The 72089-nt window shown below is 48.1% G+C and overlaps 1 long non-coding RNA gene across 1 annotated transcript; it reads right to left on the reverse strand.

The window, feature by feature from the left end:
- Nucleotides 1-19109: 19109 nt before the first annotated feature.
- Nucleotides 19110-48484, reverse strand: LOC127491320 (uncharacterized). Its single transcript, XR_016225208.1, has 3 exons — nucleotides 48223-48484; nucleotides 24128-24528; nucleotides 19110-20207 (listed from the first exon to the last, which is right to left on the reverse strand). It is a non-coding gene; the product is annotated as an uncharacterized LOC127491320 (long non-coding RNA).
- Nucleotides 48485-72089: the final 23605 nt, after the last annotated feature.

Consider the following 72089-nt stretch of genomic DNA (forward strand, 5'->3'; position numbering starts at 1 on the left):
GGAATGTGCAAGCCCCATGGTTTCTAATCTCTGTTTCTTCCTCCAATCTGCACGGTGCTCCTTATGGGATGCAATGTCTTGGCCAGGGCTGCTGCTGACACACGAGTCCGTGAAGACGCCGTTGTGAGGCCAGAGTCGGAGAGGCTGGGAGGAGGGGCATCTTGGCTGCTGCTAACATAAAGAGAGGCCAGACCGGGGGTGAAGATATAAGGAAGGCACATGCAGAGACAGGAACTTGTAAAGCTGAGAAGATCATTGCAAAGCATCCAAGCCCCTCCATTACAAGTGTGGAAAATGGGTTCCCAGAGGTGAATGCCTGCTCCAAGGAAACACAGCATTTTGTGGCTAACCCACTGGAAGGAAAAACATGACCTAGGTTGGCCACATATGTGCCCCAAACCCAGTGGCCTGTGCTTGTCGTTAGGATGGAATGGAAGTTTCTGGCCTAGCAGGCAGAGGGCAAGGCTGGGACCACACGCCACCTTTCCCACTGTGCTGCAACGTGGGTCCTGTCTTTCTTCCACAGACTCACGGGCCCCTTTCTCCGTTCTGAGCTCAGGGCCTACTCTGACTCCTCTCTGGACAAGGTTTTCCCCCTCTGTTCTTCTTGCAGCTGGGAGGTGAGAGATCACTTCCCTAATGAACCTGCCCAGAGCGGCCTCCCCTGCCGTCCACCCTCTCATCACACTGCTCGTGCTCCACGTAGCACCCAACCTCAGGGCATCATCCCCCTCTGCTGCCCACTCACCACTGCCACTCCCATCAGAGAGGAAGTACCCGGGTTTCCAGCCCCAGGTACTGTCTGCCTTGCTAAGTGCTCCATCCTGGTGCCTAACACAAAGTAGCTGTTCATTATTTATTTTAAAAACAGGGGGATTCCACTGGGGCATAGCCTGTTAAGCTGCCGCTGGTTCGAGTCCTGGATACTCCCCTTCCAATCCAGCTCCCTGCTAATATGCCCAAGAAGTCAGCAGAAGATGTCCCAAGTACTTGGGCCCCTTGCCCCCTACGTGGGAGACCCAGATGGAGTTTCTGTCTTCTGGTTTTGGCCTGACTGTTACTTGGCTGTTGCAGCCATTTGAAGAGTAAACCAGTAGATGAAACCTCTCTCTCTCTCTCATCTCTATCTCTATCTACCTATCTCTATCTCTCCCTCTCTCTCTGTTACTCTGATTTTCAAATAAATAAATGAGTTTCAAATAGAAAAACTGATTTCATCAGTGACAGTGAGTGAGACAGCTGATGACTTTGAACACCGTTTTTACTGCTTCTTTAATGGTTGGGCTGTGGGTAGATTCAAGATGGTCACAGGGGTGCTTTAAGTTCTTCCTTTGAATCTGGGCAGAATCTCTGCTCACTTCATCAACAGAAAAGTGCTCAGAAATAGCCTTGGTGACCAGAGGCCCCCAGCTATCAGTCAATTCGTTGGAAGACAAGACTCTCGCCATCCGGGAGATTTCCCGGATTTTGGAACTGCACGGAAACAAAGAACGGATGTGCGTTTCACAACATCACAGTCCCACTGCAGGGACTGCTGTGGCTAAACAGAGCACCCGCGACTGAGCAGCTGATTCAGCACTTTCCTAGGTAGCAGCATTCTTGTGGGTCAGGAACTCGGGCAGCGCTCCGCCTGGCCTCTCATTTTCTCCTTGCGGCATTGGCTGAGGTCACTCAGTGACACTCAGCTGGTGGTCAGGCTTGTTTGGGAGTTGGGGGGGATCCCAGACTCGGTGTCCTGTTAGGGATGGCTGAGGGGTGGGTGGGATAAGCTGGGATGCAGACCAGAGCACAGTGGTGACTGCTGAGTGAGGAATCAGGACATGCGCTTTGATTTTTCTTGTTTCTTCATGAGGATCTATAGCCAGATGGCTTGGGGTCCAGTCTTCATTCCATCATTCATAAGCTTTGGGGGTGACCTTCTGCATGTGGATTTATCTCCTTAAACATCAACAGTGGACTCATCGACAGACAGGAATAGGAGGAGTCCTGCCAAGATTGGTGAGGACATCAGAGGAAACCCGTGCCAGGCGCCCAGCACACTGCCTGTCAAGTACGAAACTGTAGAAGACTTGTGCCAAGACGGGACCACTTTGGTCAGAGATGGAGAATTCGACAGAGACAGATCGTCCAGCTAGCTGTACTCTCGCGCTGCCTCAGAGCTGCCTGGAACTGTCATGGGAAGTTGCCCAACCGTCCAGGCCCTGGGCCCAGAGACTCCTATTGATCCATCAATTGTGGACTCATGGACATGGACACTCGCCTGCACGGATTGTAATTCTAAAACCACGCATCGCTTTTAAACTCCCTTCAGAACCTTCCTGTGGTGTTACCAAAGATTGTGTCTTCCCAATTACAATTCTTAAGACCCCCAAAGAGAAAGTTCTTTTGTACATTACAGCCTGGATATTGGATATTGATTATTGGTTGATGCTAAGTGATCCATCGGCCTTGGGTTATGGTTGTTTGCATGCTCTTTGTCGCATCCTCCCACGAAGAGCTCCTCCTTCATATGTGAGTCAAGAGAAAAAGTGTTCCAAGCACTCAGACTGCACCCTCACCTGCCGTCAATCCATCCACGTACCCCATGGCCACAGGGAAAAACTCAAAATGCAGCACGATCCAGAAGGCTGTTCCCTGTTTCCGGTGGGGGCGCTTCTCCCAGCCCTTGCCCTCCTCCCAATCCTGGGCTTTGCCACACAGCACACCTGCGATCAGACTCCCAGAGGGGAGAGGAAAGAAAGGCTAACTGTCCCACAGGGAGCGTCTCAGGGGAGGGAGATTAGAGACATATTTCCTTCCTGCCTTGGGATTCGTTTTTGTATCTTCTAAATCTTCTACAGCAAACATTTCATTTTCACAAAACGCCGTGAAGATTACAAAACACAAAAAGTAAGACGCTCTCCTTGAAAACAGAGACTACTTTATTTCTTTCACTTCTTCGCAGGGTCTGACCGTCTCTTGTGTTGTTGAATGGATGAATGAGCGAAATGTGAAATTCATGACCTTGGACCCTCATATCTCAATAAAAAGGTAAAATGGAAAAGTTCTGGGGCCAGTGCTGTGGCTTAGCAGGTAAAGCTGCTGCCTGCAGTGCCAGCATCCCAAATGGGTATTGGTTCCAGTCCCAGCTGCTTCACTTCTGATCCAGCTCCTTGCTATGGCCTGGAAAAGCAGTGGAAGATGGCCCAAGTCCTTGGGCCCCTGCACCCATGTGGGAGACCCAGAAGAAGCTCCTGGCTCCTGGCTCCTGGCTTCAGATCAGCGCAGCTCCAGCCATTGCGGCCATCTGGGGAGTGAACCAGCGGATGGAAGACCTCTCTCTCTGTCTCTCTGCCTCTGCCTCTCTCTAACTCTGCCTTTCAAATAAATTAATGAATCTTAAAAACAAAACAAACAAAAAATTGAAAAGTTCTGCTTTTTTGTCTTTTTTAAAAATATATTTATTTTTAAAGATATTCTGATGCCTTTTTTAAAAAAATAAAAAAGGAATTCTTTTTTTGAAGGGAATAATCCTTCTGTAATTTATTTATTTAAGGCCAAAATGTCATAGTTTCTTAAAATGAGTTTCTGCTTCTGCATCAATGTTTATAAACCAATGGCAAGCTCTTAAACATTCAGTTTAGCCATGAGCAAATTCCAGGGCTGTGTGTCACATTCTGGCTGGAAGAATTCCATGTAACTAAATATATATATATATATATATATATATATATATATATATAAATTGTTCACGCCAAAGGGAGGTGAGGTCCCGTGAGCTCTAAACTACCAAGGGCCGATTTGCAGCGGCGGACATTTCTTCCTGGGCCGGCGAGCCAGCCGACTTCCGGTCGCAGCCTGCAGGGGCTCTGCCCAGGCGCCCTGGGTTAGCGCCCGTTTGCCCAGAGGTCCCCGGTGCCTCCGCGCTCCTTCCAGCTGCCTGGCTTGTCAGACGCACTGCCCTGACGTCTCTGATGCCTTCACACGTCTCGTAAACAGGTCACTGGTTCACGCGCAGCTGGAGTTTGGGCTCTGGTCGAGTCACTAGCTCACTGTAACCCAAATCAGCCCAGCCTGCGAGAGATCGAGTCAATGACCGCGGAAGCTGCCTCCGAGCCTCGCAAGCCTGCCATGCAGTACTCAGGCGTCCCCAGAGCTCCTGTTTTGGATTCCTTCAGCATCAGCAGCTAAAACAAACCTTTCCCAACACGCCAGCACCACCCCCGGCCCCCTTCTCTTGCCTGTATTGTCTCAGGAGATTGTCGACTCGAAGTCATCCCAACAGGCTTTTTTTGGTCATTTCTCATCGCTTAGATCTATAAATATTAATTACAAGCCTCATATTTTAAAACCCCTTTGAGCATATTAACTATTTAGCCACATAAATCAATCCTAAACTAATCTTAGTGGTTCATCAGACTTTCACAAGTTCCCGAACTTTCCATTTTAGCTACCACTCTGCACTGTTTCTGCCAGCAGAGCTATTCAATGACTTTTCCATCTGCTGGGATCTCCTTTAGATGAAGGGGACAGAAAGAGAGGGGAGGGGAGAATGGGGCAACGGGGCAGGAGGTGAAGGTGAGGAAGAGGAGGCCGGAGGAGGGGCGAGGGAGGGGATGGGGACACGAAGGAAATGCTGAGAGACCGAGAACCCACTTCCAGTTCTCCACCTGGTCCCAGGGCTCCTGAGCAAGTCATCTCACCTCTCTGGGGCTGGCTTGGATTGGAGGGACCTCCGGCGTGCTGCTGGCAAACCTGGTCCTCCCACAGGGACAGCCGTGTTTTCTCTTTGCTTCCAGAACAGGCTTCTAACAGGATCCCCAGTTAGCCCAGGAACGCCTAAGGGTTTCTCTGACCTCTCTTCTAAGAACTCGCCAAAGCAGGTCGAAGCACCTCCGGATCACTGAGCAAGGCGGGTACCCCAATTCTTGTGTCAGAACACTGTCGGACAAGGGCTCTTCTGTGTCCTCGCTGTGCATCTATGCAGCCTGTACACAAGCCGGCTCCACGCATTGTCGGAGCAGATCTGCTAGGTGCATGGAAACCAGAGAGTTGCCCTAGGCCTACCTGGAGAATCCTGATCGCACCCCGTGCTTTGCACCAGCTTGCCCTGGAGGGGAGTGGTGCAGAGGGGCGCAGGGCAGCAGAGGGGTGAGCAGAGCAGCGTGGGACAGATTGGGCTCCGCACCCGCACGGCGGCTCCTCCAGGTGTTTGACGCTAAGCCGGGTGCCTCACCTGCTCACCTCCCTGAGATGGCTTTCCCTCCACTCTCAAGGAGAAAAGCTTCTGTGTGCTTCTCGTGGTCATTATCCAGAATAAAACAGACAGCTACAACCCGAGCAGCTCAGAGCCTGCCTCATACTTAGTGTCCAATAAATGTGAGCTTTTATTATTACCGTATTTCCTCCATTCGGAGACACCATCGATCGGAAGTCAAAGCATCAATTTAATAACTTCTCGGGGGGAAAAACAATATATTAAACACACGTTCCCATTTGAAGACATCACAATTTCAACAACATTAAAAGGTGCAAAGAAATGTGTCTTAAAAATCAATGAAATATGGTCTTATTATCGTCACATTTTGGAGCCATCTTAAGTCATTTGCTTGTTTACTTGCCTTTCTCTTGTTTAGTCTGGCTTCCCCAGGACATACGGGAGTTCTATGAGAGTAAAGAAGTAGATATTTGTTCAACATCGGGTTCCCAGTGCCTAGCATAGGTGCCAAATAAATATTTATTTGATACAATGGTTGAGTCATTTTAATATCAGAGTCTATGGATGAGAACCCCACTGATGTTTCCCTCGGTTAACATATTAAGCTTTCCCTCACGTCCTTGTGAATTCATGCTACTTAGCTCCCAGCGTGCCCTGGGAGAACGGTTGGTTGGTTTGTTTGAGTATATATTTGTTGAGACTTGGAGTTTTCCTTGAACTGTACACAAAAGGGAGAGAATGGAGCAAGACAAGAAATGCAGAGCCTCTGCCCTAACCCCTGACACAGAGGAACTACTCATAAATCACACTTGAAGCTAAACGCGAGGCAACCGTAGGGTGCTGGCCCCAGTCAGCTCAAAATACACTGTCAGTCTGAATGTCCTTAAGACTCTGGATATGCGCTAGACATTAATAAATAGTTACCCACAGAACTGACGAAAATATCTCCCTCCAATTCACAAACCGTAAAAATAAACACTGATGCCACTGCCCAGTGCAAAAGATTTTTAACGGCCTCTTCGGAAATAAAGACTGGCATGCACTCTGTCCATGAGCATTGTTGAGGGCCTACTGTGTGCCAGGTGCAGTACAGGTCCCGCTGCTAAGAAACCAGTAGGAAAACCTGGAGAGCAGGGCGGGTGCATAGGACTGCTCCACGCCAGACGGGAGGTGACAGTGGCCCAAGGCTCTGGGGCCACAAGGTGAGAGGCAGGGATGATTTCACAGAGGACAGACTATGAGGCCATAAGACTGATTGGGAGGGCCGATCTCGGGTTTCAGGTTGCTCCAGACCTTCCAGAAAATTCTCTGCAGGCCAGGGGCCCCATCAAACACCAAGGGTTGCTCTAGGGATATGTTGAAATTGGAATATTTTCTCATGGAGAGGAAAGCAAGCTGCACTCCTTCGGTTCCCAGGGAGAATTACAGAAATGCAAGTTGTTTTTAACCTTCATGAAGCAGCAATTCTCAATACTTACTATAAATACGATACTGGGGTCACTCACCCCAAACCTGAGAAGCCTGTTGGATAGGAGGCTGCTCCGAAGTGCACACTTCTTTGATAAGGATGAGGACAATTTATCCGAGGGCCGTGGAGAGGGCCGTTCTGTGACAAGAACGTGACACAGGAAGGACCAAGCGATAGAGAAAGCTGTGTGCTCAGTTCTCAGACCCAGCCCTCAGGGAGCCAGGCCCGGCCTGAAGGGGAGGAGCAGCATGGTGAGTGTGAGGTTGTGGACTAGGCTTCGGAGAGACTGGGGAATGAAATGCTGTCGGAACTTAGGGGTCCTGGGCTGGTCTTCAACCATGAGCAGAAACTCAGTACCACCAGTAAGGCAGCAAGGTCATGCTGGGCTGAGAGAGCACTGGGGAAGCCAAGGGACTCACCCAGTAAGGCACAAGTGCGCCGAGAGGAAGACGGAGGGGTGAGGCGATGCCAGGCGCCTGTTCAGGGATCTGACTGTACTAGGAACTCAGGATTGTGCTGTTTTGCGTTTTTTTTTTTTTTCCCATTGGCACTGAGGAACCTGAAAGCTTTGATCAGGGAAACGATATACTCAAATGTGTGTTTCAGGAAGACAGCCCTGGAGGTGCCAAGAGTCAGCTGAGGGAGGCGGGAAACCAGGGAAGGGGGAACAGGCAATGCCCTAGTTCCAAGGACCGCAGGGCCCGACAACACATACGGAGGAGGAGCGTGGCTTCTCCTTGGGGATCAATGGGACGAGGAGGAAAACAGCAAGGAAAAGCACTACTGCCTGCTAAAACGTTAGGGTTTTGTCCCGTTAAGTTCACTTCAGGAATGTTCTGGAACACTCAGAGCAGTGTGCATCATGGCCAGCTGCTAATCAGCCAGTGTCCACGGCACAGCAGAACACAGGCAGCCTTCATGCAGGAGTACTCCCCAGCAGAAGGAATGGGCATGGACGCACCATGCAAACGCTGCTGAGTGAAGAAACAAGAACCTCTCATTTGCCCTGATGGATGGGGGTGGGGCGCATACTGTACCATTCCCTTTCTCTCAATCCAGGGAACACAGCGCACCTGTAGGTTGAGTGCCGATGTCCCAGCTCCAAATTTCAGTCACCGCTGTGTTTGCCTTGTATTAAAACCCATGCAATTGTATGTGCATTACCTGTGTGTGTTCTTATATAACTATATGATATTTAAAACGTTTAAGAAAATCATCCTTCTGTATAGTGTCTATTATACATCAAAATAATTTCAACAACTGTGACCATCACACCTTCCGTTTCAGAAGGTAAATTCTACATGCTGAGAACTGGCAGGTGCTGACTGCAGACTTGTGAGACAGGTTTGAAACCCTCTTTTTGCAGACAGGGAAGTAGAGGCACTGAGACGTTAGGTAGTGCGCCCAGCGCCGCCATCACTCTTCAGAGACAGAGCAGGGATAGCTCCCAGGAGCCCTGCACCAGGGGTGGGGAACGTCCAGCACACAGGCCACGTAGGACCTGAGAAATCATCTGGTCTGGTCCCACCAAGGCATCTGCAGGCAGGACGTCAAATGCAATAGATCTAAAGCAGGCTAATTTTTTTTTTTGACAGGCAGAGTGGACAGTGAGAGAGAGAGACAGAGAGAAAGGTCTTCCTTTTGCCATTGGTTCACCCTCCAATGGCTGCCGCGGCCAGCGCACCGCGCTGATCCGATGGCAGGAGCCAGGTGCTTCTCCTGGTCTCCCATGGGGTGCAGGGCCCAAGGACTTGGGCCATCCTCCACTGCACTCCCTGGCCACAGAGCAGGCTAATTTTTAAGCGGATAATTTTGTACGGCTCATGGATGACATACATACCCAAAAGGCCCTCTGCGGAAACAAAGCTTCTCCACTGCTGCCCTACACGGTACTGCCCCGGACTCCACGCAGCATTTCAGAAGATGTGTCTGGATTATTCTACGTCAGGCATCGAGTCGGCTGTGTCGAAATGGCCCGACTGTTCTGGAATGAGCTCTATCTGTCATCCATGTATTCCAAACATTTGGGTTATCAATGGGCTTATTTCCTAACAATCCCAGACCTCTCGAGCACATATTTTCCTTTATGAAATTTTCAATCAAACAAATGAATTCAGCCCAGAAAAGCAAACACATTTTGGATAGAACAGTCATCTTTTTTAATCAGTTTTTGTGTTTCCTATATAAGCCAGCAGCCCAGAGGTACGATTTCTGAGAGCATATTGTAATGGAAGATTTTTACCTGAGTGCTATTTAGCATTATCATTATTATCCTTATTATTAATAATAAGGATTTATAGAATAGATGGAGGAGGCGCTGCTACTCCGAGACTGGAAACACAAGCCTGATTTGAGACTTCAGTCGGCAAACGCACTAGGAAGAGGAGAAGACGAGGGGAGAAATTGAAACAAACGGCTCTGTCCCGGGGACAGGCGTCTACCTTCAGGGACCAAGGAGCAGGTAATAGGAAGGAAAGATGCTGCAAAAATGGAGCCCAAGGACAAACATTCCCTGCACTCTGTCACTGCAAGGGATGCTGTCTGCCCACTCACTGAGCCCAGACAGGGCTGTGCGCCTGGACGGATCAACTGCCCCCATGCGGATGCCCCAGGAGCTTTCAACGCAGTTTTACAAATATGATCCCATGAGACCTCCACGAGATTGCTGGCAGAGACAGCGTGGCAAAGCTTCGCATCCTCACCCCATCACCTATCATGAAGGTATTCAAACCCAAGCAAGGCCAGCACCAGGCGACAACGTCACAAAAGTCCACCCTGGCCCCTGAACCGGACATGCAAGTGTGGAACAGAAAATGATCCCTGGGGCCACCTGCTGCAGCGCTTCACACACATCACTGACTAAGGAATCCATTCGGAAATCTTATTCAGCACCCAGCTTCCGGGCGCGCGCCAGACCTGCACTCCGAAATTTAAATTCCCCGAAGAAATGATCAGAAATGAAGGAAGGACTCATGTCTTCACACTGATGGGCTCTTGGAGTGTTGCAAAGGGCAAAGAGCTGGAAAATTCTCAGCTACCATTCTGGTGAGAGCCCCAGACAGCAAAGACGAAGAGAAAATCCCGAAAGCTCCAAGAGAAGGGAGGCGTTACCTTCGATGGGGACACTAATGAGAGTCCCATCGGCCCCACCCTTTGAGGCAAGGTGCATTTCAATTATGACATTAACGTCCTTGCAAAAAATAAAAATAAAAAAAGACAATAACATTGAGAAGGTGCTTGAGCCAAATGAAAAAGGAATCCAAGAAAAATAGAAAAGGAGGCCCGGAAATCCAAGGAAAAATGGAAACTAAGCACAAGAGGGGAATCAAATGAAATCTCCACCTGAGGAGCGCGGAGCAAAAAGCAATCAGTGCGAATGCGCCAGGAGGGCGACAGGTGCCGGAAACGGCGTGTTCGAGAGGGAAGCAGCCTCTGTCTTTCAGTTTGTATGTTGAAGAGGCTGCTCCTTCTTAATGGGAGGATGAAGGCATAGATTTTTCTTTGTCAGTAAGAAAAAAATACAGGAACACTCTGGAAAACAGAACCTCCATGCGGAAGGCATGGGCTGGCTGAATTTGCAAGACCAAAACGCAGGCTGTTTTGGGGAATGAATTCTAAGTAAAGAAAGGGCGTTTCTTTTGATTTCTAGTTTTTTTTTTTTTTCCTTTTTTGCTTTTTCATATCGTGCTCACATTCCTGGGAGTGGCCCGCGTTCAGAGCCACAGCTTTGGGCTCCCTTCTGCAGGGGCAGGGGTGCAGGCAGACCACTAGACTCTTCCAGGGATGACACGGAGCTGAGCAGAGCAGCCAGGTCAGGGCCCACACCCAAACCGCCGCTGCCACTTGCCGGCTCTGTGACCCTGGGCACGTTACTCCACCTCCCTCGCCGCAGCTCGCTCATGTGTAAAAGGCCACCTCCCCCGGAGGACTGCCCTGCCACAGAGATGAAATGATTTTGCATTTGTTACGCGGTTTCTGTGACCAGATTACATCAAGCACAGAAGTACCAAGTGTTATCACCACCATTACTGCAACATCAAAATATAAAATAGCACTTGATTTTCCATGAAAAGGCCGTTGTTCCAATGAGCCTCTAACAAGACCTCGTAGACTACACCGGAAGTAAATAACATAAAATAAATATAGAAACCAACCAGGGAAGAAGTACTGACAGAGCTGACGAAGCAGGAGCGACAGGAAGGAGAGGATGCAAGGAGAGAGGCGAGGGTATTTAATTCCTTCTTTCCAGACAGAAGAAACCGGATCCTGGGCGAAGGAAACAGACTGAGCGCCAAAGGATCTTCTTCAGATCTATGTAGTTTTCAATAATACCATATCTAGGCTGGCGCTGTGGCTCACTAGGCTAATCCTCCGCCTGCGGCGCCGGCACACCGGGTTCTAGTCCCGGTTGGGGCGCTGGATTCTGTCCTGGTTGCTCCTCTTCCTGTCTAGCTCTCTGCTGTGGCCCTGGAGTGCAGTGGAGGATGGCCCAAGTGCTTGGGCCCTGCACCTGCATGGGAGACCAGGAGGAGGCACCTGGCTCCTGGCTTCCAATTGGCACAGTGCGCCAGCCATAGTGGCCATTGGAGGGGGTGAACCAAAGGAAAAGGAAGACCTTTCTGTCTCTCTCTCTCTCACTGTCTAACTCTGCCTGTCAAAAAAAAATTAATAATTCCATATCTATATAATTTTATTTCATTTTAACTCATGATTTCCTTTTCATTAATTATATAAATGTATTTATGTATTGTATATACATGCTATAAATATGTATATACTTTATACTCCCCATAGCTGATTATAATAAATCAGCAGTAGATTTCAATGCAGTTTTAAAACTAAGCCAAGCACTAATCATGACGCTTATCGATCACAGAGCATGGAGCGGAGAGACAAGGCGAACCGAGGGGTAACTTGTCACTGTTGGCCTCTGCAGCGCACTTACTGTGTGCCAGGCGCTGCTTCTGGAGCTCCACTGATATTACCTAAATGGTATTCTTGTTACTATGATCATTTTGCAAATGGGGTACAAGGAAACCTCAACAGACTTGCAGAAAAGTCGCATTAAAATGTAAGTTCATTCTTGTGCAGGCGACATTTGGAAATTCATGCCTAGTTTTCTCACGATACACATTTTCCAGGAGCTGTTTGGAGACCCTGAGGCAGACTGGTACCTCCCCAGGATGAGGGCCACTACCAGCACCCACGGCCACCTGCCACAGCAGGGAGTCAGTGGGAGTTAATGTGCCAAATGCCAAAGGTGGGGGTGGGGAGGGACACTGGTACAGAAATAAACACTGGCACACAGAATTGCCATGTCTACCCAGAACCTCAGAATGTGGTCTCACTTAGGAACAGGTGAACTAGTTGTGAGGAGCTCAGACTGAACTGGGGTAGCCCCCAAATCCGAGGGCTGGTGACCAGGAGGGGAGACACAGAGACCAACAGCAAAAGCCCACCCAGGAAATGCAGCAGAGGCTGGAGTGACGCAGCTTCCCTGCCAGCATCGGGGACGGCCAGGGCCCCCGGAAGCTGGAAGAAGCCTCAGAAGGGGCGCGGCCCTGGGCTCACCACGGCTGCACACTCCCAGTCCCCATTTTACAGCTTCCTTTGCCTTTTGCTTTTTAAGACACTCTCATGCTTCGCTCTTTGTGGTGGGTGGACTCTTACATGGCTAGGGTTCGTAATCTCCCGGGGGTGGCAGGACCCATGACTCCTGTCTAACCCCCGGAACACAGCAAAGTTGGCGGGATGTGACTTTGACGATTTTGCCCGTGACCGTGGTGCTCACCCTGTGGGACAATCTCTCTTGTGAGATGGTGTCCCCTGAGGAAGCCAGTGGTCAGGCTGGGGAGGCACACGTGGCAAGGAACTGAGCCAGTCTGTCCAGCAACTGTCTAGGGGCTGAGGGTGACCTCCCACCCACAGCCAGCAAGACTGAGTTCTGCAGGCAGCCACGCCTGTTCCTGCCCTGTGCAGCCTCCGCTGTGCAGGCAGCTCTGTCCCACAGCTTTGCTGTGGCCGCCGGAGACTCTGACGCAAGCAGGGGGCTTGGCTAAGCTGGGCACAACCCCCTGGCCACAGAAGCTGCTTTCATAAAAACATTGCATTCAAATCCACTAAATCTGCGAGAGTATCCTTATAGCTCAATAGTTAACCAATATTCTCCTATAATCAATAATGACAATACAAAGGATACTTGGATTTTTTTTTTTCAGTTAGCTATAGTTTTTTCCAATTAAAAATAGACTTAGGAAGACAAATTATTCGGATGAGCAGTCAGCTTGGGAACAACTTCTTGGATAAGCAAATAGGGAAACCAAGGCATACAGAAATAAGTGACATGGGCAGGTTCCGCAGGTGACGTCACTGACTCACACACATCCTCGCAAACTCTACACTCTCCATCTGACTGCTGCCTGGAGACTGACAACTGGAATTTTTTTAAAAAAAGAAAAAAGGCAAGGTAATTGCTCAGATCAAGGACGGAGATTCACAATTTTGTCTCCGATTATATTCATGGTAAGCACTATTTCCAACATTTTCCCTGGTCCCTAGGAGGGTAGATGGGTTAAACTGGCACTTAATAGGCAATTTTTTGACAGCCGCTGCATTTGCAATTACCATAGCATAATTTTTTTCTTCTGAATAGCTCCAGATTTGTTTTTGTCTGAGCTGAGGTGGAAAATTGAGAAATAGCAGATTCAACAATAATTGACTTTATTAGGAATATGAATGTATTACACACGCCATATATTAAAAACTCATTGCTTTTATATTGGCCTCAAACATTGTACACTCCTTTTATGGTTCCCCAGTCTGCGGTGTTCCCTGTATTTTACTGTTCCCATCAGCTTTATGTTCCTCATTCCCTGTCACATGAAGGGAATCAATGGTTAAAAATCTAACTGCTCATCAGACACAAGCCAGAGTTCATAAGTGAAAGTGGGCAGCCTTGGGTAATTTAAGATATTGCTGTGAGCTGGTGTTGCCAAAAACAGTGCACTTATTGAACCATAAACAAAAGCAATTAAGATGAGATGTTGATGACTGTGAAGAAAGCTCCCCAGTAGTGTGGCGAAGCACATCGCTCAGAGGGAGGCTCATTTGCAGAAGCATCTCGGGCATCCTGGGAAATCCTGGAAGGCCAGCAGGAATCCCTCTTACAAAAGGACCCCAATGGCTCTTGGGAAAAACCGTGGGGAGCCTCCTGGAACATTGTTCACAGAACAGGAGGGGAGGGGGGAGGTAGACTGCCGATTTCCTTATGGTACAGCCAGGAAGTCCCTTTGGGATCAAGGCAAGGCCTTAGGACATAGCACAAGCCACAGTGAGAGGGTGATGCTAGTGAATGCTATGGAGCAAAACGTTGCCTCGGCCCGGGTTGAGGAACCCTTTGGAGAGACGCTAAGCACAGGGAAAGCAGAGGAGGCTTCCTGGAGCCATCCTAAATAGCTGGATCCTCCGAACTGGGCCAAAGGCACTGTGATTTGAAGCACCCAGTGCAGAGCCCTGAATCATCAACTGGCAAAGCACAAGCTGACGCTGGCTACAGACGCACCAAGAACCACTGATGGGGGCAGACACTGGGCTTAGGGGCCAGGACGTGGTTAGGACACCGCCATCACATCAGAGTCCCCAGGTCCAACTCCCAGCTCCAGCTCCTGATTCCAGCTTCCTACTCATCAGACCCTCGTTGGCAGAGGCGATGGCTCAAACACTGAGTTTCTGCCTCTCCCATGGGGACCTGGATTCAGTTCACAGCTCCCCCAGCCTCAGGCCTCCCAGGTGCTGGAAGCATCTGGTGACTGAACCAGTAAATGGTTCACAATCTCTCTCTCTCTCTCTCTCTCTCTCTTTTTCTTTTTAAATAAAATAATAAATGGAAAAAATTAAGAAAAAACAAAAGAACCACAGAGGTGAGAAAGCATTTGATTTATTTATTTATTTATTTTGACAGGCAGAGTTAGACAGTGAGAGAGAGAGACAAAGAGAAAGCTCTTCCTTCCATTGGTTCACCCCCTAAATGGCTGCTATGACCAGCATACTGCGCTGATCCAAAGCCAGGAGCCAGGTGCTTCTCCTGGTCTCCCATGGGGTGCAGGGCCCAAGCACTTGGGCCATCCTCCACTGCACTCCCTGGCCATAGCAGAGAGCTGGCCTGGAAGAGGAGCAACCAGGACAGAATCTGGTGCCTTAACCGGGACTAGAACCTGGTGTGCTGGCGCCGCAGGCGGAGGATTAGCCTAGTGAGCCATGGCGCTGGCCAAGAAAGCATTTGAGTTACTACAGAGGAGGAAGGGAAGCAGGGATGATTAAATACCTGGAAAAAAACTGGGCAATGGACCAGGACAAACACTTTAGTAACAGCCAGCCTCCTACCCCACCCAGCCCTGGGCCTTTCCACTGCCCTGAACAATGATAGTGGAAATTTTTGAACATGCTGGGTGTGTTATCATCTCTTTCTGAAGTGGAAAACTACTCCCATTATGGAGAATGGTGCCTAAAAATCCCCCCAAAGCAAGGCGCCCAGTGGGCGTTCTGGGACAGGAGGAAAGAAGGGCTGGATGGAGGCACAGGTGGCGTGATGAGTGCACACCTCCCTGTGACTGAAGTTAAGGTCAGGACTGACATTAGAGGAGGCAGAAGGAGTGGAAAGATCGCATGAGGGCAAGGTACCCTGAGACACATCTCAAGCAGTGAGCAGGAATCAAACAGGCAGGAGAAGAAAAATGAGCGTCCAGCCAGACAGATGATGTTGGGTCAACTCAGTCCTTCCCCGTCTGTCTGGAGAAACCGTGCGGGCGCATGTTACAGCATGCCGATCTGCCGGAGGCAGCGGTGATTGGCACCTGTGAGCCCAGCACCTGTGAGCAGACTGACATTCAGGGAGACAGGTCCAAATGTCACCGGCCAAAGGCCAGAGCACCTTGCAGCCTGGCGGGGGCCACTTGGACAGGTGGGTGGTCATCTGACTGATGCCACCACCCTGAGCATGGTTTGAATCTCACTGCAAGCAGTCAGCTCACTCCAACAGAAGGCATAGCTGCATGGGAGGGCTGCAGATTCCAAAGGTGTGGAAATCACCATGTAAAGACACCTCCTTTGTGCCAGGTCCCACTTAGAGCTGGTGCCATCATGTTGAACAGTCAGCTAATTTAGCAAAATGCTGAAGGGGGTTTATTAGCCCTATTTTCGCAGATAAAGAACTTCAGGTTCAGATACATGAAATGGTCATTTAAAAATCACACAGTGGATAAGAAATAGAATTAGGATCAACTGGGATGGGGCGACTGCTTCTGGACCACGAACAGAGGAGCCCTGCCAAGTCCTCACCTCCACTCACCATCGGGCAGCATGGGCACACTTTTCCCCCAGGAATGCAGTGAGAGGGCTCAGCACATGAAAAAAAAAAAACAACCATTGCGAGCCGAGCCTGAAGGTGCCACGTTGCAGACGCTCCTGCCCCAGAAAGCTAGGGTTTCAAGGCAAGGAAGGGGGAGTCTAAAGATGAAGAGCGTTGATTTGGTTTCCCGCAGACTTTCCCGGTGATTCATCCGTCCTCTCCTCTCCTCTCCTCTCCTCTCCTCTCCTCTCCTCTCCTCTCCTCTCCTCTCTTCTCCTCGGTGGAAATGCTCCAGAAAGAAATCTTCCCCGGTTATAAATTCTCTCCGTTCCTTCTTAACCAGTCAGGCAAGATTGATGGGCTGAGCTGGTTGACACAGAAGCAATTGGGAATATCATTATTTGCCTTGTATTTATCTGCATTTATGTTAATGGCTTTGTTCTTGATCAGAGCAACCGTGAAACTAGGGGAAATGTTTATTGCACTCAAAGTTTTCCTGTGATGAATTATGTGGGAGTCACAGAATAGCCAATGCACATAATGCGTAGAAAACATTCCATTTATTTATTTTTTTTCCTGCTTCTGATCCCAACAGCACAAGCCTCCTGCATACTTGGGACCAAACCAACTCAATTTTTCATATTCTGCTTTGTCATCTGATTGATTTAATGCTCCTTGTGGTCAGACTCTGCAGAGAAAAAGAACACGCATACAATTTTCTCTCTCTGGCATGCTCTTTCTTGCTTGTTCTTTCTTCAAAGGGCAATTTCATAAAATCACAGGACTTGGGGGGGGAGCTTTGTGTACAGTTTTTTCCTAACTTCTCACTGTTCAGAAACTCATGGGAGAAAAAGGAGGGAGGCAAAGAAGTAACGTTTCGAGATCTTTTAGGGGCCAGGCTATGTGCTTGGATGTCTCAGTTCTGCTATTTAATCTTCCTGACACTCTAAGATCCCCGTGTTGACGCTGAGTAAGCTGAGGCTTGGAGAACACTGGACTAAGTTAACAACCTGTCGCCTGTAGCCCAAAGTGAGCCCCAAGCTCTGTTTTTGTAAATAAAGCTTTCTTGGAACACAACCACACTCATGCATTCCAAACTTCTCTGATGGCTGTTTTCAAGCCACAGTGGAAAACTTCACTGGTTGCTTCCCATGGTCACATGGACCACAAAGCCCCAAATATTATCTGGTCCTTTGAAGAAAAGGTGTGCTGAGCCCTAGCTTGGAAAACCTGTCGTGGTGCCGGGTAGCCTATGAGGGTGCACAGAAAGCACCTGCTCTGTCTCTCACTTCAAACCTTCTCTTCTTCCTACCATGTCACTGCTCTACCGGTTCACAATGTCCACCACACAGAGGGACAATTAGCTCAGGTGGCCTCACCATCAAAAGGGACTCGCCCACGTTCGAACAAACACAGGCAGCAGCCAGGGCCTCTGTGCCTGGGGGGTGTTGGAGAGGCAGCTCCCTCCTAACCCTTGCAGCACAGTGGGTCTCCTGTCTTGCAGAGAGCAAGCCAGGATGGAGATTAGCTGGAGCTGGACTCCCTTTAATGGGGAACACTTCCTGGAAGAGGCAGGATTTGACATAAGTTGTTCATGTCACAGGTCATATAAATTTTTTAAAAAGCTTCCGAAGGGAGTGAGAAATGGTGAAAAATGATTCTGAATACTGTAAGCCACGCAGAATGGTGTTGCCCAGGAAGGGAAGCAGAGATGATGTTACTAGAAACAGCCATTTGTGAACACCTACTACCTGCTGTGGGATTTAAGTCAAGAAGTTTACGTCAACTCTTCCTAATGCACGCAACCCCTGAGAGACTGGTGATTTCAGGAGACGGGGAGAGAGAGACCCAGAAAGGTGAGAAATGTGATGAGATTTCCCCAAGATTCTGCAGTTGGCAAATGACACAGAGAGGACTTGAATTCAGGTCTTTCTGCTAAACCTATTCTCTCCCCAGGTGTCACTTCTTAAATGAGGCCCTGAAGACAGAACCCCAGATACACCAGGGAGCTTTTCTTAGACGTGAAGTTGACTCACGTGAACATCCACCGGCCAAAGGCAGCGTCTTGTGGCCCTGAAGGGAGCTGGGAGTCTGGGAACGAGAGACAAGGAGGAAGTGGCAGACAGAGGATGTGCAGGTGGAGGACTGGGGGGTGGGGACGGCAATAGAGAGAAAAGACTGAGCAGGGGCGCCTTGGACAGGGAGACCTGTGGGTGTCAGGCTGGCAGGAAACACATGATCCATCAAAGGTGGAAAACACGTTAGAAACAAATAAGACACTGGAAGACAGAGCCGTCCATGGAGGCTGTGTCTGTGAGTCACCAGACTGACTCATGGAGCCCTGTGATCAGATTCCACACGAGATCTCTCCAGGCTGTAATGAACCAGGGACCTGCAGGTCACCAGGTGCAGCAGGGGTTCCTGGCTCCCCGGGGCCAGTCGTCCATCTAGTGTAGACGCTTCATGATGCCATCTAGTGTAGACACTTCATAATGCCCATCACGGGGGATGTACTAGGTCACCTCTCGTGAGAGGGAGCTCCCAGGATCGCCAGTTAAAACAGGTGATTTCCCCTACTCTTCCACATAAAACTCCTAAAATGTCCACATAGCTGGATACATCCTCCCCAAGTGAAACACACAAGTCCCTGCTTGTAGATGCTCTCTGTGCAAGATCATCAGCCCGTTCTCCCCTATCCCTAATGGCTTTTCATCACCCCTTTACTTGAGAGGAGAGAAATCCAGGCTGAGACCCTCAGTACCTTTCTCATGGGAATGAAACCGACACAGAGTTCTGTGATTTCTGACACTACAACTCTGAGCTCCCACAGCATTAGGATAACTTTACCCTGGACTGAAAAAAAAAAGTAGAATAGTGGCAAAAAATAAGTAAACTATAAACAGAACTGAATTGGAGCTACCTAAGATAGACAATTGGCCAGTTAAAGAATTTCTTCTTATAAAATACCTTTGGAGGTTATGTCTGATGTTTAAATTTAGTCAAGTTGCACGGCTCTGTAAAGTCAGGGGGAAAATTCACCCAGCTTCTCAGAAATTGTCAATAAAATCCTGTTTTCCTACATCTATCAAACAGTGGGAATATATATTTGGTAATTAGATAAACTTCTCCTCTTTGCCATCTTAAAATCAATAACATTTTAAGAATGTATTTTTATGATAATCTCCTCTAATAAAGTGTCAGAGGAGGCTGTTTCATGGACTGTAACTTTATAGACAATGAGGTTAATCAAGGTGGATACAATTTCCAAAACCATGATGAGTTCCTGAGCTTCCAAGGTCGAACGACAGAAATCGGCTATAAAACTGTGGCTTTAAATGACGCCATAAAGACCAACGCCAGTTAAAATGTTCAGCCCCTCTTCCCTCCGTGGCGATGCCCAGCCCCATTCCGAGTGAGGGACTGGCCTGCTGTGAGCACATTAATGGAGTTGTAACTCCTGTGAATTCCTCAGCCTGGAACAGCTTCCATGTATCACAGATGAAGCCACCCCCAGTCACGTGAGCTCCAAGTCGGACCTCCAAAAGCCCAGGGCAGCCACTGTCTGACACACACTTACTTTTTGAATATTTTAAAGACAAGAGGACTAGACACTTCAAAAATAACAGATTCTGCTTTGCATGAAAATATAATATGTTTCCATCTTAATGATGTAAAAGAATAGCTTGTTATCACGATGCATCAGAAGAAAAACACAAATTACACATGCAAATGTTTTTTAGCTAATTAAATCAATTCTGAAGATAAAATTGGGACAGTACAGAACTACACGCTGGGTCCTAATAAGATCTGGAATCTTGCAGTTTGTAACTAAGTTACTAGAACATTTATTTCCGGGAGGTGAAGCTTCTCGAAGACCCTCCTGTGAGGGTATGAGTCATCCCAAAGAAACTCAATAGACTGATTGGCGATTTTCCCCATCACTCCTGCATCGTCAAAATCTCAGGGCCAAAATTTAGACTGCATAGGTGGAAATTCTACTTACTCCGTACAAATTACAACGCTGCCTGGGAAAGTGGAATTCATCCATAATGGGAGCAGAAAGATGACACTGTAAAACCCACATCAGCTACACAATGAAACTGGTCTCGCAATCCAAGGTCCAACTTCATTTTGATTGAAGATGGGTTTGGAGTCACGCAGCTCTGGATCTGAATGATGAATCTGCCAGGCATTTGCTATGCAAAGGAAGAGAACATAGTTCACATTTCTAAGACGTACTCAATTTTTTTCATCTGTAAAGTGGGACTGAAAATATCTATCTATCTCTCGCATTTTTTCTTATGAGAAATGTATTTGTGTTTAAAGAAGAAAAAAAATAAGATCTTTACAACACAGTTGCCTGTTACTCATATTTGCTCCTAATGAAAGAAGAAACGTTTTGTCTTGTTATGAGATGAAGATCTGAAAGTCACACAAATCCTGAGAAAGTCATTACCCCCTCACCGCACCCCACCCCACCCACCCCACCCCTAGGCATGGATAGAGAAGGGTTGAATTTGTTCCAGAATTTGCTTCAGAATTTAGGAATCAGAGAAACTCTAGATTATACAGCAAAGAAACTATTTCAGAGCTTGTATATGGTAGATGCTAAAAAAAAAAAAAGTTTCTTTCTCTGCTATAGGCCTTGTCTCTGTGCTACCGCACCCCAGTTTTCCAGAAGTGGGGAGAAGTGCTCCTTCTTCATCAGCCACAGCAACAAAGTGCTGGGCTCCAGAGGAGTGGCTGGAGGCCTAGAATGAAGAACAGAGTTTCCCAAGAGGATCTGAAGGACAGACTCACCCTACCCCATGTCCAGGAAGCACATCGCTGACCAAGCCACAGAGCCGCCTGGGACTCCACAACCCGGCATGGCTGAGATGTGGTGTAGCAGTTCGGTCAGCACAGGGGGAGCCCACACGCCAGGTGGGAACACACGCTTGGAGTTCCTGTTCCTCTGCTTCCCATCCAACTCCCAGCTGACGCACACCCAGGGAGGCAGCAGGTAACCCAGCTCCCTGCCACCCACATGGGTGACTCAGATTGAGTTCCAGGCTCCTGGTCTCAGCCTGGCCCAGCTGCGACTGTGACAGGCATTTGGGGAGTGAACCAAGGGATGGAAGATGTTTCTCTGTCTGCCTCTCTGCCTTTCAAATAAAATGAAAATAAGCCAAAAAAAAAATTTAAAGATAAAACAAATTTCCCATTGCTTATATATTCCAGCAAAAGGGAGACCTGGTTACTTGGCCCAAGGCCACTACTCTAATCATCCATGCTGCCAGGGAAGGGAGAAAAATAATACTGAGGGTCCCAGCTTGCCCCAGATAGGGTTGTCCATAAGCCAGAGTTACGGTGTAGATCAGGAAAGATAAGGGCCAGGGGAGCAGATGTCTCCACAAAGAGATGAGAGCAAAGCAAACAGTCCCCAGAAATAAGGAAGAACCAGTGGAGCCTGGACAGGAAGCCCAGACCAGGCAGCCAACCAGCAGGGGCACCAGGCCCAGCTAGGACTTTGAAATTTCCAGTATTTCCAGTGTCTTAAAGGACTTGGGCCAGGGAATGCTATCGAGAGGAAGCAACCAAGGAGAAGCAGGAAGGGGAAGGTGTGAGCTGGGAAACCTGCGGGGGGGCAGAGGCACGACTGGCCGGGACTTGGAGGTCGGCCCAGGTGGAGGCTCCGAAGAGCTCATGGAACAGCTGTGCCCCAGGGGACATCTCAGACTAGGCTGCTCTGATCTCCTGGTTGGAGTGAAGGAATCACACATCCCTGCAAGCCCTGCTGAGTGAAACCAACAGGAGCCCAAGTGCCGTGTGTTCTTCTCCAGAATACACCACCGGCATCTCTTCCCTCCCAAGTTGTTGAGGTCCTGCCAGTGCCTAGTGGCTCCTCTGAGCCTCAGGCTCCCCACCCATCAAGCTGGGAGGATAAGATTGAAATGACAGCAAGGGGGAATTTCAGTAGAAATTTAGGACAGTCATCTTGGGTGCACTGGGTAAGCAGCAGGAATTCTGGAGATAAATGTCTTGCTAATTGTATTCCAGCACATCCTAGCACATGGGTTAAGCTGCTGCCTGCATCACCAACACCCCATAGGTGCCCTGGATTGAGTCCCGGTTGCTCCACTTCCTACCTAGCTCCCTGCTAAGGCGCCTGGGAAAGCAGCACCAGCAGATGGCCCAAATGCAGGAGACCTGGATGGAGTTCAAATCTCCTGGCTTCAGTCTGGCCCAGCCCCGGATGCTGTAACCATTTGGGAAGTGAACCAGTGGATTTCTCTCTCTCTCTCTCTCTCTCTCTCTGTAAATCTGCCTTTCAAATAAATAAAATAAATATTTCCAAAAAATGTATGGCTCCCATTGTCCTTGTTTGGTATCCTCCGAAATGCACCTCTAAAATCGCTCTATGGAGAAAACAAGGCCCCTTACGGATGACCTGAATCTGCCCTGGATTCCAGCTCTCCTTCCACCTTTCACTAGCGGACAAGAGCAGCTCACGCATTCTTGCTAAGCGTCGCGGGGCACATTTGCTAACCTGGGGAGCAATCTCAATGACTCGTACACCATCAGGAGCTGAGAAAGGCTCACGTACATGTGGAAACTGTCCAGGGATCACAGGTGATTATTGCGCGTCCCTAGAGGGAAAAGGTCTAATTCCTCATCCCTCCCACTCTCCACGGTCCGAGCCAGATGGGTCTGTATGGTAATGGCATTCATCGCTAGCAATGACTGAGTGTTTAATACCAGCTATGAGGGGCCGGCGCTGTGGCATAGTAAGTTAAATCTTACTATGCCTGCAGCGCCAGCATCCCATATGGGCGCTGGTTTGAGTCCTGGCTGCTCCTCTTCTGATCTAGCTCCCTGCTGATGTGCCTGGGAAAGCAGTAGAAGATGGCCCAAGTCCTTGGGCCCCTGCACCCATGAGGGAGACCTGGAAGAAGCTCCTGGCTCCTGGGTTCACATCAGCACAGCTCTGGCCATTCCAGACATTTGGGGAGTGAATCAGCAGATGGAAGACCTCTCTCTCTGTCTCTCCCTCTCTCTGATTATAACTCTGCCTCTCCAATAAATAAATGAAATCTAAAAATAACAATAATAATAATACTGGGTATGGTTAAATGTGCTATATAAATTATCTCCCATCCCGCTCCTGCAAGCACTATTATTTATGCACATTTTAACAATAAGGCAACTGAGGCACAGGAGTACATTGACTTGCTTAAGTTCACCGAACCATAAAGTGGCAAAACCAGTGTTTGAACGCGGGCTTCAAGTCTCTATCTCTGCTGTATTTCAAGCTGGGGAAGGTGGATGAGCTCCGACGAGATCTCCAATGGGGAAGGAAGGGTGGATCGCTATAAATGTCGTTGGCAATGTTCTCTCTGGTGCTGGGACTCAGCCACCATCATGCCAGGCACATCGTGAATTCAGAGTTAACTCTCTGTGAGCCAGAGCTGGCCTCGTTGCCTCGGTGCGACTTCAGTCCCCAGTGGGGAAGTTGCAAGGGCGGGGAGAGCACCGGACAAGACCACCGACCCTCCTCCTGGCCCTTCAGGCTCAGCCAGGGCCTGGACTGCTCGCTCAGCTCCTCTCCCCATCGAACCTTCTACTGTTGTGGGTTTCCAAAGTCCCACCCAGGCAGCAATGCGAGGAGAGAAGCACGTCATCTCTGCTTTTGAATTCCTTTTTTCATCTTTTTATCACAAGTTCCTTGGTAATTTTCCGATTTCAAAGGAAATATTTGGAAAGATATCTGAGGCCTGGATGCGTTCATGTTTTACACCAAATGCTTTCAACATGAGAATCCGCCCAGTCGTATCTAATAAAAATATCCTTCCTGAGCCGGTACCAGGAGGTTTCATTAAAATAGCAGTCGATAAGCAGAGCTGATCTGGCACCAAGGGGGGAAAAAAGGGCCCAGGTTTATCAGGTCTTTGGAATTCGAGAGAACGGCTGAATCGAGGCCCTTCCCAGCCTTGTTCGGACACTGTGTTGCCCCATCAGATCAGAGAAATGTGCTGGAGGGAAGAAGAAATAGCTGTTCTTCCCATCTGGAGTTTGGGGCTGAAGCCCCCACAACAAAAGACAGCGTGCCAAGTAAAAAGCATGCAAATTCACTTACCGTAAGTTTATGGGACACAGGAGCCCTGGGACATGAAGCTCCAAGGACACAGGGGAACCTGTGTCTTCTTAGGCTCAGCTTCGTGAAGGGAGTTGCAGAGAAACGTGATGAGACACCAGGGGAGGAGGCAACAGTAAGGGGCAGGCGGGCAGAAGGGGGCTCAGCAGGGCCTCTGTGCGCAGGGTCTTCTCCGTGTCACTGGGTCTTCAAAGATAAGGACCAAGGAAGGGTGGGCTCGTCCCTGATGAGGGTCTTAGGACTGGCTCGGGGTGGGGGGGGGGGGAGTGGGCAGGGAAGGTGAGAATGAGCTTCCTGCTTCTGCTGCTTTCTCAAACGCCAAGATTCCACCTTCTGGGTACCGCGTTCTGAACCCCATCAGGACCGTTCCAAACCGTACTGAGCTGTCAAACCGAGAGAAGCATTAGTGATCTGTCTTCCATCGAACAGGCAGGGGACAGAGAAGCCTCAAACGGCCCACAGCTGAGCTCGCGGAACACAGGACTCCTCTTGTCCACACATTAAAGTCTCTGTGCGCTCTCCGGAGGGTCTCCGCCCAGGGCTTCCTCTGCCTGCTGCCCGGTTCACTACAGCAGTAACAGCCCTAACGGGAGCCCAGAGCCGCAGCTCCTAATGCGCTCCTCATTGCATTTTCAACTACTTACTGCATATTACCACAGGCTAGATCCTCGGCGAGGTGCAGGAGACAACAAATTAAAAGGGATTTTATCTGCACAGACTGCCATCTAACAGGGGAGTATGGCATACACACAAGATAGGAAGCCGTCATCGCCACAAGGCAGTTGGAAAGAGGAGGTGGCTGCTCCCGGGTGGGAGAAGCATGGTCTGCTTCCTGGAGGAAGCCAAATCCAAACCAGACTTGGACTACAGTTGAGAGCTAGACATCAAGGACACAAGAGGGCATGCTTGGAAGGGAAATTAGCAAGGCCAAGGCTGAGCGAGCATGAGGGGAGTAAACAGGCTACGTAGAAAATCAGCCTGCCTGGAATGGAGTTTTAAGTGGCACAAAATGGTTAAACCCGAGTGGTTAGCTAGCTGGATAGAACTCTATGCATTTACCCAAAGTGTAGCCCGAGGTCCTTCCCGGCCTTGCCAACTTCCAGTTCAAGCAGCATCATCTTGATAGAGCAGAAACCCCGGGGATCGGCAGAGGCCCTGGGAGGCAAGACCGTCCTGAGCTCTGTCACCTTCGTCACCCTGGTCTACGCCTCGCGCCTTTGCACGCTACGCTTCCAGACCTGGGACGGCTCTCCCCTTCCTCCACCCTCTGGGGTTCTTAGACTCAGCGCCCTGAGCAGCCAGCGAAGCCTGCCTCTCCCCAGCCACCTGGAGTTCCGAGGTCCCGGTTCCGGTATCTTCTGCTTTCCCACCACGCTCTGCCCGTGCAGCCAGTCTTGGCCACACCCTGCTGAGTTTCTCTATCAGTGGAAGTGACAACAGCCAGGCACCGTCTCCTGAGCCCTGAGATCGTCCTGGGCTTTCCCTGCCCCGCTCGGCCACATCCTTAGCTGGATGGAACCATTACGGACGGGGACTTTGTCCTGTGGCTTCGATCATGAGCCCTGATCGCCTGGAGTTTGCATCTTATTTTGCTGGGTGACCTTGAACAATGTCCTGGCCTCCCTGTACCTTGGAATTTCTCATCTGAACAATGGTGATGACAGCATCACCCACCTGATGAGTCATTGAGCGGCCATGAAGCTTAAGAGCAAAGGAGCCCCAGGATCAAGGTGGAGGTTCAGTACGTTGACGTGTAAAGTAGTTCGTAGGTGCTCCACATGGGAGTGCTCCTTTTATTAGGTTTATTTTTAGCTCAGAGACCTCCATGCCTAGCCACAGTGTCACACACATGGGCAACTTCCTCAGTTCCCTCCCAGTTCCGGCATTTCTCAGTCCCACTTGGTGTCCAGAGGCCCTGGCCAAGGCCACGTGCAACCCCAGCCCTCGAGGGCAGGGTCTCCATGCCAGGACAGCACACCCAGGGCACAGGTGTTTCAGGTTACGTCTGAGACTTCCAGCTATGGAAATAACATCCTTCAAAACACTGTCCTCTTTTTTTTTTTTTTGTTCCCTGTACATGAATTAGGTCTTTTTCTAAAAAAGAAGAAAAAAGAAAAAAGAGGCAAGGAAAAAAAAATGTAACTGATCTGCTTTGTGCCAGAGCTGTCTGGTCCCTCCAAACACTTAATCCAGCGGCTCTCATTGTCTGGGATCAAAGCGCCTTCCCCACACTCCAGCTTTGTTCTACTTGGAGCAGAGGAACCGGCTGAAAGGAGAGCTCCTCCAGGCTTCCTGCCCCTCCCTTCCCCTGAACTTTGAGAGAACAAAGAGATTTACAAGGAAGGATCCCAACTACAAGGTGCTAATGACAGGGATCACATGCATCTGAGGTCTGGACAAGTGTTCCCAAGTCAGAAGGCTGCCAGGAGGGGGAGGTGCTGGGAGGAGACAGGCAGCTGAGCCAACGCAGGAACCAGGAACCCCCAGACCCCGCCCCCCACCCAGAATTTGCCAGGTGGGACGGCCAAAGAGCCCTCCCCGGCGGAAGTGCCTCTCATCCAGCAAAGACGCCCTCTGTCTGCCGTTGGTGGCCAGACGGCTCTCTGCACTTGTGGGAAGCTCCCTGGAGCCCTGCTCCTGGCCCGCCCAAGTGCTGGCAGTAGCTGTGAAAGTCCCCGTCTCTGCTGCAGAAGACAAAGGGGTCTGCTGAGAGTGGCAGACCAGCAACTCGGGAAGGAGACCTGTTTAGCATAAATCAGAATCACTTTGAGGGCTTGTAGAAATATAGATTGCTGAGCCCCAGGCTGTGCTTTTCTGATTCAGTGGCTCTGGGTAGAGCTTGAGAATTTGCATTTCTAACAAGTTCCCAGATGCTGTGGGTGCAGGGGCCCTCCTCTGAGGACCTCTGCTCCTTACAATTAACTCTGCAGATTGATTCACAATGAACCACGCAGAGCCTGCATAGGAGCCTCCAACCTCAGCTTCCGGGTGCTTCTCCCCATGACTCTGGAGCAGAGCAAGCAGCCACTGCCCAGGGGAGGCCCTGGTCCTAGTGCATCCCAGTGTTATCGGAATTTAGGGTGTGTCTACTTCACCAGCACGGTTTGGTCAGGGTGGAATCATGCATGTCCCCTTCTGAAACTTTCCACTAAATGCAGCTGTGGACAGCGGAGTGAAGTGCATGGTGGCAGAGAGGTGAGAGATGGGTCAGGCAGACACCCAGGGCCTGCAAACCCGCTCACTGGCTGGGTGGCCAGGCACAACTTTCTCTAATTTGTTCCTTCCTTCCTTCCTTCCTTCCTTCCTTCCTTCCTTCCTTCCTTCCTTCCTTCCTTTCTCTTTCTTCTCTTCTTCTTCAAAGATTATTTATTTGAAAAGCAGAGTTACAGAGAGGCAGAGGCAGAGAAAGAGAGAGAGAGGGAGAGGGAGGGAGAGAGAGAGGTCTTCCATCCTCTGGTTCTACTCCCCAAATGGCCACGACAGGGCTGCAATGGCCAAAACTTGGCCAATCCAAAGCCAGGAGTCAGGAGCTGCTTCCGGTCTCCCAGGTGGATGCAGGGGCTCAAACACTTGGGCCATCTTCTACTGCTTTCCCAGGCCATAGCAGAGAGCTGGACCAGAAGTAGAGCAGCTGGGACTTGAACCAGTACCCATATGGGATGCCAGCACTGCTGGTGGTGGTTTACCCACTACGCCACAGCGCCCGCCCCATGCACAAGTTTCTTCCACTCTGTTGTCTTCTGTCTCCCCTCCTGAAGAATGAGGAGCAACTCCAGGGTATTTCAAAAGGTTTGTGGAAAATGGGATTATGATAAAGTTTATTTTTATGCAAAACACTCTTGAAATCCAGGCATGTGAAACCTCTTCAAAAGTTGATGGAAAATATGTATTATGAAAAAATCTATGCATGGATCTCAAATTGTTTGCACCAGAATAAGCCTACTGTTAATTTCATTGTTGCATGAACCGCTGGAAGCAGCCTCACAGACTGCCCTCACAGGCTGCTGGAAAGATTAAATAACAGAACCCGAATACATAACCTCAGATACAACCCTGCAGCAAACAGTCGTCTAAAAAGCCAACGGAACTACCTAACCTGGCTCAGCTCTCTGCTCTTTCTGGGGCTCAGCTTTTGCCCACAACCTATGGCAATGGGTGAGATGATTTTCACTTCAGTGAGCAAAATGGATGCTTGAAGTCCCCACAGCTGATAAACGTCTCAGTGAGCAGAAACATGGGTGCCAAGATCCCCCCATGCACCCTGTTATCCACCCGTCCCCCAGCAGCAAGGGCACACGGCTTTCCTGCCTAACTGGGTTGTGCCAGGCTTCTGACATCTATGTTTATGTTCCAGCTGGCACTGCCAGAGAAACACCTGTTGCAGAGAAAAAAGCCTTACTGGGGAAAGGGTCTTGGTATTTTTGCATCCAAGCACTGAGGTTCATGGGATTTCTCAAGGATTCTCAGAAGACAACCTTCAGGGAGGGAAATGTCAGCTCAAGTCGGCAGACCGTATAGATCCCTGAATATTTTCTATTGGAAACAGAAAAGACAATTTAAAGTTGTGATTTGTCTTCCTCTTGAGAATACTGGTAACTGATGTCTCAAGACTGCCTCCCACACGCATGCCAGACTCCCCAGGAGAAGGCTTGAAAGGGAAGACCACCAGCTTGAGCCAGCTGTGAGCGAGAGAAGACCTTCGGTGTGGTCTCCAGATAATCCAGCCCATGACCAGATGGCCCTGATGTCACACGGGTAGAGTGTCTTGGAAAGGGAAGGCGGTCCCCACAGGCTCCTGATGGGGCCCACCATCACATCATGATTCTGAGAAAGGTGCAAAAGGCAGGCCATGGCCCCTGACTGCTCAGAGAAGCTACAAAGAGGCTGCCGTGTCAATACTGGAACTGCGGAGGTCAACAGATGTGCCAGACCCTGTAAGTGACCCTGTGTGTAAAAATGCGTGCAAAGCATGGTAGGATATGCCCACCAGCATTGACGGTTCCCAAGTCATCTTTTCAAACGTCAGGAAAGCCAAGTGGTGTTTCCAGGCAAGCTGAGTGGTCAACTCAGGTGGCCTCAGCCAAGACCCGTCTCTTCTACCCTCATCCCACAGATGCAAGTTAAAAGGTCTCCTTAGGAGAATCAGAGCAGAGCAGGGGGCCAGGCAGGGGGCCATGGGAGACTCAGGTCCAAGTGCAGGCCTGGGTCACAGCTCCTCAGCCTCCAGCTGGTGTGTGGGGCTGATTAATGCCCACCAGAGATACCCAGGTCCTTACTCCTAGAACCCTTGCATGTTGCCTTAAATGGACAACTGGGGAGGGGTTCAGGCCTGATTGAATTACAGATCTTGGAGGCAGACCATTTATTCTGGATTATGGAGGTGATCCCCAAATCGTAAATGTCCCTGGAGGAGGCAGAGACAGAAGGGGGAGGCTGCGGGTTGCTGCTGTGGCCGTTGGCTTTGACGATGGGAAACCCAGCAGCCAAAGAAGCCCAGAAATGCAGCTCGAGATGCTGACAAAGGGCAGGAAAATCGATTGTTCTCTGGCGTCTCTGCAGGGAGTGCTGCCCTAGACCTTGATTTCAGCCTAGAGACGCTGATGTTGGACTTCCGACTTCCACAAGTGTAAGAAAATAAATGTGTGCTGTTTTAAGCCACCGGACGTGGGGTAATTTGTTACAGCAGCCATGGGGAACTAACACAAGTGGGCATTATCAGACTCCATCCCCGTAAACTCACCTTCCCCTATTCCCCACTGACTGGCCCCAGATCTCCCTGTGACCCTGCCATTCCCAGGGAGGCAGCCGCAACTCACTGGGGCCTCCCTCACCCCCGGGCCACGTTGCTGGAGGCTGAGGCCAGGTGGCAGATGTGGGCTCTCCGGCCTTGGCTATGACATTTAGTGACTCAGGACTCAGACTGCAAGACCTCAGTGACTTTTCACTTTGCATTCCTATTTTAAACTGCAGGGGTTGTATTTTGCCTAAACAAAGATAACAAGATTTTGGTGAGAATCAACGGAGTTTTGTATGTGAATGATTTGTATTCATAGCTAGCAATGGTCACGCCAGGACAGAGGACACACCATCTCTGTGCTGTTTTGTGCCCGTGTACAGATGAGTAAACTGAGTTTGAGAACATTTGAGAAACGTGTGCAAAGTCTGGCCCTGGAACCCCAGCTTTCTGAGTCTGTCTCCTGCACTCCCCCATGCCCCTGCAAGTGTGTAGGATGGCCTCAGGGGCCACGATAGGAACCCTGGATCTCGAGATGGCACTAGCATTGCCCCTGTCTGATGAGCCTGCACCTGGGACTAAAGTAGCCCTAAGCTCTAGTTGATGAGAATCCTGTCTTCCGGATTCAGAGATGCACAGGAGCCGTACCGAAGCGCTGATGCCAGCTGCCGGAAAGCCTATGTGTGCCATAGGAGACGCCCTCACCCGCCAGGCAGCCTAAGGACACGCTCAGCCCACTCTCCAGGCTTCTGATTTGAGGGAGATGTGTGCAGGTGGAACCCCCCGGCCCACTTGGAGCTGAGCGTAGTCACCTGGAGCTAGCATTTCCTGGGACAGAGTGAGGCAGCCTGTTACTGACAATTAGGAGCAGTTTAAACACCCTCAGCTCCTTCGAGAGAAGCTCAGAACACACTGCCCACATCGTAGCCTGGTTTTCTGCACTCATCATTCAGCAAACATTCACTAAGCATCAGTACTGTGTACTGAACATGGGGACTGGAACAGCAAGATGGTAACTCCACTCCAGGCCTTCTCACACTTCAGAGACCAGCATAACAGCGACACACAGCATACACAAGCCACAGGTCGCTGTAGGCATGAAAATCTTGCGCTAGGGCCCAGAGAGGAAGTGGGTCCGTTTACCAAGGAGTCAGGAAGCCCTCCGGAAGACATGGACGCTGAGTGGAAGCACCGAGACTGGCTCAGCAGAGAAGGAACAGAGCCCTATCAAAGTAGAGACAGCAGCATATGCAAAGGGATTTCCAAAAGTCTGTGGAAAATGCAATTAAAAGACAAGTTTACTTGGGGGCAGATTTTGAAATCCATGCATATGAAAGATCCTCAAAAAGTTCATGGAAAATTGTATTATGAAAAAACTATGCATGGGTTTCCAAAAGTTTTGCACCAAAATAAAGTTATCTTTTAATCCCATTTTCCATAAACTTGTTGAAGTGCCCTCATCTATCCAAACACTTGAAGGTGTTAATGAAAAAATATGTCAGTGTGGCTAGAACAGCGAGTATGTGGAGAGGAGAATGGGGACATGACAAAAGCTGGAAGTGCTGGTCTGACGGATTGAGTATAGCCAGCAGGGTACTAAAACGGCAAGAATCTCAAAAGGACCAAGCCTCCCACCTTCCTTTCCTGCCTCGCCTCCAGCTCTTGAACCTGAACTCTAAAGCATGTCACCACAATGCTCCCATGCTAATGAGCGAACGTCAAGGCATCTCATTCATATGCAAACACCCTGACACAGACGCTCTATGGAATGAATTCAGATGGAATATGCCAGCATGTTTTTTTTTTAATCCTTCCAGAGAGTTATGATGTTGCTACATAAGTTAATGAGAGGAATGGAAGAGCAAACGGCGCTCCTGAAACCTGTCAGCAGTATAACTATTTAGATGGGTATTAAAGCCAGACACTGTCATATAATTTGAGGGTATGGTTGAAGACATCTTAAGAATATTTTGTTTCTGACAATTGAATCATAATTTTAATAGACATCTCCAAAAAGAGAAGTGGGGGTAGCAGCCATGTAACATTTATTTAGGAGCTGGTAAAGATCTTTGATTCAAAGTGCTGGCTAAAATGACAGTACCTGGCTCTTAGAATGTCAGACCTGCCAAAGGTTTTGAATTTTATTATCACGGTAAGTGCCCGAGAAATATCAACTCCAAGCCAGTATTATGCAAAGTGCTTCACATACATTCTCCATTTAATCCTCACGGGAGCTTTGTGAGGTAGCAACTTGTATTACAGAGGGGGAAACTGAGGCACAGAATAGGCAAGTAACTTGTTTAGGGCCACAAAGCAAATGAGTGGAGAGTCAAGATTCCAACTGTATAGTCTCATTCGACTCTCACGCACTTCCCTCCCTGTATTCCCCTTGGATAATGCATTCTACTGCTCTGGTCTTCAAGGTGAGGAGGGAGTGGCCAGCTAAGAGGACAGTGACCTGGCCAAGGCTGCTATTGACACTGGGCAATGAAAATACTTTCCCTTAACCACCAGTTAAAGTGCACTTTTCATCAACTCTTGCAACAAGGTAATGCGGTTTTTGTGAAAGGTAGTCTTTAGGGAAGCCGCACGCTGGATTGGAGTCACATTCGTTAGATCAGTTGCCTTGGGCAAATGTCTAACCTTCCTCTGCCATGGCTTGATCATGTGTGGTACAGGGAGACTCTCACCTGCCTTACAGAGTTGTCACCGGGAGAACGCGAGGTCCTCTCTTAAAATTAATGACAAAGAACCCCACTTCTGCAATTACCACGCTGAGCTACCGCGCAGGTGAACTGCTAAGATGAAAGTTTTTGGGCAAAACGTCACCACCTTTCCAGAAGGCTGACCCCACTGGATTGTAAAAGAAGCAGGCCAAACGCCCGTCCATGGTAGAACAGACGTGGGCGTTGTGCTATGTTTATACCATGGAATAAGACAGAGTAACGAAAAAAAAAAAAAACAACCTACAAAGACACACAGCAACACTGGTGGCTGCTCTGAACATAACAGCAAGGAAGAAAAGAGTCCACGTCGGTGAGTCCTTGTGTACAAAGTGTAGCAGCAGTAAAAGTGGCCTATGGAGGTTACCCTGGAGGCGGCGGGAAGAGCAACGGGAAAAGCCTTGCTTTTGAGACAGCAGTGACCATCTGTCTCTTAATCCAGGCACTGATGACAGATCTGTTGCTGTTTCAAAAATGCAATGAACTCTAGACTGACAAGACATGCACTTTTTTTTACCTATTCCATTTTTTTTAACTGTAAGGACTCCAAGAAACTAAAACTCCTCTCGGAAAGAATCAAGTCTTTGATCCCACAAAGCCAAGCAAGGTAAAGAGCGAATCCTTGTGTGTGGGAAGAGGAAGCCCACCCAGTCCAACTCACCAAGGACAAGAGATTGGTCCACACCCTCCCGCCAGAGGGTGCTGATGACAGACCTGCTAGCAGGCCTTAAGGAGGTGTGGGTGCAGGAGGGGAGAGCCCTAGAAGAACTGAAAGGTGGAGAATTCAGGCCACCACGTCTACAGTATCTGTCCCGTCGAAGGTGCGTCCACCACGCGCTGATGCCCATGCCACATAGTCTAGGCATCGCTGTGTCTCATTCTCATAACAGCCCTTTAAGACAGGGTTTCTGATCCCTCCTTAAATGGTAGCTGCAAGGCCTAGAGCAAACAAGCCGAACCCTCACGAATCCGGTAAGCTCTGAACTTTGAATCAATCGGTTGCAAGAATTATCCACTGACCCAGGCTCTGTTCCTCCTCTCCAGTGGAGGATAATTTTGTCTACCTCCTCACCCTGACGAGAGTTGGTCAATTAGTGATGCTGTGTGAGTAAAAGTGAGTGAACCAAAGTGCTTTAACCTCAGCCTGATTGATTTTTAATTATTCAACCTCTTGTTAGATCCTGATGGTGTAGTGAATCCAAGAGACAGATTCAAATCATAATATTTATCCCATGCACTCTTTGATAGCAGTGTTTCCTTTTTTTAAAAGATTTTATTTACTAATTTCAGAGGTAGAGTTACAGACAGAGAGAGGGAGAGACAGAGAGAAAGGTCTTACTTCCACTGGCTCATTCCCCAAATGGCTGCAACGGCCTGAGCTGTGGCCGATCTGAAGCCAAGAGCCAGAAGCTAGGAGTTTCCTTCTGGTCTCCCATGCAGGTGCGGGGGCCTAATGCTTGGGGCCATCCTCCACTGCTTTCCTAAGCTGTAGCAGAGAGCTGGACTGGAAGAGGAGCAGCCAGGTCTCGAACCGGCACCCATATGGGATGCCAGTGCTGCAGGAGGAGGCCCCGACAGCAGTGTTTCTAAAGGCCTGGCTCCTGGTAGGTCATCAGCGGATTAACGAATGGAAGGACCAATGTGCTCTTTGCTATGGTTGTGCAGCTATAATCCCATTTCCACTGTGAACTTGGAAACAGTTCCTCAGCCCCATTACACAGATGGAAAAGTGAAGAGCAGAGAGGTTGGAATGACTGCGCAGGATGTCCAAGAGGAAGCACAGCACCAGAGGCAGCCGGGCCTATTAATACGCACGGAAAGCTTCTGGCAGCGTGTCAACACCCAAGCCCGCTGTTTAGACAGCGAATCCTCAATACCATGTTAACGAGAAGCCTCTCTTTATTTAATAAAAGCCAATGATCCTTTAAAAATAGTACTGCTATTTATTGTATTTCCAGGGTGCAAAGCAGCTGAGCAGAATATTTTAATGCCATGTTCCGAGAAAGACGCAGGCTTGAACCAGCGACGCGATTGGCAAACCTTAAGCAGAGACTTGCCTGTGATATTTGGACAAATTCCCCTTTCTGCTTTCTTCCCTGCACTTTCCCACTGGCGCAGCCTCTCCATCCGAGACGGAGGACAGGATGACGGGGTTCTGCTTCTCGCTTCCCAGCCTGCACACCGCCGTGAGAAGGTTTGAGTTTACCCGTTGCCCACATCCAGCCCAATCTCAGTCAGCAGGCTCAGCCACTCCCTCCAGGCTGTGCCTGCTGGCTGCCTCCTCCTGGGAGGTTCTGAAACAATGCCACGAGGTTAGCACTTTATTAGGTACCAGGGAAAGAATTCGGAAAAGCAAGAGTGCACCCCCACTTATTCCTTGTGCTTACGGGAGAGATTATATCACAGGCCTAGAGCAGAAATAACAAAGGAACAAATACAAGCCCTCGGGGTTCTCTGTAAGACCCTATAAGGACCATCTGACATGGGCCCTTCCTCCTGCTTGAAACACGTCAGCTCCGGAAGGGAAGGAGCCAGGAACGCGAACAGCAGAGAGAACAGCTTTAGTTTGTACTACTGTAGTCTCTCATTACACAGCTGATGGATTTGTACCATTTTGTTGTTCTCTTTTTATGATCCCTGGGCTGTGGCGAAAGTCATCCCCGACTCTGCATTCGTAGCATCCTATCTCCATCAGTGCCAACTGTCTCCACGGCCAGAGTCAGCTCTCCTCCGCCACGCCACAGGCTTTCTCCCTCTCTCTGGGGCCTGCTGTGCTTCCCCAGGCTGTCTTAGCAATGTCTGCTTCCGCCTCCACGTTCAGGAACAAGAGCTGGGCTGCTTGAAAATCCCAGCCTCACCTGTCCGGAGAATCCAGCCCCTGCCTCTCTCCCAGAGCAGAGCCGCATGGCTCGGGGCTCCCCCTTTGTTAATTAGGATCAAATCTCAATCCCTGATAACCCACAGAAAGGAAAAGGCAGCCAATCAAGCTAAGAGGCTGTAAAAGAACTTTCTCTAATCCTCCCAAAGCACTCAAGAGAAGGCGTTCAGCCAAGTCAGGGTCATTTAATGTATTCTGCTTTGGAAAAGATATTAAAAATGATTAAGTTCATTTAAAAAGAAAGAAAAGAAACCTCATCTAAAGCAATGACCTCTGCTCAACAGCTGTGTTACAACAAGTACTTTTTCTCAGGAGCTGAAATGTGCTGGAAATTTCAACAAAACTGTATAAAAAGGCCAGGCACACCCACGCCGGGGAGCAGGGTCTTTCTGCCTAGCAAAACTGCAGAAGTCAGAAGCAAGGATCACTCTCTCTGGACTCAGTACTGACGAGGGCTCAGAAGGGGGCAACATACTCTCTGTCCTCACACCTCTTGCAGTCTGGACAGAGAGTTAACATACCTTACAGAAAAGAAACCTACGTGAGGAGCACAGCGAATCCCGGAAGAGGCTCCTGGGAGAGGAGACAAGGTGTTGAATCTTCAAGCGAGGAGTTGAATTTGGAGGAGGAGAGAGGAGAAAGAAGCTTTCCAAGCATCAGTGCAAGTTTGGCCCAGTGGAAGGGTGAGCAACACAGATGGAGTCCTTAAGAGCTTAGAGACGGATCAACGAGCTACGATGTTGTTCTAAACGTCAGTGCTAATGTGTTTGTACGTGAAAGAGGAGGAGAAAAAACCACCTCCTTGCAGGCCTCTTTCCTGCTGTTCCTCCTAGACCCCGGAAGTCTCAGATTCTGTAATATTCCCTCCTTCCGTTACATTTTTCCCCTCTGAATTATCTCAAGGAGTCTCCTGCTGGGGATGGTACCCATAGTGATTGCAAATGTGTGGGGGCCATTTGGATTCATAGCTATGATAGGGGACACAGGTGGCCTCGATAGGTAGACAGCAAGGACACAAAACGTCTTCCATTGCTCAATGAAGGGTCATCCCAACAAAACTGGCAACATTCCCCTCCCAGTGGCATGCATTGCGATGGTAATAGTGATGGCAATCACAAACATCGATAATAGAGCCATACATTGAATCAACTGCATGAGAGCTAAGCCCGGGGGTGTCTGAGTCAAGACCTTTCTTGCCACACCACAGTGACGGTCTCTGTGGAGGTTCTCGGAATTCCCAGCTCCTCCAGTCAAAGGAGCCACCGCCATGACCAGCGTATTTCATCTTCTTCCTCCAGCTTTCAACACGAGTTAATACCTTAGTGGATGAACCATCAACAGAAAGGCACTTCTAAAAATGGGAAAAAGAAGCAAAGGGGGTGTCATCGCATCCTTTCCCAGTAGTTACAAAACTCACAGAGTGACAGCTACCATGTATCCCAAAGAACAAATCATGGTTTGCAGCCAAGACTCAACGAAGAATGAATGTGCCCCTTAGAAGTATGAATGCCTGTATCAGCCATAGAAAATACTTACAACATGCTATTGCTACACTGACCACTATTCCTCTTATAACTTGAAATGGGTTTTCTAATCTTGCCAAAGAGAAGGGGAGAAGGAAATTTCTAAAGTTGCATGCCATGCACCCACGTGGTAAGATGAACATCTTGAATTCCAGGGAAGCTGCAAGGATGAACAACAGGATTACGCAGTCCTGAATGCCCCATCAAAGTCCAGTAGGATTCTTGGTTTTGCAGAGGAACAACTCTCTAGATTTAAGTAGTCCGTTGGGACCCTAACAGAACAAATCGAAACTCCAAACAAGGGAGAAAAAGAAACGCTAATACACTGTGGGTGGGAATGCGAATCAGTACAGCTATAATGGAAAACAGTATGGAAGCTTCTCAAACTACTAAGAGCACATCTACTATGTGAACCAGATAGCCCATTTCTGGTAATCAATCTAAAGAAATGAAAAATCAGTATATGAAAGAAAAACTCGCACTCTCATGTTCATTCCAGTGCAAGACATGGAATAAACCTGAATGTCCATCGATGCTTAAATGGATGAAGAAAGCTGTTGGAAACACACGTGGAATATTATTCTGCCATTAAAAAGAATGGAATCTAGGCCAGTGCCATGGCTCAAAAGGCTAATCCTCCACCTGCAGCGCCAGCACCCCAGGTTCTAGTCCCGGTTGGGGCACCAGATTCTGTCCTGGTTGCTCCTCTTCCAGTCCAGCTTTCTGCTGTGGCCCGGGAGTGCAATGGAGGATGGCCCAGGTCCTTGGGCCCTGCACCCGCATAGGAGAGCAGGAGAAGCACCTGGCTCCTGGCTTCAGATCAGCGCGGTGCACTGGCCACTGCACGCTGGCCACAGTGGCCACTTGGGAGTGAACCAACGGAAAAGGAGGGCCTTTCTCTCTGTCTCTCTCTCTCTCTCACTGTCCACTCTACCTGTAAAAAGAAAGAAAGAAAGAAAGAAAGAAAGAAAGAAAGAAAGAAAGAAAGAAAGAAAGAAAGAAAGAAAAAGAGTGGAATCTTGGCATTTGCAGAAAAATTATCAGAATTTTGAAGAGACCCTCAAATAAAGTGAAATAAGCCAGACACATAAAAAGACAAACACCACATGTTCTCTCTTATATGTGGAAGTTTAAAATACCATATATGCAATCTGAATTTAAATCAGTGATTACTAGAGACCAAGAAAGGTGAAGAAATGGGGATGGGGGAGATTGGATCATGTGACCAAAACACGGGAGGGTGACTATAACAAGTTCTGATGTTTTATAGCACAGTAGGGGCCATGGCTTGTGATACTATACTGTGTTCTGTATAAATAACCAAAACAGAGGAAACCTGCAGACTCCAAAACGAAGAAAAGATAAAGAAATGGAAAGGCTGGTTGCTTGGCATGGCCACTTTAACTTATGCATATGTGTTGAAATGTTGCATGGTACCCCTGAAAAAAGTGCAAGTATTACATGTTAATCCAAAATGTAAAAATAAATATGAGATCTTAAAAAATCATTTACTTTGTAATGTAACTTAGGTAGGGAAAAGTGCTTTTTATAATCATTTCAATAATTACAACAATAAACATAAATGGTTCTGACTTAAGAAACAACAACAACAGCAACAAAAGCCAGACCCCATTCATCCAGTCAACATCCACAACGAACCTCTACTCTGAGCCAGAATGCCAGGACCTTCCTACATGCAGGTGATGTAAGAACGAGACAGTGTGCTTTACATTCTCGGCAGGAACCCAAATATCAAACTAAAGCTATGGCCCTTCTGGAGAACCCCAAAGATGGTTATGGGGCAAGGAAAGGCTAACATTGAGGATGCCAATGAGGGGCTGGCAAGAATCACTCCTAACCCACCTGGCCACAACTGACCTGGTGCTCACAGGCTGCAAAATGCAAGTGGGAGTGGACTGAGCAACCTTTCTGCTTGGTCAGGAGCTCAGGAATCTCTGGGTCCATGGGACTCTCTGTTTGTAAGGCCTCGCTGAATTGGGAGAGATCAGTGAGTGGAGGTCGGGGAAGACGCCATCTTTTGCAACTGGGTATGGTTGAGGGAAGACAGAAGTCGAGAGCCTGGATTTTTTCTTCACTCCAACTCTTCTCTCTTTTCCACTTATTCCCGGTTTCGCTGTGTCCCTTTCCCCCGATCTGCTCCCTCATTGCAGGTCTTGAGGCTTCACTGTGTGCTGTGATCTCTTCTTGCTTGGCCGCCACTACTGATCTGCCAGTCCCACCCGTACCACGGACACAGAGATAAATGCCACCCACAGAACATCTGACATGTGACAGAGGCTGTGCACAGCTTATTCTATCAGCCCTCTTAACTGCCCTATGGAGTAAGAATCACTCTCATGATAGAGATTGGAAACAGACCCAGGGAAATCAAGTGCCTATGGGATTCACTTCTAGGCCCATGTGAAGTAGAATAACTCCTATTAGCGCCGACCTTGGGGCTCTGTAGCAGCTGTCCATCCCAGTCATCCTCCAACTCTAGACAAAATAAATGGGGCAGGGGAGGACTTTTCACTGCAACATCCACATTTGTATACTTTTCTGATCACTTGGGGGTGCCCTTGGAAGCCACGTCAGTCAAAGGCACCATATGGTGAAGTATTCTCATCGATACTGGCGATAGTCACTTGTTGGTAACTTTCATTTTGGAAAGTATCCTTGAGACCTTTATAAGCTGAATAATCCTTTATAGCTGATTTTTGGAGATGCAATACTTTTCCAAACACCCCAGACCCATAGGAACTCCATGGTGAATTCCATTCATCAGCTACCATTTGTACCAGGTATTAAATGGACCATGGAGCACCCAGTGAATGCAGCTGCCTTTTTGAGCCAATCCTATCATAAATCTTTTTATTTGTATTTTTATTTTCTCTTTAAAAAAAAAGAATGAGAATTAAGGTTGAGCATGAGAAACTTGCAGCTCTTCAGTTCAATCTTTCCAACAATAACTTAGAGATGAGGAAATGGAGTGAAGAGAGGAAATATTCCTTGAACAAAGTCATAAGCCTAATAGGTTATACAGCTGGCTTTGAGAGCTGGTCTCTCATTCACACCCATTGCTCTACTCTCCTCTTGACCGACTCACTACTCATGGTTGGAGCAAAAGATGAGAAGCAAGAGAATCACCGGGTATTTTCCAAAACACCCAAGTCTTAGCCCCAGTACAAACCTTCCTTGCTGGTCTGGGGAACATGCGCATTTTGAACAACTTCAAAGATGATTCTGATAAGACTCCTCGCATTTGCATTTGGAAACTTGTGCACCAGGCAGCCTCCTAGGAGCAGGAATTCCTGGCTGGAGTCCACAGAGGAACATTTTCAGGGGTTCCTGAGCCTGTGAGGGACATCAGCCTTTCTATGTACATGCCACGTGCATTATTCCAGAAGAGTCTATAATCTGCATTCGATTCCCAAACTAGATCCTAAATTAAAACAAGCTCAGAAACTACTGTTTTGGAGCAAATGTGTTCCTTCCAAAGCAGAAACATTAATTCTGTCTTTTTCAGCCCCAACAGGCCCTGGACACATGTAATTTGAAGGCATTATTCAGGCTGCTCGCTCAGCTTGCATTTGAGGACATGATGTTTCCCCAACTTAATGTAATATTGCTATTGGCAAATAGATCACTCTTGGACTTATTGAACTCACCCACGTTTATATCCACCGAGGTAAAATCCTTCGTCAGATTTTTGTCTTTTCATTCTCTCAACTGGCTTTAATAGATTTCTGTCTAAGATCAAAAGGTTGGCTGAATACTGGCCGTGCATAAAGTTTTGTGGGTTAATTAAGATGATCATTAGCTGCCTGAGCTCACTCGGAGCTTCATGATCTGCAGGTAGAGAGCTTGCTTGTATCAGACGCAGCTGCTCCAGGGGGACCAACCTGTGTGTGCCGAATAGTCAAACAGAAGCAGGACACTCGCAGGAAACACAGCTGCCTTCTAAGCACGGGTCTCGCTGCTCGCATCCTAATTGGGTACGCTACTCTTAATTTGACCCCCTTATGCCATTGCGGTAGGAATTTTGCTTTAAACGTTTTGTTTTTCAGCAATTCTATTCTTCCTTATTTTCTCTGCTGACCTATTTCTTTTTCACCAATGATTGCTGCCAAGCATCCACTGTGCCTCTTTCCCTTCGGCACAGCACACATCATTATGTTCATTGGTCCAAATGCCTATTGAGCACCTACTGTGTGCCAGGCAGACGGTAGGCACTCAAGGAAAAAGGGAGATGGGGCTTAAGGTCTGTGTCCTCACAGCCCAGCAGAAGAGAGGTATGGACAAGCACAGTATGCTAAGGGCGTAGGGGAAGGTAGATTCCCTGCCTGCGGGAGAGACAACATGGCATCTTCAACGGTCAGTACAAGTTTTATGGGGAGTACAGAAGAGGTTACTCCAGGCAGAGGGAATGGTCCCTGCTGAGGCACGGAGGCATCCAACCATAGGGTGTGTCATTGGCCACACCTATTTTTCAAAGCCTACAATAGGGATTATCTGCAGAAACTGCCTAAGTCACCATTCCTCTTTAGGAACGTGAGCAGTCTTGGTGAGGTTGCTTGGTTTGCCCAGAAGTAAACCTACCTTCTCAGCTGCGAGTTTCTAGCCTCTCCAAATGCGGATGGTGAAGCCTTAACCCCCAGCGTGATGGAAGCTGGACAGGAAGCTTTGGGGAGGTGATTAGGGTTAGATGAGGTCATGAGGGCTGGGCTTTCACGATGGGATTAGAGGAAGACGAAAGGTCAAGAGCACGCACCAGGAGAGGCCCTGGGAGCACACTGCAGGAACGCAGCAGCGCAGACACCAGGGAGAGAGCTCGCACCAGCAACCTAAGCAGGCCGGCACCTCAATCTTGGACTTTCCTGACTCCAGAACTGTGAGAAATGAATGTCTGTCATTTAAGCCACCCCGTCTGTGGTATTTTATTACAGCAGCAGGAACTAAGACAACTCCTGTCTCAGGAAGCCCCGAGAACTATGCTTGCAATCCGACAGGACTGGGCTTTGGGGACCTGCGATGCCTGCAGCTGAGCTATTTGGGGGTGTCCAAGGCAGGTGAGAGACAGGAGGAAGAAGTAGAAACCTTATGTTTCCAATCAGATAGCTGAATGTCAGATACTCTCCCTGTGTTTTCTTTTCTTAGATAGGAGGGCACTGGGACTCAAGAAATAAAGAATCTTGCCCAAAATTGCACATTCATTTATTGGCAGCCTCAGAAATCTCCATTCTTTGATGATTTTATGGACTTAACTCTTCACTGGCCAAATAAAAAAGGCAAATTTTTGGCTTATTGAGATTCTGGAATAACACTATTCTTCTTGGTTTGTTTGTTTTATGAAGGGCACTATTAGATATAAATACATAGTGTGGCAATACCCCCCCCCCAGCCAGATACCTGTCACTGCTATCAGTTTACAATCAGACAGTTCAAGGAGGAAGCCAGATCTGCAAAGCAACACAATCTCAAAGCCAAGGTTGAAACCTTGAAGGAAAAGTTTAAGGGGATAAAGAAGTTATTTTCCTCAAATGAGAAAAAAAAATGTGGTAGAAGAATTTAATCGGTGAAACTGTCTCAATATTCAATTAGCTCACAACTAAATGAATGTTTCTAAAATTCTACATTCAATTATTTTTTTAATAAAATATAGAAGTGAGACATGTAACATAGCAGCAGCTCATATAACGAGGATTTAAAAATATCTGAGAGTCTTAGGGGACTACCAGCTTGATGTAGGCCAACAGCATGCTATGGTTGCCAACACGAATTTAGGTTGCAATGATAGAATTAAAGTGGCAATGGGAGAGGCCATTTCCTTTGGGAACTTCAATTATCCCATTTGCTGAATGAGTAGGGCAGACTAGGTGAATCCTCAAGTTCTCATGAGCTGTGGGAACTCTGTTTCTGGCTAGTTTCAGGTTTTCCCACCTGGGTAGCAGAAGCAATGGCAGGTACATACTGTCTCAGGAATGTATTCAGAGCATAAGGTCAAAGAAAGAGTGAAATGTGTTCTGGAAAGCAAATCCTTGAAACAGAGGTGCTGTGAGAAGTCTACACATTACTGCTGGGCTCTCGATGAATGTAATCCTGGGATCTTCACAGAGACCAGTTCAGGTAATGACCCAAATGTAGACATATCCTTGGCCTACCACAGAAAACCAAGAACACTGGGCTCACCACCCATGCCCCAGAGACCTGACTTGTGATACAATGTGGTCAAGGCTATGGAAAGCATGGCATTTAGACATTGACTCTTGAGTCTATAGGGAGTGATAATAGAGGTGAAATAACCACGTTTTCCTTATATTGAGTTTTCAAGAAAACAAGTCAACTCCTTTTAGAATATCAAGATGATGAACAACAGACAATGTGATATGATGGCATTTATACTGTATAAACTTATTTTTTTATTTTTTTATACTGTATAAACTTATGTAAAGTATTATGAAAAATCTACACTGAATTTCAAAAATTCTTTTGCATCAAAGCAAACTTATATTTTATTTCTCTGGGACGTATTCTGTATCCAGGTTGCAACTCTCATAATTCTCCTAGGAATGTGGAGAACATACATCCCCTAAAAAGCTTGGGGTAGGGCAGGGAGGCCGGGAGAAGAGGGGGAATTCCACAAGGAAGCCCCGCCCTGAGAGCCTTTTCCTTGCTGAGTGGTGCAGACTTGTCAACTTTTTTTTTTTGTTTGTTTTTTTGACAGGCAGAGTGGACAGTGTGAGAGAGAGACAGAGAGAAAGGTCTTCCTTTGCCGTTGGTTCACCTTCCAATGGCCGCCGCGGCTGGCGCACCGCGCTGATCCAAAGCCAGGAGCCAGGTACTTATCCTGGTCTCCCATGGGGTGCAGGGCCCAAGCACCTGGGCCATCCTCCACTGCACTCACTGGCCACAGCAGAGGGCTGGCCTGGAAGAGGGGCAACCGGGACAGAATCTGGCGCCCCGACCAGGACTAGAACCCGGTGTGCCGGCGCTGCTAGGTGGAGGATTAGCCTAGTGAGCCGTGGCACCGGCTTGTCAACTTTTTAGACCATGGTTACCTCAGCGTTTGCCAAGAATTTTTGCCTTGAGTCAGCCTCCATCACACACCTTTCACATTGTTGCTGCTAGATCATATTGTTGTTTTCATTATTTTGATGACCATAATCCTACTTAACATCACAAGGATCCCGGTCTGGAAACAATGCCGGAGACCATGAGGGAGACCTCCAAGTGCAGATTTGCAGATTCAATGGGCGGAAGCCAGAGGAGGCCCGCATGTATACAGCTGTTATCTTTATGGGATGCCTTCCCCTTTTATTTTAGTTTCATTTTTATACTTTTCTGAATTCCTAACCCTCTAAATTGAATATTTTGTTGTCATAATTTAAGAAAAATTATTTCTTGGTTTGAAACCAGATAAATAACTATTGATGGTACCCGGGGATGTTTTTGCTTACCGCTGTGCCCGTGGTCGATGCTGAAATTGTTTATTTTTACAAGTATTTGGGAGTGTTTTTAAATAGTTGGCGTATGCTGGCATATGGAAATGGAGGATGTGTAGAAAGCCTTTTCTCTATACCAGTGGTTTTCGAAGTGTGGTTCCTGGGCCAGCAGTCTTACCTGGGGATTTAGAGAATAGAAACATCTGCCTATAAGCTTGCACGCACACGCGCGCGGGCACACACACACACACACACACACACATACGATCAGACACTCAGGGGTGCAGACTTTTTAACAAGGGCCAGCCCGCAGTTTGCAGGCCCCTTATTTCAGGCGCAGGGAGTCATGAGCTGCTTCACCATGCTAAAGGTGACTTGATCATCCTGATGCCTCCCACTGCAGCCCTGTCTTCTGGGTCAGCACGGGACTAGGCAGCAGCCACGCCCTGAGTCAATCCTTCTGGCTGTCCAGGCAGAGTAGCCGTCCCCTCATCTTACTCAGTCTTCAGCTGCTGCTCTCAAGAGTCAAACTGTACCCGCCAGCAAACGGATCCTGCAGTGGACAGCAACCAGGCACCAGGAGCAGGAATGAGGGGCTTCCCGGCGTTCCTTGCTGGGGTCTATCCCACCTTCCCCTCACCCTTCTTTGGAAAGCCTGGCCCTGGCCCTGCTGGTGCACACTGTTCAGCATGAAGAGAACCCCCTTCCTCCTGGCTTCATCATGGTTCCGCCCCGTACCTGTGCTCACCTGCAGGTAGGTGGGACGTCTCAGCTGGGATGCAACCCGGACACGACTCCTCCTGAACCCCTTATCTGCCAACTAAGAAAGGGAAGACTGATGCTACTCAACACTGGAATTCAGAATTTCTGGTCCTCCACGCCAATCGCTTGGCAGTACACCCCAATGTGAGCGGAGTGTGTTTACAAAATAAACACATGGAGCAAGATATCAATCACCACCTCGTCGTTGCTACAGACGCGATGCACCTGAGTAGATATCGACCATAGCTCAGTCACCATTGAAACTATGGCTACCATGGAGGGCAGACTGCAAATTTTACAAAACGGCCTTGCCCAATGCTCTTTTCCAGAGCCACTTTAAGAATCCCAGTCTGCCCTTTACTCAAATTGTAGCAATCAGCAACCATTCTGCCCCTGGTCTTTTGCAGTCACTGCCAACCCATGATTGAGGCAGTGGGAGGCACTGTGAAAAGATGACCGGCTTCCAGCAGTCCCTGACCCGCTGCTCCCTTGCAGTGCGACCTTGAATATGTTGCTTCCAAGGTCTGGCCTTGGTCTCTCCCTCCTTGAAGCGCAGGGATCAGTTAATGAGCTTTGAGGGCCTTCCCCTTGATAATCATACACATTTAATAAGTGCTGCAAATTTGCTGGTCGCGGGGAGAAAAAAAGTCCCCTGCAAGCCCTGTGAGCCAGGCTGCAGTGTGCCTGTGCCTGGCCCGCCCTTGTCACCTGCACCCATCAGCAGCACCCAGCACAAGGCTCAATTGGGTTTGTGGCTCCTGGGAGGTAAAACTCCTCATTTGCCTGACTGCCCAGCCCGTCCGCCAGCTTTGGCAGGCGCGTTTGGCATTCCGATGACATCTGGCTCTGGCTCCAGCAGGAATTGTCCCCGTGCCTCTGAACGGCTGTCTTGGAGCCTATGAAATGAGAGCTTGGAGTACCAAAGGTTGGTGCTCCTTGCCTCCATCCTGTGAAAGCTGGCGACTCTTCTGCCATGGACGGCCCTTAGAAGAGCCCGCCCCCACTTGGGCAGCCAGAGTTGGACTTAAATTACCTAAAGAGCCTCAAGGCTGGGCCTGGGCTCCATTTGTTTACAAAATAGGCGCTTTCAAAGCCCCTTTACTAGCGACTGGCATTCCCAGGTCCCCTGCTATAGGCTGATGCATAATGCATAAGGAGCTGGGAAATGCGTATTCATGAGGGCGGCTTGGCTTTTGTCAAAAAGAACTGTGAAATATTATGATGGAACAATTTTCATTTCTGCCACATTGTTTTTATAGTGCATTCATGACTGGGGATTGAGGGCTTTTTGAGTTGTGTCTGGTGCAGATGTTGCGGTGCTGAGAGCTGCTTCAGACGTCCCGTATTTTCCAACTTTGTTGCTGACAATTACACGGAGCGGGAGGGAAGGGGGCTCTCGTGGGCAGACAAAGGATGGGCGTCCTCCGGTGATCTTGCCCCGAGTCACACGGGAGGGTGGGGTGAGAGAGGGAGGAGGGGGAAGGGCAGGGAGGGAAACAGAGAGCAAAGAAGGGGGACAGGGAGGGGAAGGGAGGAGAGCTTGGGGTTACCTCCTGAGTGCCAGCCCTGGGCTCGGGTTTCCACCCCTGCTTCTCACAGGCTCCGGTGAGGAAGCTGTTATCTCCATTGAACAGATGAGAGAGTGGAGGCCAGGGAGACCGAGCCATTGTGTAGTCTGCATTGGGATCCCCATCTACATGGCCAACTTTGCATGCTTCAACAGCACCAGGTGGCCAGGAGAACGAAAGTCAGAAACACGCCCTGGCTGCAATAATCCTTCTGAGTAATAGGCAAGAGACCTGGAGGTGAGCCGTACCGAAGCTGCCACTGGGTCTTGGGAGGTGAAGAAAATGCCAGAGCCTATACCCGGAGAAGGGCTGGGCACCAGCATCCTTGAGCAGGTGCCATGTGCAGCCACTGAACCCTGAACCCGTCCTGCCCTGCCCAGACCTTGGGGGTCATGGCTGCCACATACAGACCAGTACACTGCATCTCAGGGAGATGAAGGGACTTGCCTGAGGTTTCTGTGCCAGTATTCTAGCCAGTACATAACCGCAAGTCTCTGCTTTGTCTCACTGTGCCACTGGGCTGCCTCCTCCTCCCCTTCCGGTTCCTCAGTCAGGCGGCCATGAGTTCCTGTAGGCAGGAATTTTCTCTTAATTCCCACCCGCCCCGAATCCCCGGGGTTATATAGCCCCAGGCAAGCTCAGAGTACAGGCTCAGCACCTATGCAGTTAAGCACATCCCAGTGATGGACAGGGTCAGGCTTCATGCAAATCCCGAGACTAAGCAGTGGGAGAAGAATGCATTCTAGGGCATTTGAGGACGCAAAGCAAATGAAGAGAACTGGTGCTCAGGGCCCCGGGCCTGGAGAAAGGCAGGGGAGGGCAGAAGACGACAGCCTCCTAAGGCCAGCACAGGCTGAGGATTCAGTGGGTTCATCCTCAAGAGAAGACAAGGCAGGGAACAGGGCAGGGCGTGCAGAGAAACCACACCCAGGTGGTCCCCTCACACAGGCAAGGCCCGGGCAGGGCCCAGAGACACAAGTAGCAGGGAGAAAAGGCAGAACTTGGGCTTGAGGGAGCCTAGGAAGAGAAAAAGTCCCAGAATCAGCGGCTGGTCCTCAAGATGGGGACAACCCAAGTGAGTGTGGGGGTCCTAGAGAAGAAGCAGACACAGAGACAGTAGTTTGTCTCCACGGAGGTTTCCAGGCTGGGAGTTCATCATTCTCCAAACACATCCACGTTGCTCTGCTCTCCCTCCCATGCTCACCTCTTTGTGGGCCTGAAAATCTGTTACCGGGTGACCAGCTGGGACATCCAGCGATCAACCTCTTGGGGGAGGAGGGTGGATCTCACTGCACATCCACCCTCTTCGAACTTCTCTGCCATTCCCCAAACAGACCAAGGTCTTTGCCATCATAGGACCTTGCCTTTCCCTCTGCCTGGAACACCACTGCCCTCCCCTGCAGCTGCGGAGCCAGTACCATCTCCCCCCGCCGAGGTCTCAGTTTACCTGGTTGATTTCCCCTTGGAGCACACTGCTGAGCTTCATGGCTCCTGTCGCGATTGCTATTGTCTTGACTCCAGCTAGAAAATAAAGTCCAGGACAGTAGGACCCAGGTGCGGTCCATTCATGCTCCCGTCCCCAGCATCAGCTGTCATGCCTCCTAGGACACAGACAGGGTGTGGAAAATGTTTGAGAATAAACGCGTCCAGTCACAGTGTGCTTGGCAGGAGCATTAATAAGGCATACCTAAAGAGATTAAAATCAAGCAATTTGCTCTCACACTGCACAGCGCTGTTCTGCCTATTTGAATAAGCAAACCAGGCTAGGACCAAGCAACAAAGCAGAGGAAAAACAGATCAAAGCTCTCAGCAACCAAGTCCAAAGGGTTGTTGCCCTGGCCCTTCTACCCCTCGGAGGTAAGGCAGAGTCTGTGTAGGATTAGAATGAGTGTGGTTTCAAAATTCCACATTCCCAGATCCACACGCTGTAACCAGTAGCCTTAGTTTCCAGATCAGCACCAAGGGGAGGGAAGCCACCGCTACAACATTACGGAGAACACAGAGTCAGACCTGTGCTTTAACCAGGAGTGACTGCTCCCCAGGGGACACTGGGTAATGTCTGAAGACAATTTTGGTTGTCTTCACTGGGGTAAAGACAACAAGAACTGACAAATTCTTTGCAATGGTAAGGCAGTTCCTACAACAAAGGATGACTCAGCCCCAAAAGTCAACAGGATTGAGGTGCCCACACCCTGGTTTTGGGGATTGCAGCTGCACAGAAGGCATCTAAAGCCTCCGTTCTCCACGACCAAGTTCACCAGCAAGCAACAGGGCAGGGTGGGCCCTTCCTGAGTGCTCCCCAGCCACGGCTTTGCCTGCCCGTGCACAGCACCTGCTCCAGCTCTGATGCTTCTTTCCCATGGGGATCCAAGTCCCTCCACCATGTAACAAGCCATGCTTGCTCTCGTGGCTGATGTCCGTCTTCCCCCTTACGCACTACGCATCTGCAGCAGCGCAAACACCGGCCTGCAGCCCAGCTCTTCTCCTTCAACACGGCCCCATCCTCCAAACACCCGGCCCCTTGGCCCAGAGCACTGCCCCCAGAGGACTCAAGTCAACTGACAAAGAAACAGAAGGATTCAGAGGCAAGTACCCCCCGAGTTCTAATTGTGTGGTTGCCCCTTGCTTCATTACCTGTATTTTCTCATCTGTAGAATGGACATGACTGAGTCCATGTTGGAAACCCAGGCGCTCCGGGGCATCTGAGCCACTGCATGCCGCCTGGTGCACGCAGCGGGCATTACGAGGGCCCTTCCGAATGCTCACAGCAAGACCCAAGTATGTTCATTTTGGTGCAAAAGGATTTTCCAGTCTATAGGAAGGGCCTTCAAAAAGTTCATGGAACTTCATGGAATGAAAAAAGTATGCATGGATTTCACAGATGTCATTGTTTTCACGTGCGGAGCTTAGTGAAGCTCTGGCAAGTTCAATTCGAAGTCGAGCTCGCTCTCTCGCCCTTGTTCTCGCTCTCTCTCTCAGAAGAGGCTTTTTGTTTTTGCGTTTAATTCATCAAGAGCCAAGCCCACCGCCAGGTCGAGTGGGAAGGCACCAGGCTTCCAGGTGCGTGTCCGGAGAGAACACTGTCTCCCAGAGCGAGCCTTCCGTCTCATCACTCTCCCCACGCAAACCCAGACGAGCTCTCCTTCCCGCCGTCACAGCGCTCCTGCTCCGTCCTACTTCCGGAGTGGGGATCTGCGCTGTGATACCAGCTTGGCTGCCTGGGAAGACAGCCTTGCCCGGTTCCTACTCAGTCTGTGGCTGTTTGAGGCCGTGTGTAAGCGTAACAACCACCTCGGAAACACAGGCAGGGCAGCTCTGAGCCTCCCAGCTCCAATCTTCTGAACACCTCCTTGGGACTCTACACGCAGAATTGAGACGGGGAGAAACAGGGTTTGACTCACAAAGTAAACCTGACTCTGGAGCTCACCGCGTACCCATTAGCCCAGCGCAACCACAGGCTACCCCACCCAACTCCCAGCAGGAGGCTCCCAAGCTCTCACCAAAAGAGCCCCGTCAGTGCCATTAGCTCTCCTAGCCCATGTAAATGCCCAGAGCAGCCCAGTCCGACCCATATGTGACCTCCTGGGGATGCGGCAGAGAGTCACTCCGCCATATCTGAGTGTGTCGCATGCAAGAGGACCAACAGCGCCCATGCAGAACACTGAGCCAGCCACAGCCGCCGTGCTACAGGCCAGGGGTGGGGGGAACTGAGCCCCAGACTGAGAACACAGCCGTTCCTCCCCACCCTGATAGGAACCCCTGTCCAGCTCCCTTCAGTGTTCAACATCAGCCCCTCATCAGCGTTGTCTGGGAGAAAGTCGGACCTCCCCTTAATTTCTAGCACAATGGGCCGGCACCGTAGCTCAACAGGCTAATCCTCTGCCTGAGGCGCTGGCACACCGGGTTCTAGTCCCAGTTGGGGTGCTGGGTTCTGTCCTGGTTGCTCCTCTTCCAGTCCAGCTCTCTGCTGTGGCCCGAAAAGGCAGTGGAGGATGGCCCAAGTGCTTGGGCCCTGCACCCGCATGGGAGACCAGGAGGAAGCACCTGGTTCCTGGCTTTGGAGCAGCACAGCGCACCGGCCCTAGCGACCATTTGGGGGGTGAACCAACGGAAGGAAGACCTTTCTCTCTGTCTCTCTCTCTCTCTCTCACTGTCTAACTCTGCCTGTCATAAAAAAAAAATTCTAGCACAAATGAGTCAAGGAACTTGGGGTCTGCAACAGAATGCCAAGGGGGGCTGGTGGCTCCGAGTGGCAGGAACACCATCGTTCACCTCTGGGCCACCGCGCCTGGTCCAGAAGAGACCAGGGCACAAATCCAGCGTACCCCACGGTCACCCAGGGCCTCCTCCATCAGATTCACAATGCTCTGCTCTATGGCGTTCATGAAGAAGACCCACGTGGAACGAAAGTGTTGTGGGCACCCCTGTCATTGTTGGGAGGCCACCCAGAATGACCTTCTAGCTTCTCTTTGTGTGTCAAGGCTTAGTCTCAATGGCAGGAAAGGGAGCGTTATGTCTGAGTGTTTGTGTCCCCGCCGAACCCACTGGTAACAACCCAGGTCTCCAATGTGAGGACGTGAAGACGGTAGGGCCTCTGCAAGGTGATTAGTCCCGAGGGGGGAGCCCTCGGCTGGGACTAGCGCCCCCTGTGGAGGCATTCCTCTGCAAAGCAGAAAGCTGGGTTTGGCCTCCCCAGCCATCAGAACTGTGCCGTAGATGCCGATCATTTAACTCACCCTGGCTATGGGGCTTTTCTTAAGCAGCCAGGGGAGACCAAGCAAGGCAAGGGAGTGCGGCATTTCATCACAAAACAAACCCACCGCCAGCACGGATTTTCCAGTGGACTTCATGTGTCCCGGGGCCACTGCCTCATGGGATCGGAAGGTCCCAAGCCCTCCCCTGGCCCAGGGACCTTGGGAGAGGAGACCCTTCGAATCTGATGCCCGTTAAGCCTTTCCTCCTAGGCTCCCGAGTCTTGCTCCAGAACACACAGGAGCTGTAGCAACGTGCTCCTAAGAAGATCTCGCTAAGACGCACGGCTCTCCGGAGGTGGAGGACGCAGCCGGGTTCCCAGCTCTGGAACAAGTGGTCAGGGAGTGCAAGATCCCAGCTCTGGAACAAGCAGTCAAGTAGTGCAAGACACAGAGGGCTGTAGCCGGGGTTTGTCCACAGGTGCGGGAATGACAGCTTGAGGAGGCCAGCTGACAAGAGCAGCCGAAAAAAAAAAATGTCTCTCAGTGACTCAGAGTGAGTCTAGCCACAGCTAAATCTGATCCAACGTAACACGTGCAACGTAATCCAGAAACAAGCAAACAGCAGCAGACACTGTCTTCGCAGAGCTCGCTGAAGGCAGGGACAGTGGCGCTCGCTGGCTACACCCTGCCGGTGGCCCGCACCTGCTCTGTGCCTCAGTGTCCCCCTGTGTGACACGGGGCCTGTGTTGTCCTCTGCTCCTGTGCTGTGAGGATCGGAAGACAATTCAAAATAGGTGACAGAAAAAAACCCTTAAATATTGAGGGGACTGCAAGCAAAAGTTGTAGGACTGCTTACTCAGGAAGCCTCCTCGTCCTTCCTGATGTCCGTGGCTTGAGCATGGCTCCTCCCGCGGCCTTGTGCAGGAATCTAATTCTCAAAGTCGCATGTTGGGGCCAGCGCTGTGGTGAAGTAAGTTAAGCCTCCGCCTGCGATTCTGGTATCCTGTATGAACGCCGGTTTGTGTCCCAACTGCTCCACTTCCGATCCAGCTCTCTGCTATGGCCCGGGAAAGCAGTAGAAGATGGCCAAGTGTTTGGACCCCTGCACCTGCATGAGAAACCCAGAAGAAGCTCCTGGCTCCTGGCTTCAGATCGGTCCAGCTCCAGCTGTTATGGCCTCCTGGGGAGTGAACCAGCAGATGGAAGACCTCTCTCTCTCGTTCTCTAACTCTGCTTCTCAAATAAATATATGGATCTTAAAATGTTAAAGGTCCTAAGTGGGCAGAATCCTAATCTGATTGGTATTGACAGGAGAGGTCTTTGGGACCGAGCTGGAACCGGATTCTTCCATCAGAGTGGAGGCCCCATGATTGGATTCCTGTGACTCAGTAAGAAAAGGAAGAGTCCCAGGCACACATATCCCTGTGGTGATGTGATGCACCCTGGGGTGGGGTCCTCTTTGTTATTGTTTGATTTTACCTTGGCATCCCAGCAGGTCTTCATATACATCAAATAACCAAACAAATGCATCAAAGTAGGTTCCATGATGTGTCAAACTAAACAAAGGTGTCTGCGGGTTCCATAACCACAGCTGTGTCTTTTCGAGAACATTTTCTCTTCCTGAAATTTACAGATTAATGAAGGTGACTGGTATTTATCCCATTTCTTGGGGCTATGGAATCTTCCCTTAGCTACAGACAACTTACAAAATATCACTCAGGCATCCTGAAACATTTAGCGTTTTTATTAGGTTTGCTCTGAGAGAGAGAGAGAGAGAGAGGGAGAGAGAGAACCTGGGTTTGTCTGCGGTTGTCCAGCGGCCACATTTCCATAGGCAGGGCCTGCCGCTGGAACTGCCGCGTGGATTTTGGGAGAAATGTGAGAACAGTGAGTTCAATGCCGTGTTGAGCCAGTAGCACAACAAGTGGCAATTATTAATCCTTAATTATGTGGAAATCTAAAAACCCAGGGCCCTTTATTTAAAAGGCCAGAGGTTCCCAGAGAGTGTGTGCTCTACAGGTATTTGTGTTCATCGGACAAAATCAGAACACGGTGCCCGGGCTCTCCTGCTATTTGTGCTACAGGCCGCTTCGCTTTCTCCAAACTTTTGGAGGACAATGAAGTTCACAAAACAGTACTTTCTGAAATTTTGGTTTTGATTGATTGATTGATTTTGTTCCATGTCCCAGATTAAATTTCTCTCCTTTTCCACGGTGAGCTTTGGCTGACAGCATCGTGAACTTGGTTAGACACCCATTTGGCAGGGGAACAGGTGAGCAGCACAGAGTCATGGTGCAAGAATGAAGAGCGCAGCAAAAACGGAATTGTTTAAAGGCCCAAGCTGATTAAACAATTATTCTCTTTGTGGTTCATGTTTTAGAGGAGATAACATTTACTCTAGGCTGCATTTTTCATCTCAGAAACTCGTCTGTCTCTGCCGGCCGCGTGTCGACCCCCTTTCGCTGAGATGAAATTCCACCCCTCCTGGAACACTTTGGAGAGAAGTTCCTGGGCCCTGGCCAAGCGAGCAAGGCTTGCACGTTCTGCCCTCATCCTGCATCCAGCCCTAATTTCCAAACACCATCTCCTTTCCCCGATAGCCTGCTGCACTCCGCTGCTCCTCTCCTCACACTAATCCACGGGTCAGGACTCCTGCACTCTCTAACATTTACCAAGGGTGAGGATGAGATGGCCTCCTGCTTTAAATGGCTTTCCAATTTCCAGGGCCATTATTCAGCTCTGCACACAGATATCCCCACAGTCCTGGGGTGTGGGCGGCAGTGAAGTAACGGAGCACATGTGTGAGGCCGAGAGTCCAGGCTGCCAGCTTCCCCAAACTGCAGGTTTGGGAATTAAATTCCAGGAGACTGGGGTGTGGGGGGCCAGATGAGGCCTACGTGTTACTGAGCTGCTCCAGGAAACCGTGATAGTTACACACGTCTCCATGTGTGTAATCAGACACTCGAGGCCTCGGGGAAACATGCGTGTCTTCGTTGAGACAAGAGGAGAAAATCATGGGATGGGTACTTCTCTCTTTTTAAAAAATATTTACTTATTTATTTGAAAGGCAGAGTTACAGAGAGAGTTAGAGAGAGAGAGAGAGAGATCTTCTATCCAATAGTTCACTCCCCAAATGGTCACAAAAGCCAGAGCTGGGCCAGGCTGAAATCAGGACCCAAGCACTTGGGCCGTTTTCAACTGCTTTCCCAGGAGCCTTATCAGGGAGCTGGCGCTGAAATGGAGCATCTGGGACTTGAACCAGCACTCATATGGGATGCCAGTGTCACAAGCAGCAGCTTAGCCTTAGCCAGCCGTGCCACGACTCTGGCCCTACAGAGACTTCTTCTGAGATCCCCAGGCAGATCAACCTCAAACCCCATTCAACCAGAGCAAATCCAGCCGTGGAATACAACGCCGTGAGAAGACCCAATCCTGTGATCTCCCTAGACAAGAGTTTTCACACTCAGACTTCATCGACGTCTCTGTCTCCACCAAGAGCAGAACTGTAGCTCTAACGCCTTCCTCGAGAGGATGAGTGGATTAATGGCGTATGGTGAGGTTCACATGCCAGAAGGAGAATTTGCTTCGTGCTACTCCACAAACTGACACAAATAAGCCAAACAGAAAACAGCGTCGACTCTGATCCTACACCTCATTGCTGCAGAGTGACTGGGCCCGGTCGTGTCCCATCATCTGGGACTTCACAGAAACTCAGGATCTCCGTCGTCTCCACCCAGCTGAATCGGGATCTGCAGTTCAACGAGACTCTCATTTGAAAAGCACTGCTCTACAGAGCATCTGATAATCCACAACCCAGCGAGAGGAAATCAGAGCTTATTTCTGGCCCACATTCAGCCCCTACAAGGCAATGATTTTACTGGTGTCCCTACCCCAGGAGACCCTCAACTGATTGGTTCTCAGTGGGCCACAATAACCGTGACTGAGCCAGGTGGATGCCGAGAGCAGGGGTACAAGCACTTGGACCATCTTCTGCTCCTTTCCCAGTTGCATTAGCAGGAAGCTGGAACTCAAGTGGAGCAGCCAAGACTTGAACCAGCACTGTGATGTGGATGCCAGTGTCACAGGAGGTGGCTTAACCAGTGCCCCCCAACCCCCACCCCCACCCTGTGCTGGCCCTGCTTCTCACATGCTCCTCACTCATGGTCTGCATACACTGGACCGTTCACTTCCGACTGCAGGAAACGCGCTCCTAACTCTTGGAGTTTGCTCGCTGGTTGGCGCTTTCTTCCAAGCCCTGTCTGAGACCCTTTTGCTTTTAAGCTGATGTGAATTAAAGATTCTGCCTCTCTAATAAAAGCGTCTGCTTTTCCCTGTTTCCTGTGCATTTTAAACCCCTTTTACTAGTGAGAACCTTATCTGAGTTGCCATCAAAAGCTTCCAGTGCAGAGCCAGGACACATCCTGTGTCACACTCTTGAACTTCCTCCTGACACAGCTATGACCCAACTTGTGTTACACTCTTAAATGTCCCCACGCCAACATTAACCACAATCTTTCCTGTGATCACTATGTCCTAAACATCAGTGATAACAGAGCATAAAGTCCCTCTTGCTTTCCCAGTCATTGTTCTCAAAGTGGAGCAAAGGTATCTCTTTCTGGCCAGGCGTGGCTTTATTGCAGATCAACGTACAACAAATCAAACACAAACTCCACTTTCTCAAGCTGTTGGAGGGGAGGCTGGGAATGTGACAGGCAGAGAACACACAGGACCACTTTCATGGGTGTCTGCTCTTGCAGGATACGTGAGAATCTCAAACAGAAGAGGCGCGATGCCATTAGCTCAGTCGTTCCTCCTGGATGAGAGGCCCTCCTTCCCTTCCCCTCTCCATCTTAGTCCTGCCTCCATTGGCTGGGTCTGTCCACCCTGACAGTCCACTTCCTGTGCCCCTGCCATTCCTCATACCACGTGGCTTCTTCCCAAAATGTCCATCAAAATGTTGGTGAACTTTCCCCTTTGCCCCCAACCAGGAGGTATGTGACACAATAGAAATTGTGGACTTGGGAGTGAGAGGCCAGTGATTTAAAATCCCAGTCCTGTGTCCTTCTTGTCTGATCCTTTGGGCACTCATCTACAGTCTTTATAGCTGTATTTTGTCCTCATCATTGTGCATACCATACAGGATTGCTCTCCAAGTTCAGAAAGTTAGCCCTTATGGGTGGGTGCTTGTGGTTAAGACACTGTGCGGAATTAAAGAATCCAACTTCAATACCTCGCTCAACTCCTGGTCCCAGCTTCCTGCTAATGGAGGGACAGCAGTGACCGCTGGAGTGACTGGATTCCTGCCACTCATGTGTAAAATTTGGACTGGGTTCCTGTCTCCTAGCTCCAGGCTGCCCTCAGACATGGAGGGCATTCGGGGAGTGAAACAGTGAATGGGAGTTCACTCTCTCTCTTTCCTGTCTCTAAATGACTGCAAAACAATAATGGAAAAGTTACTTCTTGTAAAGCCTATCAAAGGGCAGTTAGTGCATGATAGCTGCTCCCGCTCTCCCCACCAGGCACTACTGCGCGGGTCCTGAGTCTTCTTTCTACATCACACCTGCCTGAGGGCAATGGGGGGCTGACAGGGGCCCAGCTTACCTCAGGGGTGATATCAGATCCAGCTCCTTCTCACCTCTTGTTCCTTCCAACTGTCACAGAGAAGGCACAAAAGAAGTCATCCTAAAAAAACAGTGAGTGTCGTTCTAAATCTCAGGAGGGAAAACGTATTGTGGAAGGAAAAACAATACCAGAAACACCACCTGACGTTCGAAACATCAGGGACATCAACCTGCACCCCTGACAACCCACGTGACTCAAGCCCTCGGAGATTCTGTTTCCTCACCCAGAGGAGGGGACGAGCAGGGCTCCGCGCAGAGGCTGCTGTGAGATTAAGTAAATGTGTTTAAACACCTAAAACAGGGAGAATCTGTCGTCTCTCCTGCCCTTTCAAAGAGGGTTGGACATGGTGGGGGCCGACATCACAGTGCGCTCCTCGGGCAGCGACAGCTCCTCCTGAGCACCCGCGGTCAGGAGCGAGCACTTGAGCTATTCATTAGCACACATCCTCCACGACAATGCCATTTCAATGCTCCCCAAAGAGCACCTGTTATCTGTCTGCAAATTGGACCCTCCTTGGCATAAATTATCAAGAAGTACTTTCCATGTGTCTGAAATGAAGGAGCGTGCTCCAACCAATGAGGAAATATTAAACAAAACAGAGAGCAGAGAAAGCACAGGAACACCCCACGCTGTGGCTTTAATAGTTGATCAATTGCAGATCAAGAGCTTTCATTTCTCCTCAGCTTTGGGTTGACAGCAGGAGCTGAGTTCCCACTCTTTAGAGATGATTGCTTTGGTGAAAAACAAAGGCCCCATTCACCGGAACTTAACCAGTAAGTACCCTCAAACCTGGGGCTGTCTCCCAGGGAAGTATCCAGATAACAGAGAACTCCATCATGGTGCTGTGTGATGCCCGAATAACAGGGCCATAGAGCGACCCATCACTGCTGGGTTACGTGACCTATCCTGTGTCTCTGGAAACATCATGAGAGCACAGACATGAGGGTACTGGGTAAAATTTGTTCAGTGAATTTCCTTAGACAAACGAGTGTCAGTCAAACCAAAGCTGACCTCTCCTGCAGACCTGGCATCCATGGCTGAAGGTCATGTGAAGGTTATGCATCTCTAATCCTCCGAGGCCCACCAGATTGCCATCTTTTCTTTGAGTCCTCCTATGATTTTTTTTGTGGAGGAGTAACTTTGCAATAGGACTAATCACACTTCCTCTCGTTCTGGCCAGAGCTTTTTCTGGATCATACTTGTCCTTCTTCATTGCACAGCATTTGTACCCCTCCCCCACTGAAAGCAACAGAGTCGCTGTCCACCTTACTGGTGGACATACTGAGAGAAGACAGGGGAACCTGAAGATACCACATCCACTGGAGTCCAGAAGACCAGACTGGAATTGTGGTTCTGGCAGGCAGTAACTGAAGGACCTTCAGCAAATGACTTAACTTTTCTATAAAATGACATAGAGTCAACTCTTTATCACTGGTGTCTGCATCCATGCATTCAACCAACCGTGGATCAAAAATATTTGAAAATTATTTGCATATGTACTGAATCCTGTAACAACTTTTTTCTTTATCATTATTCTCCAAACAATAATGTACAGCTAGCTATTTTATATAGCATTTACATTGTATTAGGTATTATAAGCAATCTAGTCATGATTTAAAGTGTATGGGAGGATGCAAATAGTTTAGATACAAATACGATGCCATTTTGTATGAGGGGCTTGCTCCATCAGTTTTGCTATCCGTGGGGGTCTGAGAATCACTGCTGCATGAACACAGAGCTCCCTCCAAAGGTGTTCATTCATTATTCTATTAATATGAGTTTTCATTGAGTGTCTTACTTTCCAGTCGCTCTTCTAGGCACTGGAAAGTGGACAGGACAGACATGGTCTCTGACCCTGTTCTGGAGGAGTGTAGAGAGGTCACCTCTTTGAACATTGCTAGTACCTGGAAGTAATTCAAGAACTATACACTTGGTTCATCTGTGATGTTGAGGACCATGCTTGGACAAAACCCTTGCTCCACAGGTAATGGGAAAATGGGTTAAGAAGCTGCTTCTGCATTAGCCAGAGTGAGATCCAACACACTTTAAGCAACATGATCATTTCTCCACCTGGTTGAATGTAATTCAGTCCAACAGTTGTGTCATGTGAATTCATGGGGTCAAACCTAACTCTACCTTTGGGGAATAGCAAGGAAAACATGTCCGATTCTTCTGGGATGGAGGAAGAGTGAGATAACAAATAGTGAGATAAACATAAATATGAAACCCTTGGAATACGCACATAAAAGACTGAATTACAAGGCTGCACAGAGGAATGGTGAATTCTCAAGTTAGAAGTGGCCTCCTTGGGGCCGGCACTGTGGTGCAGCGGGTTAACACCCTGGCCTGAAGCGCTGGCATCCCATATGGGAGGCAGTTCGAGACCTGGCTGCTCCACTTCCCATCCGGCTCTCTGCTATGGCCTGGGAAAGCAGTAGAAGATGGCCCAAGTCCTTGGGCCCCTGCACTCGCGTGGGAGACCTGGAAGAAGCTCCTGGCTCCTGGCTTCGGATTGGAGCAGCTCCGGCCGCTGCGGCCAATTGGGGAGTGAACCAGCAGATGGAAGACCTCTCTCTCTCTCTCTCTGCCTCTCCTCTCTCTGTGTAACTCTGACTTTCAAATAAATAAATAAATCTTTAAAAAAAAGAAGTGGCCTCCTGGGAACAGCTCCACCTGAGCAGGTGTGTGTGTGTGTGTATGTGTGTGTGTGAGGAAGGGTAGTTTAGTTGCTCAGTGGTGTTCAGAGATGGGTTTGCCCTTGAAAGAGGGGGGTGTGGACCTTAAAGGGAGAACACCACTGAGGCGACGTGGGAGACACATGAGCTTGCCACTTGCATTTCCTGCGTTTCCTAGGGTGCAGTTCTACTGTCAGGACTGACCTCTTCTAGCATGAAAGAAGAGAGCCAGAGAAGGAAACACCACTGGGAACAGCGGGTTTTGGCCTCGGAGGGTGAGGGGCCACGTGCTGAGTGGCCTTCTGAAGCAGGATCTGACTTCACAACATTCAGAGCACAGACACCAGACACGCTGGTCTGAGGTCTCTGCGAGGGCAGACAAGTGAGAAGGTGCTGGGCCCCGCCGGTCCGCAGCAGCGGAGAGAGAGGCTCAGCCCAGGCCTGGCCCCGGAGCTGGTGGGGATGCAGCGCTCCTGCGCTCCTGCGCTCCCCTTCTCTGCAGGAAACCAGGATTAAATTCTCCCTGACATCACCAACAGTCAGCACTGAACTGAGCAAAGGGAGTGACCCAGCCCGGGCTCCCGCTGCCTGTCTGCCTGTCAGCCTGTCACAGTCCTTCTAGCTCACAGAAGTTGTACCTTGCAGAGAGCGACAGGAGCTAGGCAGAAGGAGTGATGGACCAAGGACCAACATGGCATAATAAAACACAAGGCTCAGTCTTTTTATTTTCCTCCCCTGTCCCCTCTGTCTCTGTCCAGTGTCACTAATGAAGGCTTGAGAGCATCACCATGAACAACAGAGTGGAATTCAGCAACAGGTGGGCTGTGAGCATCTGCCCTGGCAGGAGGCTGTGTCCTCCAGTGCCTGGCCCTGTGGGCTGGCACCCCCAGAAGGGGCCGAGGGGTGGCTTGTGACTGAGTCTCCAACCCTCTCCTCTCAGAATCTCTTTGCCTCAATTTCCTCAAGTGCCTTCAATTAATCTCCACCCTCAGACAGTGTGCACTCAACAGTACGATGTGAAGGGAAATGGCTTGATCACTGTCCCAGGCTGAATTGTGTCCACCGTAGAACTCACATGGCTAAGGTCCCAATCCCCTGGATCGTAGAATGTGGCTGGGTTTGGAGAGCGGGTCTTCATTGAGGTAATAAAGTGGAAATAAATTGTTGGAGTGGACCCTAGTCCAAACAGACTTGTGTCTTTATCGGAAGAGGAGACTAGGATGCAGATATGCAGAGGTTGAGGGGCAACCAAGTGAGGAAATAGAGCGAAGGCAGAGATCTGCAAGCCAAGGAGAGGAGCCTTGGACAAAACCAGTCCTGCTAGCCCCTACATATGGAATTTGCGGCCTCGCTTAAGCCACTGTGTCTTGGCAGCCCGAGCTGACCAATACAGTGACCGACGCTGGTCAGATCTGAGATAAACCATCTGAACCTCACACACTCAGACTGATAAGGAGTATTCCAAGCTGAAGCCAACCAGGTCCTCACAAGCACACATACAAATACAAAGGACATCACTCATTTCATCTGTAACTGGCAAAATGTATACTCAGATCTCCCAAATGCCCAGTCTTCTCTGTGTTTACCTTTTTGTTGTTGTTATTTATTTTCATCTACTTGAAAGACAGAGAGAGTGAGGGAAATCTTCCATCGGAGGGTTTAAATATCTACTACAGCCAAGGCTGGTCTGGACCAAAGTCGGGAGCCAGAAGCTCCGTCCCAGGCCGCCCACATGGAGACCATGTGGCAGGGTCCCAAGCACTTGAGCCATCATCATCTGCTGCCTCCCAGGATGCATTAGCAGGAAGTTGGAGCAGAAGTGCAGGTGCCAGGAGGACCTGAACTGGTACCCTCACTATGGGACGCAGATGTTTCAACAGTGATTTCACTTGTGCCACAAAGATGCAGATCGCTTCTCAATACCTTTGAGGGAGTGAAAATGGAGCTCTTTGATGGCTTAGCTTGAAAAATAATATTTAGTACATGCAAAATACAAGGGTACTTCCAAAAGTTCACAGACAAGGGAATTGAAAAGTAAGGTTACTTGGGTGCAAAAAAATTGAAAAGTTGCACATTGTTTTCTCAAAATATGCATTTTTGTGAGCTTTTTGCTTGGATTTCAAAAAAAGTGTTTATACTAAAATAAATGTATCTTCTAATTTGATTTTCCACGACTTTTTTGAAGTACCCTCACGCTTGCTCAATTTGACCTAATAGTCAAATTGCTCATTTGGGGAAGTGGCTGATACAGTTCCTTTTTAAAAAAAAATTTTTTTTATCTCCAAAGAGGCCTTTCATTTAAGGAATACAGATTTCATGCATTTCATAAGTACAATTTTAGGAATATAGTGATTCCTCCCACCATATCCGCTCTCTGACCCAGTCTCCTACTCCTCCTCTTCCTCCTTCTCCCATTCCCAGTCCCATTCTCTATTAAGATTCATTTTCAATTAACTTTATACACAGAAGACCAACTCCATACCAAGTAAAGAGGTCAACAATTTACATAGAAATAAAAAGTAAAAAACAAAACAAAACATAAAGCAGCTGTTTCTCAACAGTCCAGACAAGGGCTATTCAAAGTCACTGCATCTTAAAGTTAATTTCATTTCTAAAATTTAATTTTGTTAACTTAATTAACTTTAAAGAAGCACCCAAGAATGATACATCTTTTGCCAGCACTTAAACATAATTATAATACAACTCTTTGAGGATAGAGGTCCTGCATGGTAAGTTAGTGCACAGTGACTTCTATTGTTAATTTAACAATTAACATCTTTATGTATGATGTCAGTGACCATCCGAGGCTCTTGACAGGAGCTGCCTAGGCTATGGAAGCCTTCTGAATCCACAAACTCCATCAGTATTTAGACAAGGTCATAAGCAAAGTGGAAGTTCTCCCCTCCTTCAGAGAAAAGTGCCTCCTTCTTTGATGATCACTTCTTTTCACTGGGGTCTCACCCACTGAGGTCCATCATGTAGGATATTTTTTGCCACTGTGTCTTGGCTTTTTATGCCTGAAATGCTCATGTGGGCTTTTCAGCCAAATTGGAAGCCTTAAGGGCTGACTATGAGGTCAGAGTGTTACTTAAAGTGATTGTCATTCTATGAGTCTGCTGTGTGGACTGCTTCCCATATTGGAGCATTTTCTCTTTTTTAATTCTATCTATTATTATTACCAGACACTTGATCCTATCCATATGATCACTTTAACACTGAAGATGGTATTTTTACCACCCAGCTTAAGGGGACTTGTAGTCCTACGGCCAGTTTTTAAACTGTACCCTTAGAATTAAGTCTATAGGAATGTATGCAGAACTATACAGCTTTACAGTTACGAACATCATATACTTCATAATTACAACTTTAGGAACATGGTGATTCTTGCCACCATGCCCACCCTCCCACCCATACTCCTAATCCTTCTTCCTTCTCCATCTCTTATCCCACTCATTTTTTACTGAGATCTATTTTCAGTTGACTTTATGCACAAATTTTTAACTCTATGTTAAGTAAAGAGTTCAACAAATAGTACTAAAAAAAAAACTATTCCTCAATAATTGCTTCTCAAAGTGTCAGTTTCACTTCTAGAGGTTGCCTTTTAGGTGTTCTATTAGCTATCACAGGTCAGGGAGAACATGTGGTATTAGTCCCTTTGAGACTGACATTTTCAGATTCATTCATTTTGTTGTAAATTACCGAATTTCATTTTTTTTACCACTGTGTACTATTCCATAGTGCACATATCCCATAATTTCTTTATCCAGTCTTTGGGTGATGGACATTTGGGTTGATTTCATGTCTTAGCTATTGTGAATTGAGTTGTGATAAATATGAGGGTGCAGATATCTCTTTCATATGCTGATTTAATTTCCCTTGGGTAAATTCCCAGGAATGGGATGGCTGGGTTGCATGGTAAGTCTAATAATTTGGTGGTGTCAGGTCAAAGATTTAGGTCTTCAATCCATTTTGAATGGATTTTTGTGTAAGGTGTAATGTAGGGATTCCGTGTCATACTTTCGCATTTGGAAATTCAGTTTTCCCAGCACCATTTGTTGAAGAGACTATTCTTGCTCCAGGGATTGGCTTTAGTTTCTTGGTCAAATATAAGTTGGTTGTAGATGCTTGGATTGATTTCTTGTGATTCTATTCTGCTCCATTGGTTTATCCATTTTTTTTTGTACCAGTACCAGGCTGTTTTGATTCTAACTGTCTGGTATTGTGATGCCTCCAGCTTTGTTTTTGTGGTATAAGATTGCTTTAGCTATTCGAGGTCTCCAGTGTTACCATATGAATTTCAGAATCATTTTTCTAGATCTGAAAAGAATGTCTTTGGTATTCTGATTGGTATTGCATTGAATCTGTAAATTGCTTTTGGAAGAATAGACATTGTGATGATATTGATTCTTTCAATCCATGAACATACAAGATTTTCCCATTTTTTTGTATCTTCTTCTATTTCTTTCTTTAATGGTTTGCAATTCTTATCTTAGAGGTCTTTGACATCCTTGGTTAAATTTATTCCAAGGCATTTTATTATTATTTTTTTTTGTAGCTATTGTGAATGGGATTGATCTTTCCTTCTCAGTCATGACATGTCTGTGTATACAAAGGCTGTTGATTTTCTGTACTGATTTAATATCCTGCTACATTACAAACCTATTCTATGAGTTCTAATAGTCTCTTGGTGGAGTCTTTTGGATCACCTATTTATAGAATCATGTCATCTGCAAATAGGTATAGGTTGACTTCCTCTTTCTCAATTTGTACCCCTTTGGTTTATTTTCCTTGCCTCATGGCATTGGCTAAAACTTCTATGACTATACTGAATAGCAATGGTGACAGTGGGCATCCTTTTCTGGTGCTGGATCTCAATGGGAATGCATCCAACTTTTTTCCATTCAATAGGACACTGACCATGAGTCTGTAATAAATTGCCTTGATTGTGTTGAGGAATGTTCGTTCCTTCTACACCCAATTTGCTTAGAGTTTTCATCATGAAAGGGTGATATATTTTATCAAATGCTTTCTCTACATCTATTGAGGTAATCATATGCTTTTTGTTCTTCAGTTTTTTTTTTTAATGTGATGTATCACATTAATTTATTTGTGAACGTTGAACTATCCCTGAATACCAGGGATAAATACCAGTTGCTCCAGGTGAATGATCTTTCTGATGTATTGTTGGAATCAAATGGGCAGAATTTTGTTAAGGATTTTTGTGTGTATGGTCATCAGGGAAATTGGTCTGTAGTTCTCTTTAACAGTTGCATCTTTTTCAGGTTTAGGAATTAAGGTGATGTTGGCTTCATAGAAAGAATTTGGGAAGATTCCTTCTCTTTCCATTGTTTTAAGTAACTTGAGAAGAACTGGAGTTAAGTTTCTCTGGCGAAGCTCCCTTCCTGGCTCGTGAACAACAACCTTCTTGCTGGATTCTCACATGGCCTTTTCTCCATCATGCATACATATATCTATGGAGATTCCCTAGTGTTGTTGTCGTCGTCTTCTTCTTCTTCTTCTTCTTCTTCTTTTTTTTTTTTTTTTTTTGACAGGCAGAGTGGACAGTGAGAGAGAGAGACAGAGAGAAAGGTCTTCCTTTGCCATTGGTTCACCCTCCAATGACCGCTGTGGCCAGTGTGCTGCGGCCGGCGCATTGCGCTGATCCAATGGCAGGAGCCAGGTACTTATCCTGGTCTCCCATGGGATGCAGGACCCAAGCGCTTGGGCCATCCTCCACTGCACTCCCTGGCCACAGCAGAGAGCTGGCCTGGAAGAGGGGCAACTGGGACAGAATCCGGCACCCCGACCGGGACTAGAACCCGGTGTGCTGGTGCCGCAAGGCAGAGGATTAGCCTAGTGAGCCGCGGCGCCGACAAGTTCTTCTTTAAATGTCTGGTAGAATTCAGCAGTGAAGCCATCTGGTCCTGGGCTTTTCTTTGTTGGGAGGGTCTTTATTACTGATTCAATTCCCATCTTGGTTACATGTCTGTTTAGGTTTTTTGTGTCTTCATGGCTCATATTTGGCAGGTTGTATGTGTCCAGGAATCTATCCATTTCTTCTAGGTTTCCTGGTTTGTTGGCATACTGCTCTTTGTAGTAATTTTTAATGATTCTTTTTATTTCTGTGGTGTCTGTTGTTACATTGCCTTTTTCATCTCTAATTTGTTATTTTGAATCTTCTCTCTTTTTTTTTTTTTTTTTTTTGGTTAGTTAGGCCAATAGTGTGTCAATTTTTTTATTTTTTAAAAAAAAAGGTCTTCATATTGCTGATCTTTTGTATTTTGTTTTGGTTTCAATTTTGTTGATTATTCTCTAATTTTTATTATTTCTTTTCTCCTACTGGTTTTGGGTTTGGTTTGCTGTTGTTTTTCTAGATCCTGGAGATATACTGATGACTCATTTACTTGATGCCTTTCCAATTTCTTGATGTTGGCACCAATTGCTGTAAACTTTTCTCTTAACAATGCTTTTGCTGTATCCTATAAGTTTTGATATGTTGTATTGTCATCTTCATCTGTTTACAGAATTTTTTGATTTCTCTTTTGATTTCTTCAGTGACCCACTGTTCATTCGAGAGCATGTTGTTCAGTCTCCATCTGTTTGCATATGTTATAGAGATTCTGAAGTTGCTGATTTCCAGTTTCACTCAATTGTGATCTGAGAAGATGCATGGTATGATTTTGATTTTTTTTGAATCTGCTGAGACTTGCTCTATGGCCTAGCATGTGGCCAATCCTAGAGAGAGTTCCATGTACTGCTGAGAAGAATGTATTCTGCAACTGTAGGGTGGAAAGTTCTGTAGATATCTATTAGGTCCATTTGGTCTATAGTGTCGATTAACTCTGTTGTTTCCTTGATGATTTTCTGTCTGGTTGATCTGTCCATTGCTGAAAGCAGGGTATTGAAGTCCTCCATTACTATTGTATTGGAGTCTACGTCTCCTTTTAGATCCCTTAACATTTGTTTTAAATAGACAGATGCTCTTAATTAGATGCATATACATTTATAATAGTTACATTTTGTCATTGAATTGATCCCTTAATCATTACATCATGTCCTTGTCTCTTTTAACAGTTTTTTTTTTGTTAAAGTCTCTTTTGTCTGATATTAAGATGGCTATACTAGCTCTTTTTGAATTTCTGTTTGCATGGAATATCTTTTTCCATCCTTTCACTCTCAGTCTGCATGCATGCATCTTTGTTGGTGAGATGTGTTTCTTACAGGCAGCAAACAGATGGGTTTTCTTTTTTAATCCATTTATCCAGTTTCTGTCTTTTAACTGAAGAGTTGAGGCCATTTACATTCAAGGTGACTGTTGATAAGTCACAACTTGGCCCTGCCATTTTCCCAAAAATATTCCTATTTTGTACTTTAGATTTCCTTTGTACTGGGAGATTTTCTTCCTTTACCTTCTTTCATAGTAAAGATCTTGTTTTTGTGTTTCTGTGTGTAGCACATCCTTAAGAATCTTTTGCAAGGCTAGATTGGTGGTGACAAGTTCTTTCAATTTCTACTTGTTATGGAAGGTCTTCATTTCACTTTCATACATAAATGAGAGCTTTGCACGGTTGACAGTTTTTTTTTCTCTTAATACTCTTAATATTTGGACTATACTTGCCATTCTTTCCTAGCCTGTAGGGTTTCTGATGAGAAGTCCACTATGAGTCTAATTGGAGATCCTCTGAAAGTATTCTGGTGTTTCTCTCCTTACTTTTTAGAATCTTTTCTTTATATTTTACTTTGGAGAGTTTGATTAAAATGTGTCGTGGTGAAGATCTTTTCTCATCATGTCTATTAGGAGTTCTATGTGCTTCCTGTACTTGGATGTCCCTTTCTTTCTCCAAATTAGGGAAGTTTTCTGTTATTATTTCTCTAAAAAGGCCTTGTAATCCTTTCTGTCTTTGCACACTTTCAGAAACTCCTGGAACCTGTATAGTGGATCGTTTGGTAGTATCTTGTAGATTCCCAACAGTGTCTTTTAGTTTTCTAATTTCCTCTCTTGTTTTTTGTCTGACTGTATAATTTCCTGTGATTTCTCTTCTGATTTATCAATTCAGTTGTTAAGTATTCCCACTGCATTTTTTATTTGTTCTGCTGAATTATTAATTTCCAGGATTTTATTTTGCTTTTTCTTTAAGATTTCAATTTTGATTTGTGGAGATACTCATTTGTTTCTTCTTTGTTTTATTTTTGTTTGTTTGTTTTTACTATGGTTGCTTTTATCTTTGGACTATGTGTAGATTAGGGGAGTGTGTGCCTTCAGGGAATACCTAGAGGCATGTGGTGGGTGTGGTCAGGCAGCTTTGTTTAATGCTCCAGGGTGAAGGTAGTGTTAAGGTGACACCCAGTTTGGGTGTGGTAAATCTCCTTTTTTTTTTTTTAATCAGAGGAAATGGTTTTTCTGTTCTGTTAGTGTAGACTCAACTCATTTCCTCTCCTCAAAGAAGACCAGTGCCTGGGCACCAGCCCCAGTGGATATAATATTCATCTGCACTTCCACAAGGACCACACAAACAACCTGTGCAAGCAGATTCCCCAGCAATGTCCCTCACCAGGGAACCAGGGAGCCCTGAGTGTGTGGAGCCTCCCACAGTGACTGCCCAAAGTGCCAGCCACACCCTGAGCCTTCCCACGCATCCTCAGTGTTTTCAAAGCCCTGCAGTCTCAGTGTTTTCACAGTCCTGGCACACAAGCCTCCCATAGTCATGAGCACCAACCCCCCCATCAGCTCTACCCGCCAGACTTAGGAGTCTCTGCTCTGCTGGTTGCTGGGTGTAGACACAAGCTGGCGCAGCTGTTATGTTTGTACAAAGTGGTGCCCACTCTCTATCAGCTTGTTACAGGAACTACTGAAGGGTGACTGGGGAGAAATATGCGCCCCTGTTTTACTTCCTCTAGTTTGGCAGGTTCACTATACCCCACAGAGCTCCAAGCTGGATTCCCTCCAGGCTCTTCCTGGGACTTTGTGGCCAGTGGCTTGGGATGCTGCAGTCTGGCCTCCCCTCTCTCCAAAGCCAGTGCAGAAGCTCTTGGCTTCTGGGGTCCTGATTCTGCACACCCTCCGTGTAGGTCTGCTGTGCCCCTCCAATGTGCCTGGAGTTTCCTCTGCCATTTTCTCCCTAACTCTTCCCTGAGACCGCATTTTCTTCACTTTCTAAAAACTATCTTCTCCTAGACTAGAACGGCAAGCTCCCTCCCTACTCTGCCATCTGAATCCAATCCTGCTGATACAGTTCTAAATCACAAAGTTTGCCCTTCAGGGCACAGGGGAATCCCACAAAAATGGCACAGACGCACAGCCACGTGTGCTATCATTGAACTCAGCTGTCTCTGAGAGCTTGGGACTGGTGTGACATCTGTGGTACTGCTAGGACAATTCCCCACATCCCTTTGTAACCTGATGGCTTTGTCACACTGAAGAGTGCCAGCCAGGAGCAAAGGTACTAATTGAAGCCTTGTGGTTTCCAGTCCTTCAATGAGAAAACTCATTGGATGGCTCCCTAAATCTCTGCCAGTCAATCAACATGCATGTATTGGCAGCCTGCTGAGTGCAAGGCACTGGAGGACTTACACAAAAAACATAGAAATTCAAAGAAACAAATAGCCTGCTGGCAAAATTATTACAAATCACCCAGAAATAAAATCTGTGGCACAAATGAGCATTTCCTCCAAGCAAACCTAAAATGTAGTACACCCTGCACGAATACAGCTCCTTACTCCATAATGAAGAGTTTATAGCTTCTCCTAATTTAGCCCACAATACTTTGGCCTTTATTCCCTGCCTACTTGTTGCTAGGGAGTTAATTCTGATGGACAATACAGGGCATTAAACACACAGACACACAATCTACCTACGCTAATTTCCCCACTGTGGCTGTAGTCTCAGTTATTCTCTCTTACCCTCCTTCCAATCTTCTCTTCAATTGCTACAGAGCATATAGTTGAGTACTTGACATTTCCTTTGAATTAAAGCTGCAAGTTAAGTGGACATTTTGCCTCAGATAGATGGCTATTCTCAGCCTCCCTACAGCTAATCATGCCATAGCATGGGACTCCACCTGTTCCTTTCACATGCACACACTCTGCTTGAAATTTGCCAGCAGGTCCTCAATAAAGAAATAGCCCTGATTGCTCATTAAAAAGCAAAAGAGAAAGCAATTAAAATACAAAAGGCAGAGCAAAGCTTAACATGCAGAAGTGGAAAGTGGAGGAGGCATTGTTGAAGGTGGGGAAGTAATTCTGGAGTGAGTGTGGGAGGAGGAGAAAGAATTGCGTGAGCTGGTCAGGGGAATCACAAGTGCAAACAACAGCTTTCCTGTCTTTGGAGGAGAGGGAGGGCAGGCAGCAGAGGCACAGCGGATCTGGTGCTGAGCATTGTTTGTTCAGCTACTTTCATTTAAATTCAATTACATTCATTTAGTTCATTGAAATGAGCTAGACAGGAAATACCATTTCCTTTTTAATTTTTTCCTCTTTTTTCCTCTACAAAGCCCTAGTCCACCACTAGACTAGACAGCACTGGCTTCATGAGCATGTGCACATAGCCGGTGCAGGCGAACGGGACTTCCATTCAGCAGAGCCCCACACTAGTAGGTTTAATGTTCTACAATGACTGTTGTTGGTGCTCAGAAAACAATGCCCCAAAATATGCTGCTTTGGACTTCAAACTGGAAAGAGCAGATCCAAGGCAGGACCTTCTCTGAAGTTGGCTTACCTTGCCTATTTGGTGGCCAGTTCCACCAAGAGGAACACAATGACATGCAATCCTCTTGCCAAAATTCCATTGACCACAGAAGACCAAACTCCTGTTACAAAGAGACAGAAAACCAAACACTGCACCTAGAGCCCAGAGGCATGGTCCTGCCAGGTGGTTGTGTCTCTAAGCTTGGCTCATTCATTCCCCCTAACACTCATGTACTCTTCCTCTAAGACTGCCTGCAGCCCCATTCCATCTTCCCTAAGAGGAAGGTATTCGAGCCTCAACCATCTGGTCTCTAAGTTCCATGTTTTGTATGGCTCCTGCGTAAATTTGCACATTAAGTAAATTTGTACACTTTTCCTCCTACTAATCCATCTACTGCCAGTTATCCCACCAGATTCAAATATCAGACCTTCGAGAAGCAGGCTGGCATCCGGCTGCAGCAGTTTAAGCCACTGCTTGCAATGCTGGCATCCCATACTGGAGCACTAACTCAAGTGCCTGCTCCTCTGCTTCCAATCCAGCGCCTTGCTAATGGCCTAGGAATGCAGCAGAAGACAGTCCAAGCACTTGGACCCCTGACACCCAAGTTAGAGACCTGAATGGGGTTCCAGACACCTGGCTTTGGCCTGGCCCAGCCCCAGCTATGGCGACCATTTGGAGAGTGACCACAGAATGGGAGATTCTCTCTCTCTTTCACTCTGCCCTTTAAATAAATAGATAAATAATTTTTTTAAAAAATTTAAGGATTTATTTATTTCAAAGGCAGAGTTACAGAGAAAGAGAGGGAAAAGCAGAGAAGGGGTTATTTATTGGCTTCAACTAAAACAAACCTTCAGAGGAACATTTCAATTTCTCTACACTGTCTTGAAATTAATTTTTAAACAAGGCGCTCTGCATTTTCATTTTGCACTGACCCTACCACATTATTGGCAAAAATTCTTTGCTCTGCCAAGTTCTAGTCAGGCTTCTGAAACTTCTCCTAGGACCATCTGTGCATTTCCTTGTAAAATCCAGTTTTAGAAAAGAAAAAAACAACCTACTGAATCCTTTTAGCAAGAACTCTGCATCACTGATGTCTGATCGTGTTCTTCATGCTCCACCATCCTCCATACTCTCACGGGTCACCCTGGCCTGTCCTTAGCAAGAATCATGCTTGGCCAGCTTAGCTAGAATCCTTCTTACTCCCAATGTTTCTTCTCTGCAGTCCTGCAACCAGTGGCCTCCACTCTTCTCCTTGACTCTCAAGCTCCCCTTGTCCATGCTGTATGGATTCCAAGTTGAACCCAGTCCTCCTCACCCATGGCACAGCCCCATCGCAGCATGCTCCCTAGGCCTATTGCAATGGTCCTGAAGAAAGTCTGCCTTACCCTTAGCAAATGGCATGCAATATTTTTTCGTTAACATTGTGTAGCCAGTCCTACGGTCCAACCAGAATCCTATATGAGACAGCTTACCTTGTCCCAGCCCCATCTCAGACCCTTATTCTTCTCTGTTCTTTGGATCCTCTGTTGTTGTCGCTTGTCAGTAGGACAGGGTTTACTTGAAGGATGATGCACAATTGATTACTAATTAAGATATGAATATTGAAGAGCATTTCCTGGTAAATTTTTTGTTGGCCTGA

The sequence above is a fragment of the Oryctolagus cuniculus genome, chromosome 18 (genome assembly GCF_051225735.1).
Source record: "Oryctolagus cuniculus isolate XC-2025 breed Fujian yellow rabbit chromosome 18, ASM5122573v1, whole genome shotgun sequence".
Taxonomy (NCBI): domain Eukaryota; kingdom Metazoa; phylum Chordata; class Mammalia; order Lagomorpha; family Leporidae; genus Oryctolagus; species Oryctolagus cuniculus.